General features: G+C 36.2%; 1 protein-coding gene across 4 annotated transcripts; it reads left to right on the forward strand.

Annotated features, from left to right (window-relative positions):
- Positions 1 to 27,976: 27,976 nt before the first annotated feature.
- On the forward strand, positions 27,977 to 32,547 carry LOC111909372 (protein argonaute 16). 4 transcript variants are annotated; one of them, XM_023905220.3, is made up of 11 exons: positions 27,980 to 28,619; positions 28,827 to 28,964; positions 29,085 to 29,160; positions 29,250 to 29,312; positions 29,412 to 29,542; positions 29,614 to 29,751; positions 29,844 to 29,916; positions 30,437 to 30,512; positions 31,241 to 31,380; positions 31,464 to 31,641; positions 31,737 to 32,547. In XM_023905220.3, exons 1-6 carry the CDS (start codon positions 28,549 to 28,551, stop codon positions 29,636 to 29,638), a joined length of 504 nt encoding a protein of 167 aa, XP_023760988.1. In that variant the 5' UTR covers positions 27,980 to 28,548; the 3' UTR covers positions 29,639 to 29,751; positions 29,844 to 29,916; positions 30,437 to 30,512; positions 31,241 to 31,380; positions 31,464 to 31,641; positions 31,737 to 32,547. The 4 variants fall into 4 exon arrangements, with proteins under 4 accessions (XP_052625862.1, XP_023760988.1, XP_023760959.1 ...); XM_023905191.3 differs by having other exon boundaries at positions 30,680 to 31,380; positions 31,737 to 32,065; XM_052769902.1 differs by lacking the exon at positions 29,614 to 29,751 and having other exon boundaries at positions 27,977 to 28,619; positions 30,680 to 31,380.
- The last annotated feature ends 39,542 nt before the right edge of the window (positions 32,548 to 72,089 follow it).

Consider the following 72,089-nt stretch of genomic DNA (forward strand, 5'->3'; position numbering starts at 1 on the left):
TATCCTGAATATACATAGCATACGAAAGTTCTTATGTAGTAGTTATGAATCACATATAATTCACTTGATAAAAGAGTATATAGTGAAACTTTATATTACAAACGATAATAACCGGGTGTTTACTTGTATTTTCCCCCCTTAAAAGCGTATAAAAGCATTTATAAAACATTAAAAAGTGTAGATTATAGGGGTATGAACTCACTTGGTTGATTGAAGAAAGTGAGATGAAAATTAAGCAGAACTTCGACTTGTGAAAGTCGATTTTCTCGGGACTCTCGGGAATGCAAAACCTTCCTTCGGGACTTGTACGCGAATACCGGGGCTTCGGGAGGGTCTCGGGGGCTTAGAAGCAGAGTTTCAGCACAAGAGAAGAGAGAAATGAGCACTAGAACTCGAAACCATCGGTTTCTATTTATAGGCTGAGTTCTGGGGTCTCATGTCGTGAGTGTTGGGTGTCTCACGTTGTGAGGCTTAGTCAGCATGATCCTCTTCGACGATTTGATGTGGCTGACACTCTGGAACCCATCAGTCACGAGCTCACGTCGTGAGTCTGGTCTCCTCACGTCATAAGGCTGAGTCAGCCTCGCATTTTGTGTCCCGAACTTGTAAAATCCGTAACTTTTGCGTACGAGCTCCAATTTCAACGTTCTTTATATGCACGCGAAGGTGTGAAAAGGCTCTACAGCTCTCATTTAGAATTCGTCAGCTAATCTTGACTTTATTTTTATTATATCATTTTTAACGGCCTGGGACACGAAAAGTCCGTTAAAAACCCATAATTTCTTCATCCGATGTCCGTTTTCGTCAGACTTTTCACTGTTGCGCTACTATTGTTGGGACCTTCGATTCTCATTTAGGTTGTTTCGGCCAAAAGTCTCTCGATCTTTATTGCGAGTTTTTAGCTGTCTACTGCTATATCCGGATTTTGGAAAAATCATAACTTCCTCAAACGAAGTCAGATTTGGACGTTCTTTTTACGTACGTAACATATTTTTTTATGGTTTAATGATATCTACAACATTCATTTAGATACTTAAGGCAAAAAACTATTGTATTGAAACTTCGCGTTTTTCGTTTAATCGGTGTTGCCGGTTTTGTCGGAAATCTTAGAATGGTCATGACTTCTTCGTTATAACTCGGATTTTAGTGTTTTTAGTATTTATGTAAACCTTGACACAATATCTAACATAGTAGGTAAACCAATAGAGACTTTTGTACATTTTATTTTCAAATTTAATTTCATTATTTCAAAAGTGGTTACAATACTTAACTTTTTGGGTCATTACATAGAGTCAAAATATCGGGTTGTCACACAAACTCTTTTCTTTGTGCATATAGTTAGAACCATGTTTTTTGGGTGATTTTTGGCGGCATTGTTAGTTTTTGTGCATCCTTTATTGTTCACAATTGTCACACATTGTGTGAAAATTTGTTGAATTCATTGGACAATGGCATCCCGTGCCAAAAGGGCTAGAGTTGGAACCTCAAATATGAGTGGTTAAGATACTCATGATGAACAAGACCAAGGTCCCATGGAAAACCCCTATGAATTTGGTTTTATTTTTTAGTCCAATCCACAAGAAATTGTGTACTCAAGCCTTATCCGAAGGGTACAAGGGGCTCAAAAATTTGTGGATATCCAAGCCCTTAAGGACCTTCACATTTACAAAGGAGTCCACAAACTTTTGAAGAACATAGGTTGGGAAGGTCTCTTGAATCTCCATGTAGTAAGTTACCAAACACCCATGTTGGAACTCTTGTCCTCCATCACCTTTGATTACCAAACACACATCCTCACCTTTCGTCTACTCAACCAATCACACCGGATTCATGCTGACACCCTTTGTGACATTATTGGTGCTCTAAAAGCAAAAAGGGATATGTATACGACAAAGGGTAGAAAAAATGTCATATTTGAGCAAAGTTGCGGAAGATTTTGGACAAGCATCTCTTGTGAAGGCGAATTTCAATTTGGTACGACAAAGGCTGATAGTATCATACATCCGGTCCTTAAGGTCACACACCGGATCATTGTTTCTCTCTTGTTCCCTCAAGAAGAGATTAGCAAGGCAAACAAGAAGGAATTAGAAGTCCTATGGTGCATGATCCACAAGCCCGAGGAAGTTCCTCATTTCGGGTGTTGGGTAATCCAAAAAATGCTTAAAAACACCATAAGAAATGGTGGCCAGCTTCACTATGGAGGAATGGTTTCAATTATAGTTGAACATCTTGGTCTCCACCTACCTAACAACCCTACTGACATAATTACGGGCCGTACTCGCTTATCTATTGATGTTATGGAAACTATGCACCTCTTTCACCGTAACCCCAATGGGGATGTTCATTGGACCATAGATGGTAAAGAGTACTACGTATTGACAACTGAAATAAGAATATACTCGCTTTGGCCAATGACATCCATCCACAAATTGGCGCCTCCAGTCCAATTTGGGTGTTACTACAGTCTGTAGACCCCCAACCACTACCCCCACCGCCCTGCTCCACCTACAGGTGCCTCCAGCTCGTCTCGCACCATTCCCTTTCCCAAACACAACATTTACATGGGCGAGTTTGCACGGTTAGACCACCATTACACGAGTATTCAGCAGGAGGTAGGCGATATTTATACGGGTGTTACTGAATCCACATCTGAATTCCAGGACTGCCGACATCTACAGGAGGAGCGTTGGGCCCAACAAGAGCTGTGGTGGGCCGAGTTTGATCAGCGATGAGCCGATCAAGAGCAACACAATCGAAAAATTCATTACTTATTGAGTGATATCCATCGCGTCCTTGTTCTTCCACCGCAGCCACATCCACCACCATCCCAACCCCAGCGGCCCCCATATTATGATGTAGATTATCAGCCCTATTATCATCCACAGTTCCCCCTCCTCCTCCGCCACCCGACCTTCAATAGGCCGGCTATGCCTCTCTCCAAGCATTGAGGACGATGCTATATTTTAAGATTGGGGAGGGGCATCCATCCATGCACAAATCCCGTTGCATGTAGGTTGCAGTTGTGTACATATCTCATTCATTTTTATTTTTATTTTGCACTTGTTTTCTGCATAGAAAATTTTTCAAAAACCAAAAAGATTTTCTTTCTATTCTATTTTTAATATTTTTGCATTTTGCATCCGAATTTGTGCATTGCATTCATGTGAAAAAATTATCAAGTTAATTTGTGACCTTTGGGACTCGAATGAGTAAACTCCGATGGGTGTTCTACACCTAATCGCCTAAAGCTGAATTGTTTGGGACTGTTGGGTTGAAAGTTCGCTACATGGGTTCCATAGAAAGTCATGAACTTAATAATAACAAAAATAAAATATAGATAAGTATAGGTATTCAAATAAAGCTAATATGTGGCCTTTGAGGTTCGGGCAAGTAAACCTGATGGGTCCCTTTAAATCTAGCAAACTAATGTCATCTGGTCTGGATGTGTTGGTTGGAAGCCCTTTACATGGATTTCAAAGAAATCCATGAGCTTTATTTATAGGAAAATATAATTAGATAGTTTGTATATATTTATGTATATAGTTTAATTAAATAATATGTTTAGGAAAAATGTTTGGCTACCAAAAGATTCCTTTGGACTTGGACTTGAACTTATGACATTGGTACTGACTGTTAATTACTTTGACTGGTGTAAGTGGTTTGAAATTTGTAACCAATCTGGATAAATTTTAGGGAATTCTTAGAAAATATTTTTTAGAAAAAGATTGGTGTTAATCAACAAATTGCTGGAATCGGTCATTATATTTTGTAAAACAAAGATTATTGAGCATGTTTTGTCACATACATTTTCAAAAGAGTAAGACCATATGTTGTTCCATGAATTGACATGATGCTATTAAAAGGGAACAAGTGTTGTGACTTTTGATTATGTTAAGTTGCATTAGGGATGACCAAAGTCTTATTTCTATTGTCATATAATATTTTGAGACTTATGCCAAGATGACTCAAGGTACGACATGTACATTCTCAACTATGATACAAAACGAGGTTAATTGGGCTGGATCTTTTTCATATTTGTTTTGGTTATTGCATTAAGTTTCAAAAGTTTTGATTTTGCTTTTTATTTCTTTTCTTTTCTTTTATTTCATCCGGTCTAAATTTTTCTTGTTCTTTCTTGTGGACAAGAAAGCTTAGGGAGATTTGTTAGGTGCATTTCATGCACCCATTTTATAGCTTTATTTCATAAAAGTGCATGACATATAGGCTTAAACTCATGCATTTTTGCATGTTTTTTAGGATTTTTCATGAAGCTATTTCATTCACACACTTTTGTGATATTTTCATGGAATTTTAGAGGTAGGATCTTACTTGAGGAGGTAAATAAGAGATGTAGATGAAGTTTCGGGACATGCAGAGCACCGAGGATGAAGATATCAAAGAATTAAAGATTTTGGCCTTTCAAAGATTTACATGGCTGTCTAAACAGAAGCCTTGTGTTTCCACGGTCCGTGTAAACGAAGACTCTTGAGCATTGTACTTTGAAGCCCCGACTAATTTACGCAGTGTATTCTTGTATTTACACGGACCGTGTAAATGGTAGTGTTAATTTACACAGGTCGTGAGTTAAAAGCAGTTTTTCTTCTTTCTTAAAAGGTGTAATTGGTTCCAGAAGAAGTTAAGTTGATTTTAGTAGTTCTTGAGGCGATTTGAAACACTTGGATTTAGTTTGGATTTCAATTTGTAAGACTTTAACTTTAATTTCTAGATTTGCGTTTTGTTCTAGTCATGTGTGGCTAGAACCCTAGACTCTCCAACTTTATGTCTTGACTATTGAGTGTGAATTCAATCATGTGACTTAGTGTTTGTTTCTAATTTTTATTTAGTGAATTTGATCTTATTCCGATTGAATGTTTGATTTCAATTCTAGTTCTTATTAGCCATTTGAGTTAGGGTTAAATCATCCAAGTTATCTATTGTGCAAAATCCGTAATTCTTTTGTAAGAAAGAACAAGTAACAAGCACTAAATGAATTCTTTAGAATAAATCTAGTGTAAGTCAAATTCACACATTCTTATGCTCTCGAGGTTGTGAGGATTATTGAATGTTGTTGGGAATATTCACACTATCTATAATGCAATCTTTCCACCTAATTATAAGAGTTTGTTTATATTAGATTTGTAAGGTTAGGATTAATCAAAGAGATTATTTTGATTAATTAATGTGGTGAATGGGAATTACTAGAGCTTGTTAGCATTTCCGAGTACCAAATTAATTAGATAGAATTAAACAAATATCATTTCATACTTGGAATCACATTGCTAGTTAGTCTTTCATGAAGTTGGAGTATTTAAAAATCTCGAATTTACTTTACTTAGTCATTTGCTTACTTATTACTTCAGTCCTTTGTTTGAATCAAAGCATATAAATCCCTTTCTTTTGTAATCATATGTGTACCTTACACAGAAAGAGTATAAGAACTTGTTCGTGTCTCTGTGGATCGACCCTACTTACCTTGTATTACCTTTTTAGTGCAAAGTAGTAGTCTTTTTTTTTGAGGCATTTGTACCCCTTAATTTGTTGTGTTTGACATACCTAACAGGACTTCAGAATTATAATAGTAGCGTATCAGTTCGGCAGTTAAGGAATCAATGTCTTGTTCAACACTAGAAGGTTTAACTCCCAGATTGTCTCTTGTTGCACATTATATTCATGGATCTGTTAACTTTAGGATGATTCTTCTACTCGAAGGATTATCTAATCCCGATTTGTCAAGAGAAAAGTTTCTGGTAGCAACGAATGGTTAGTGATTCTGCTTTCTAGTGGAAACAGAAAGTAATCAAAAGTTGGGTAGTTAGTTTGGAATACAAAGTGGAGTTGATTTAGCAATGGTTCGGCATGGGCTGTCTGGGGAGTTAAACAAGTTTAAGATTTCAAATTTCGGGTAAAGTAGAAACGGTTATTCTTTAGGGTTAATTTAAGTTAAGTAAGGATCTGTTCATCATTAGGATTTGCGAGCCCTGCTAAGGTTGGGTTCGATTGCATTTTAGGAAGGTTGTGCTTACTTGGTTCGCAACGGGGTTGTGGTTGAATTGTTCAGGATGTCTGGTATGCTTGGATGGTAATGAATGATTTCGAGGATGAAATCTAATTTAAGTGGGGGAAAGTTGTAACACCCGATTCAAAGTATTTTTTTCAATTTGGACCCTTGGTGTGTTAATGTTTTGTAGAATTGGTTCCTAGGGGGTAAAATTGCCAACTTCAGAAAAGTAGGAGTACACTGGGCGTACTGACTCTCTTTGTGATCGCAAATCTTGACCACGTACGCGGGGCGTACGTGGAGTACACATGGCGTACGAGAGCTTGTGTGAAACCCTAATTTTTAAGGTTTACACCTTATTTAAACCCTATGATAACCTCATTTGGTCATGTTTAGCCAGCCTCCACCTTCCTTTGTTCGAAAATCAAAACCCTAGTGTGTATTTGTGAGTTTTGAGCCTTAGAGAGTGTTTGTTGGTGATTTGTGAAGAAAAGAAGAAGAAGAAGAAGACCATTTGGAGAATATCTTGAGCTTGAAGATCCAAGTATAGCTCATCATTTGCAAGATTTTTGAGATAAAAAGATCACATCTTGGTGATCCATGATTCTAGATCTATTTATGTTGTTATTTTATGCTTTTTGAGTCCTTAGAGTGTTGAATGAGCTTCTTGACTCACTCCAGAAGTTTGGGTGTTAGATCTAGGCTTCTTTTGGTCCCCTTATTCATAAAAATGAAAGCTTTATGGTGTATCTTGGATCATTCATGTGTTAAGACCTTTGTTAAGCTCTTTTTAAGCTCTTGAGCCCCATTAAGCCATGCATGTGTGTAAAGTTTCCAACTTTACATGATTAGTGGTCGTATAGAATCAGATCTGAGAGTTTGGCTTGAAGTCTCAACGGATTAAGTGCTTAATGAAGTGGGGTAGTCAACTGGGGAGTAAGATTGGTGTACCAAGATGGTATGTTGTGCGTACTGGCCGTAGAGGGAGTACGCTAAGCGTACGAGCTTAGTACGTCCCACGTACTCAGTAGGTGGGCTTCGAATTTTGGGCTTCTCGATTAAGGGCCCATATTTATACATTAGGAGATTAGGGCCTTGTTGGGCCATCAAATTTCTATTTTTTTGGGCTAATTCATTATGTTGGATTCTTTTGGTTGAAGGCCCGCGAATGGGTTTGGGCCCAATTTGGAAGATTGGGCTATGGGTATCCATTTTTGGAATTGGGCCTTTTGAGTAGTTGGTTTGGGCCTTCGCCTTGAGCCAAGTTAGGTAAAGGGTGAAATGGTCTTTTACCCTAGTTTAGAATCTTAGTTATGAGTCGGGATCCAATTATTAACTGTATGTTATTGGTATTGATAACACGAGGATTATCGGACCAACAGCCAAAGATTTATCAGTGTGAATCGGTAGTTTGATGTGAGTTTCCTTACTGTGTTTAGTGGGTCGAAGGCACCAATGCCGACCCATGGTTTATTATGTAGGATGCTAGATGTTTGCATGAATCTTGCATGTGTATGAATTGGTATGTATACCGAGCGGGGCTCGATGTTGGGCAAGGCCCAATGACTGTATTGTATGTTGTAATCTTTGTGATTATCGCGTGTGTTAATATGATTATATGTTTATATGCTTATATGTATATCGGGCGGGGCTTGGTGATTGCCATATCTGTAAACCGAGCGGGGCTCGATGTTAGGCGGACCCCAAGGCCAGGTTGGACTCGATGTCGAGCGGGGCCCGAGGCCGGGTAGGACTCGATGTCGGGTGGTGCCCGATGAAGGGCGGGGCCCAGTATGTATTTATTATGTATGGTATGTGGTATTTTGGGGACCTCACTAAGATTGGTGCTTACGGTTTTTAGTTTATGTTTCAGGTACTTCTGATTCGAAAGGGAAGAGCCTGGGATGATTGCAGAGCACACACCACTTTATTCCGCATTTTGAGATTTACTCTGATATTTTGTGATGTAGTGATACACGTTGGTCTTTCTTGGTTGTATGACAATGTTTTGGATTACCGTTTTATAAATTTTAAAAAGGAAATTTTGGGTTATATTTTTAGGACGTTACAAGCTTGATTATGATGTAGATGAGAGTGTTTAGAAGCTTTAATAAAGCTTAAAAGTGATTTACATGGTGTAATCAATTCAATGAGGGTTAGGGTTTGAAACCCTAGCTAGTGATTATGAATTGATGCATTAGATGTAGATTATAATGAATTAAGTACTATAGGATGCTTAATTAATTGTTTAGAGTAGATTAAGAGATAGAGATTAAGAAGATAGAATTATGATCCATTAAGTGGTCATTTTGACCATAAGAGCCATTAAACTCTTAATATCCTAAGACAAGTATTAAGAAACTTGTACATGTTGTATGAGTAGGCCTTGAGCAAGAAGATGGATCAAGAATGCATTAATGGAAAAAAGGTGCCAATGGTAGTCAGTCCTCACTAACTAATAAAGTGAGTTATAACTCTCTCTTTTTCTCTCATATATATATATATATATATATATATATATATATATATATATATGCATGTATGATTGTATGCTTATGAGATATGCATTTAAAGTCATGTATCAGAGCATAAACGTATATGTAGAGTATGTACTTATATCTAGAGTATGTGCGGTTTGATGAAAGAAAGGTATTTGTTAAATACCTAAGAGGTGTAGACAGAAATATAATATTATTATATGTATTGTATGTATTATATTCATACGAAAGAGTATGTAAGCATGTGTAGATGCTAATGGTATTATGAGTAATACCTGCTAGATATAGATGAGAAAAAGAATAGGATTATATGCCTTATAATTCTATGTATGTATGAATGTCTAAACATTAATGGTATTGTGTAGAATACCTATATGTTAACAGACATAGTTAAAGATTAAGTACTTAAAGAGTTAAGTACTAGATATGTAATAGAAGATCTCTTGATGAGATAAAGAGATAGAATGTACAAAGGACAATGTATTATGTTATGAGTCACATAATATAGATAGATAAGTGCAAAAAGATGATTCCTTTGGGAATAAGATAGAGGTTCCTTCGGGGACAAGAGTATATGATTCCTTCGGGAATGAGATGATGGTACCTTAGGGAACATAGACAAAAGATTCATGTTGGAATAAGAATGTGTATGGTTAGATAAGTGGTAGAGAAAGGTTCCATGAGTGGTACAAGGTAAAAGACTTCTTTTAACTACGTAAATATAATCCTGAAGGGATTAGGAGTATAGAATCTATGAGAGATTTAAGAAAAGAATAATGATTAAGGATCCACAAGGGATCATAAGAGAGAGATGAGTAAGACCGGATTAGTGTAACTGGTAACATTAGTGGAATGTTGTCTCCCTTAGATGATTCTTGAGGTAAAGACATGAAAAGTTGAGAATAGAGCAGTAAGTGTAAGTAGAGTAAAAGAAAGGCATGCCAAGTGTAAGAGTTGAGAAAGGAGCAGAGTATGGGTGTTAGAAAGGCATGTGTGTGTGTGTGTATATATATATATATATATATATAGAGAGAGAGAGAGAGAGTGAGTGTGTGTGTGAGGAAAGAGTAGAGAAATATGAGACGAGATAGAGTATGGAGAAAGAGAAAGGAGAATAAGTTAGTAGAACATGAGAGAGGTAAAGAAAGAGAAGATAGAGTATGTATAAAGTATGAGATCTGACTTCCACATTATAATATTGACATGCCATTTATTTGGTAACTTACTAGATTGATGGTAATTGGTCAATTGGTTGACATTGCAACAATTTTGGTTGATATTGCAACAATTTTTTTAGATATTGAAATGGCATGTATTCAACGGGTGACTATGCCCTTTTCATTGAATTGTATGTGATTTTGAACCATTGGATCGGCCTTCATTTATTTGTTGTACAAATCTAGCTTCTAAACCACAATAATATTTCCTGAATCAGTCAATTGGTTGCCATTGCAACAAAATTGTAAATTTAATGATGTAATTGAGAAAAAAAGCTCGGTGTCAAAAGCGAAATTTTATAGTAATATAGTGACTTTCTTGTAATTTGAAATTTGGTGTCAAAATTGAAATTTTGGTAAACTTATTGACTTTATTGCAATTCGGAAAAAATGGTTACCAGGATAACACAGGGAGAACCGATCATTTGGTTGATATTACAACAAATTATAAATATAGTGACATAATTAAGAAAAAAAATTACTTCTCAAAATCAAATTTTATGATAATATAATCACTTGATTTTTATGATAATATAATGAATTTTTTGAAATTTGTTATTTAATTTTATTCAAGATAATATGTCTCCTTTTACTATGATATGGTTGTAAGGCAACTATATCAAATATAAAAATGCGACTGTTAAGGTAGCTTCTATTAATAAATAATTAAGGTCTATATTTTATTGCATTGTTTAAGTTACTGAATTAACAATATTAGTTAAAGAGTCGTAGGTTTTGACAAATATCTCACTTAAAAAAAATCATTGGTTGTTGTTTTAAGACAAACTATTGTCCTGTGGTTTGCAAAATTACATGAAAGGTCTTTTTACCATTAAATTTAATTTTTTAGCTGTTAGAAAAAAAAAAGACCATTTTACCTTTGTACTTAATTTGCAATATACTACAAACCTCAAAGATCATTTGTGTAATTTCGTATATTTGAAATTTTGTAAATATATAAATTATAAATATAATTTTCGTATATATATATATATATATATATATATATATATATATATATATATATATATATATATATATATATATAAATTATAAATATAAATTATATATATATGTATATATAATTATAACAATTTGCTAACTTTTTTTTTGACGTTTTGTTTTCTATTTTTATTTTATAATTTTAATTATTTATGGTTTTTAATGCTTTATTTATTACGATTCAATTAAATAAACTTAAATTCGACAAATCATGTCAAAATCATTTTTTCTTTAATTATTCTTATTTGTGAATTTAAGTGTTGATACTTTTTAATTTTATGCTTTTACGGTTCATGTTTTTTTTTTTATGCTCCATAGTTAGTATCGTTAGCAACTTTATGTTTAAATTTATCATTATCATTATTTCACCTTTTGTTTTCAATTTTTTTTTATAATTTTCGTTATTTATTATTCTTCGATTGTTTTTATCTATTTTGATTCAAGTAATGAAAAATACAAAAACAAAATACAAAAAATCAAACACCAAAATTGTACTATACTCTAATATATTAATACATTTTACACTTTTCATCTTTTTTTGGTTTTTTCGTATTTTTTTAGTTTTTTCATGTTACTTTTTAATATTTTTCGTATTATTTTTTAATTTCTTTTTTCTATTTTTTTCGTTGTTTCGTTTTATTTTTCTTCAATTTGATAACTTTTTTGACATTTTACAAAAAGTATAAAATATATGAATATATTATAGTATATTATAATTTTGGTGTTTGAGTTTTTTTTTTGATTTTTTTTTTGTTTTTTTATTACTTTGGTTATTTATGGTTTTTGTAACTTTTTTTTTATTTTGATTTGAGTAAATAAAATAGTTCTATTTACAAATATAAATAAATAAAATTGGTTATTCCCTATTGTAACCCCGTATAAGAGTTTATGACATTTATTTTTTAATAGCGTAAAATACATAATGGTTTGAATAAGAACACAAAAAAGTTAAAAACTGACAAAAGAGACCATTTATAATATTATCTGTGAATATTGTAAGATTGTTCATGTATTAAGATATTATAATATGGATCATATATTAAACTGCTAATACTATTAAAAAAATTATTACAATGTTAATCTTCCTATTCTAATAAATGAATATGTTTATTCTTCTATTGACAAGTGTCATACTATTAGAATTCCTCATTAATAACTATATGTAACATATCATGCCACTTGTCAAGTTATTAATTATCAATTTCAAATTTCAAATTTTAAATTTTCCATTCTAATTAAATTAAATTAATAATTGATTCTCCATTTTAAATTTTAAATTTTAAACTTTTTCATTCTAATTATATTAAATTAATAATATTAAGTTAAAAATAAAATAAAATCAATACAGATTATAAGGTGATATAACTTCACATATTTGTTTAAAGGTTAATGTCATAAAAACATCAAGTTTTCAGAGTTTTGTCGGTTTTGCCCAAAGTTGAAATTTATGTCCGTTTTTATCCAAACATTTTCGAAAAAATGTTCGGTTTTACCCTTTTACCGGTGATAACAGGTTTTCCAGGTCACTATTATATTAAATTTGCAAAAAAAAAAACCCTTAAGTTTACCATTTTTTTGCGTTTTTATCCTTAAATTTATAATTTTTTTTACACTTTTACCCTAAATATATTTTTTTTCATAATATACATATTCATATGATTTTTCTACTTGAATACGTATAATATGAAAAAAAAATACATAGGGTAAGTAAAAGTGTAAAAAAGATTATAAACATAAGGGTAAAAACGTAAAAAAAAACTATAAACTTAAGGTTTTTTTGCGAAGTTAATATAATGGTTATCTGTTATCACCGGTAAAATGATAAAACCGAACATTTTTTGGAAAATGTTAGGGTAAAAACGGACATCAAATTCAACTTTTATATTTCTATATAACTAAAAAATTCAACTTTGAGCAAAACCGATAAAACCCTGAAAACTTAAGGGTTTTTATGACATTAGCCCTTTGTTTAAATCAACAATTATATTTCTATATAACTAAAAAATATCTCTTAAGTAATAATTTATTTAAAATAATTGATTAGTAATTTTGATTTTTTAATATAAAAGTTTAATTAATTTTATAACCATAGTTCTCACATGTTATAAACTGGTAGTTTAATACATGATTTACAATTTGATATTGCGAATGAACCCATATTTCCAAACATTTGTATGACTTCTATTTGAACTTTTCGTTTGTTATGTAATAAAACATCAGCCATTCAATTTCATATAATATTGTTAATAAAGATAATAGACAATAGCGAGCTTTGAAATGTCCAACATTGGTGACGCGAGTTGAATTTAAACATCAATTTTATAAGAAAATATGTCACATTCTAGAAATAAGAAAATATTTCCAAACATCTGTATGACTTCTACTCAGTTTAATATATTTTTTCAAGTTCAACTAAACCTATTCAAAGTTATTACAATAATAATAATGATAAACTAAAAATTCTAATGAGAAAAATCGCACTGCCTTACGATCGCATTAAGATAAAAGGGATATATATATATATATATATATATATATATATATATATATATATATATATATATATATATATATATATATATATATATATATATATATATATATATATATATATATATATATATATATATATATATATATATATATGGAAAAGTGAATATATCCTAAATGATATAAGTTTAGGTACTCAAACTCACCATATTACGTCGTTTTGTATAATATATACATATTGTAATTGTGCAATGTTCTTCTAATTCAACTTACAACTTGATTTAATTCTAAGATTTTTATAAATTTTATATTTATCTTCCTCTTACATAATTTTCATTTTTAACTATAATATATATAACCTAGTAGGTGTTCGGCATGAAGATGTGATGTATGAGAAAGATAATATTGAAATTTCGAAAATCTTGAAAGTAAATCAAGTTAGGGGTTGAAGTTTAAGAACATAATAATAAATATGTCAAATAAAATGGCGTATTAGGTGAGTTTGGGTACCTAAGCTTACATACCCTTGAGAGTATATTCATTTTTCCCATATATATATATATATATATATATATATATATATATATATATATATATATATATATATATATATATATATATATATATATATATATATATAGAGAGAGAGAGAGAGAGAGAGAGAGAGAGAGAGAGAGTGAGGGTGAAGTTTAATAGAGAACCATAATTAACCAAGGAACCAATCGTGAGTATTGGAAATCATAACGATCAACGGCCAAGGAAATAAATGTACACTTTTACATTAGACGCACACACACCGGATTATACCAAAGAATCCACCATTTACAAAAAACACACCAATTTTTTTCGTTTAAAATTTTTTTTAGGTAATGTTTTTTATCAAAAAATAAACCGAATATACCGTTGTTCACGATTTTTCGTCCTCTTTCCATAGAGATCCATTATGATATATAAAAAACAATTTTTTTTTTTAAAGAAAACCCACTTCATTTTCTTTAATGAAAAAAGTTAAGGTCTATTTTTTATAGAAAAAAATTAATAAATATATCAAAATTCATATTTTTTGTACTTTTTAAACATAGATTCATATTCATGTAAAAAAAACGACATTTCAGTTCAGATTCAAATTGTGAACTTGTTCAGATTCATATTGTAAACCTGTTCAGATTCACAGTTTGTATAATAATAAATCAGATTAACAGTGTGAATCTGAACTGATCGGAGCTTTCTCACATTGTGAATGTTAAAATTTGAAATATTTACAGTTTAGATTCACAATGTGAATCTACACTGATCGAGGGTTTTTTTTTTTTTTGTGAACCTTTTCAGATTCACAGTGTGCATAATAGTAATTCAGATTCACAATGTGAATCTGAACTGTTCAAGATTTTTCATATTGTGAATGCTAAAAATTAAAATATTTACATTTTAGATTCACAGTGTGAATCTACACTGTTCGAGGTTTTTTTTATTTTTATTTTTAATCGGTGTTGATGTTTATTAATAGAGTACAAAAAATTAAGAGTAAATTACACGAATCATCCCTCGTCCAAGTGCCAAAATGCACGTTTAGTCCCTATTTTTAAAAATTAACTTGGAGCGTCCCTCATTTGGTTAAAAGTTGCGCGTTTCATCCCTTGTTAATTTAAATTTACTCGCTTAATCCCTTGGGATACATGAAATGACTACAATGCCCTTTATAATTTTATTTTTCATTTATTTTTAACATTTCTGATTATTTTTAATTACTGAAAAATATTTTAATTAAAATATACGGAGTATATTTTTTCCTCTTTGGTAACACTTAACCACCAGCACCACCACCAATATATAGAGTTCTACCGGAAATGTGCACACCCGCCCCTTATCACCACCACCGGAAAATAGAGTTCCACCGGAAATGTGCACATCCACCTCTTATATTCCTTTCTCGATATGCTCTTCTCTAGAACTCGAAAATAAAAAATAAAAAAAATCTGAAACTTGTAACCTAAATGACTCTAGAAACAGAAAATTGTTTCAGAAATGTCAAAGTCGTTATAGAAATCAAAAATGGTGTTGGATCCTTTTGAAAAACTGAAATATACACACCGGTTTCTCTCCCTCTGATCTCATCTGATTTTTTTCCTGAAATCCTTGACCCTTCATCACTATTTGTTCCTCGTTCTTCTTCATGATCAGAGAAACACAAAACACAAACACAGCTTGTGTATGTCTGTTGATGCGATACACATGGAGAGAGAGGGGGTAAGAGAGAGATAGAGTAAGAGAGCAAACCATGATGTCACCACTGCCACCCATACGATAGGGTTTTGAGAAATCGGGATGAGATGTGTGGTTTCAGATCAAGAACTTTGGTGGTTTTATGAAGGATTTCACTTTGGGGGTTTTAGATCTGGCATCACCACCACCAGTAATCTCTTCTTCCATTGTGTGTTGCCACCATAATTGGAGTTCGATTGGTGGTTTTAAGAGGAGGTTGTACAGGGTGGGAAAGAGGTTGAATACGCAAAGGAGATTCGTTGAATGATACGATCCGTGTTCGATCTGAACCTGGTTCTTCGATCTGAATCTCCCTCTTCTCCAATAGACTTATGACCTGGTCCGGTGATGATACACACCGAAGACGACACACTGAAGAAGAAACAGGGGAAGGGAGATGATCTGTTTAGGGTTTATAGTCTTTCTTTTATTAAAGAAAATAACTAATTATTTTTATAATAAAAAAAACAATACATAATTAATTAATAACAATTAAATGGAAAATAAATCATAAAAGAAATAAATAAGGGCGAAATTGTCTTTTTATGTTCGGAGGGATGAAACGTGCAACTTAAAACCAAATGAGGGACAGTCCGAGTTAATTTTTGAAAATAGGGATTGAACGTGCATTTTGGCACCTGTACGAGGGACGATTCGTGTAATTTACTCAAAAATTAATATTTTTGGTATAATTAGTTTTTTTTATATAAAAAAAAGCTTAAATATTGAAAAAAATAAGAAAATTAAGTAGGTTTTTTTTGAAAAAAAAAAGTTCGTTTTTTATATATCGTCATGTATCTCTATGGAAAGAGGACGAAAAATCGTGAACAACGGTATATTCGGATTTTTTTTCGATAAAAAATTTGGCCTAAAAAAATTTAAATGAAAAAAAGGAATGATTTTTGTTATAATCCGGTACATGTGTGTCCATTATAAAAATTTACAACCCTTCCTTTTGTCGTTTATCGCTTTAAATTTCGACGCTTTAGATTGGTTCTTTGGTTCTATAGTGAACTTTTATATATATATATATATATATATATATATATATATATATATATATATATATATATATATATATATAGGGTTGAGTTCATATGAGACAATGATATTTTGTGAGACATAGGGACAATATCTGGACCATTCATCTACCATGATCTATGGATGAGATTAAATCAGATTAGATCAATATAGAGGCGGTGGCATTTTTGAAATTCTATTAAACTTTGGGATTAATGAAAGACACAGAGGGGTAGTATCGTAACTTTGGTTTTAATTGATCTGCAATCGTGAGTCAAACAGATTCATTCATTCTTCACGCATCAGAAAACTCTCGCCCTCCAACAAACCCTAAAAAGCATCCTTTTTCCTGATCTGCAATCTTGATCGAAGAACTTACTTGGATTCAATCTCCTTTCATTTTGATTCTGCTTCACATTGCTATTCCAAAAATCACTGAATCAATTTGATTTTGATTATGAAATGTTTCTTCAAAAACCCTAAGAATCGATTATGATTCATTCTCATTTTGATTTTCAGTGTTCTGATTCAGATTCTAAATCATGATTACATTTTTCTTTCATCAATTCAAAGTTCGTTCACAGTAAAATTTTGTTTCAAATCTCTCAAGAATAACCTTAAGAAACTAATTCTAATTCTCATTCTGAAAACCTCAATTTCATTCTACCACAAATCAAAGCTTGGATACATCTAATTTTGAATATCTTGATTCCGATTTTGATCATATACTTCAACAATCAGGTTAGATGACACTAATATCTCGTTTAGTTTGTTTTTATGATTCTGATTTCGATTTTGATTTTGGATATTATATGATAATGATTTATAAAACACTATTGTGAAATTATGTACTATAGTAATTTACTTGTTTACTACACCTATGGTTAGTATTTGATCCAACTTACTGTAGCTAGGGTTAGCAATCAATTTCAGAATCTTTGATATAAATGTCTTATATAGCTTTATTGTAGTCAAAGTTATCAATAAAGTTATAAAAGAATATTTACTTATTAATGTTTTAGCTTGCTGTAATTGTTTGAAATTTACTGTTAACTTAAGATACTTTACAATAAGTATAGTAGTTTGAAAAATATATATTACTCTATAGTAGAATAAATTAGTTGATAATGTTACGAGTGATTGATGTTTGTTGTTCTAAACTTGTTTAAGATAATTTGTAACATAATCTTCTTAATCAAAACAGAGGCTTGTTAGTGAACTTTACAATCTTAAGCAAGTGAACTTTGTAGAAGTCCAAGATGATGTAAAGCTCTTTGATAACTTCACACATCTTGTCACAGAAATGAAAAGCAACAAGTATGATGCAAAGGAATTTGCTTTTATATTGAAAGGAATGGTATGTCTACTCACCATTTATCCATGTTTTTGGCTTATGTTATCATTGGCTTGTTTCTGGTCATTTTTGTAATGAAGTGTACTTGGTAATGTTATGTAATGTTTGTTATAAAAAAATGATTTTAATGTGTTGTTTAGAATTTAAGTCGTAATTTTCAAGCTAAATTTTATAATATTTAATGATGTTTAAAAATATTGGAATAATTTTTAGATACTATGTTTTCAAGTACCAATAATCAAGAAAATGAAAAAGAGTGAGATGGATTTAAAGAAACTCAGAAACAAGGAACATCGTAAAGGGTTGAAAGCTGAAGATGGCGACCAAGTGAGTAATTTTGATTTTGTTGATGTAGGTTGATGAAATAAAGAATTGAAGCAAGGGATGCACTGGAAAGGAGTGAAAATTAGAATTGTTGCAAGTTTGAATGTTTGGAAATATGGTTATCTAACATGAAAACATTTTCTTCTTTTATGTTTTTTGAATAAATTAGATATTAATGATTGCTTAATGTTTTGTAAATCAATTGGTATTGTTGATTATATGATGACTACTTAATTATATGTTTGGTAATATGATTACTGCTTAATAGAATGGTTGGAAATATGATTAGTTCTAATCTACATGTATATTGTTCTAAAACAAATAATATACATGTTTTCTATATATATCGATTGTTCTTACATAATAATATTATAGGCTAATTGTTAACGTGTATAAAATTAGAATATTCTAAAAGAACACAATATGTACATATAGAATATTTTTACAAAATAATGTTATAGTTTGACTGGTAACATATATAGAACTATAATATTACAATTAGAATATTCAAATTTGTAAAAGCTGATTTGTTTTAAGTTGATTATTATGAATATTCTTGCTTCATTTAATTACTTGATATTATACTTATTATGATTTATTTTTTAATTTAATTATTCTAATTATTATGATATCTTTTAATAAGTTATATTCATAAAGAATAATAGTATAACTTGGATACTAACATGTATAGAAGTAGAATATTCTAAAAGAACGATATGCATGTTGACTGTACATATATAATATTCTTGTAGAATAATGTTATAGGTTGAGTACTAACATGAATAGAAGCATAATATTATAATTAGAATACTCTGATTTGCGAAAGGTGAATTGTTTTAAGTTGATTATTCTGAATATTATGATTTCATTTAAATTTATATGTACTGTTAATAAGACATAATTAATGTGTATATGTAGAATATTCTAACTGAATAATTTTGTACTTTGTCTGTTCATTTAGAATAATATGCATAATGTTCTAAGATAATCTAAGTTATATGTAAAATATTCTAATAAAAAAATGCCTTACTAAATTTAGGCTTTTTTTTAACACTCATTGATGTGTTAGAATTCTAGTTATTCTAGATGTTCAACATTTAATATTGTATTGTTAATATTTAATATTATGAAATTGTGTGTGATCTGATATTAAAATGTAATATTCTAAAATTAGGTTCTACTGTGTAAAATAAACTTATATTATATAAGATATTAATAGTATATGTAATATTCTAAATTTAAAACTTATAATGTAACGCGAATATCTAGAATGATTTATAGGAAATCCAAATAATTAACATATATTCTTTTTTCTAATTTTAATGTATAATATTATAAAATTATGTTTAATATTATGATATTAATGTGTAATATTGTGAAATTATATTATAAGGTGTGATATTCTAGTATATGGTGTAATATTCTAATTCGAAATTGATGATGAATTGCAGAAAATAAATGTTGAAATCTAGAAATTCCTTATGTAATATTCTAGCCATTCTGTTTAGTATCATGCTCATTCTCATTTTTATCATGAATTGTTGAAAACCGATTGCCGATGAGTTGATAATCTTATGTAACATCAAAGTTTATGATAAATTATTAAATTGTTGAAAATTGAACATTGCTTATAATCCTTCAGTAATAGCAAAATTATTTGATGATGAATCGCTAAAAATCGATGTTCTGATATGAAATTATATAGAATCTATAGGTAATCAATCATTTGTGATAATACTTCAGTACTAGAGAAATTAAAGATGAATTATTGAAAATTAATGTTGAAATATCTAAATTTCTTATCGATGTCTGTAATAGAGAAACTGATGATGAATTTTAGAACATTGATGTTTAGTACAATATTTTAGTCATTCTGATTTTATATATCATATTATTCTAGTCATTTTTATTTGTGTAATAAAATATTCTAGGAATTATTTTTTATAGATTAGCTTTTAGTAGAATATTCTAGCCTTTCTGATTTAGTATATTAGAGTCAGTATCCTATTCATTCACATTTTAATAATGCATTGCTGAAAATCAACCCTTCTTGATAATCCTTTAGTAATAGCAAAATTATGTGATGATGAATTGTTGGAAACTGATGTTGTGATATGAAATATAGGAAATAGATGTCTGTAATGGAGAAATTGATGATGACTTTTCTGAAAATTGATGTCTACATGGCTAATCGATGGAAGATGTAAATAGCATACCTTGAAACCGGTTATCTGTATAATTAGGTTTATTATTCTCAATATTCTAAGGATATAAATTTGTTTTAAATTATTTATTCCAAATATTCTAAGAAATTGTCAAATCCTTTGTTCTGTTGTCATTTAGCAGTCATAGGCTGAATGTGAGTATCTAATTAAACTTGCTAAACCTCATATGGAGAACTCATTTTTAACTGATAATATCAAGATGTAATGTAACACTTATTATCACATTACAAGGTTCAAGTTACATATTGCTTATATTGGTTAGGAAATGAGAGTATGTTGATATAATGAGTAAGAAGTAAAGTACATTGTTTATAGTAGTAGAAAGATTAAAGTACGTTGCCATTTTCTGTAATTCTAGATATTCAGATATGACATGCTTATGGTTCATAATTGATATTCTCCTATTCTGATATGATATATCGTATGTTACTTCATAACTTATTATTCAACTGAATATTATGATTTCGTTTAATAAGTTATACTTATAATTCTAGTGCCTTATTGTTTTTCAGGAACATGAAAAATGTTTGAAAAGGTCTTCAAGAAAGTTTTTGTAGAAAAAGAAAATATGGAAGAAATTGTTTCTAATTATATATCGATGTTTCCAAATGAAAATAGAACATGGAATTGGCAAAGAAGTTCAATAACATGTTTTCAGGTACTATTTTTTTGAAGTACCAATGAGCCAGAAAATGAAAAAGCGCAAGTTGGAGTTGAAGAAACTCAAAAACAATGGATAGCAGAAAGGGTTGAAATCGAAGATGGTGAAATGGAGGAGAATGATCAAAGTTCTTAACATCAACATTTATGGATACATTTGTGGAGTTAAATGGGAAACTCACTTTGGAACATAATTTTTTTTTTGTCAAATTCTAATTAGATTTCGAAAGGATAAAAACATAATGTAATTAGATGTACACAACATTGTTCAATTATTCTAGTATGAAAAAATAAAAAATATATATATATATATATAGACAACATTGTGCAAACTATTCCTTGAAAATTTTGTTCATTGTTAAAGATTTCCTTGTATCATGACCTTACACGCCACATATTTTGCATGATCTTGATTTCTATTGACCTTGAACAGTAGTCTTCTCCAGGATAATCTTTAACCATCTTTTGGTTCCACAACCTTTATTCCTCATTGCATGTAGATCTTCTTCATTGTGATAAATAACTACTAGATAATAACACGATGTAAGGAAATATGAGTGATGGTATATAATGACTATAATCAGGATAATATGCATGTATAGATAACATAACCTTTAATTCCTGAATGTTTATATTTATTATTGCATAAATATTTACAAAATTGTATTCTAAACTTAATTTTCCGAATAAGTAAGGACGTATGAGTAATTTTTTTCAATTATTCTAATCAGAATAATATACTATGTACTATGTAATGTAATAAAAAATTATGATAAAATGGGACCAAGTACCATTTCTGCTTCATGCTAAACTGGTCCAAATTCATCATTTACTTCACATGCTACTGACAAGGAGGATAGTAAATAATTTAAACCATTCACTCAAATAATCAAAATAATAAAAACAATGAGGAAACACGTTTCAAGCTTCAAGCATCAACATGGTCTGTGATTTCCCTACAATGATTACACTAGTTTTCATATATGCACCATTTAGTCTACGTGTCTAAATATGATGGAAAAAGAATAACATTTATATCAACAAGAATATGATTTAATCATTTAGAGGCAAACTAAAGGGAAAAAAAACTTTTGATAAGTATCCATTTCCATTTCAAGGTTAGTGAAGGTGCATGATCACTTGACTTGATGTAACGATTTTGCTTTATTGTGCTTATCTTCAACCTATATATGTAAAGTTCACACTTCAGCGCCATAATATTGCTACTAGATAGCAGTTAATTAGGAGCATGTCTAGAGTTTAAATGCATTAGAACTTAAGTTATGATTATTCTCTTAGGCATTTCATCAAACAGTTGGTGTATCAAATAATTACTCCAATTCTTCTGTCCTCAAATAGATGGTACATTAATTGCTATTAATGATGAGTTGTTGAAATTGCTCTATAATGGAGAAATTGTTCCTTCTTGATGATGAATTGAAGAAAATCGATCGTTACTTATCCTTCTGTGCTTTGCAATTTGCGATTGAACAAAACTGATTAAGAAAATCATAAAGATATTGACCCAATTTTGCAATTATAATTGAACGACTCCAACTCAAACAATCATCAGATGAAGAAGAAAGAAGATGAACTAGCAAATCACTAAAATCGTGAATTTAATAGCTGAGATTTTGATAGGAGAGGATAATTGGGAAATCAATGAATGTCAATCTCAAAATCACATTGATCTGGTAGAAGTACATACCTATTCAAGGCGATGAAGATCTTGATTTCCTGAATATTTTGATTTTGATATGAAGGATAATTGATCGAATGAACATCTATCCTACAACAACGATGATCTGGCATGAGACTTGAAGATCGAAGGAGATAAAGATCTTGATTACGTGAATATGAAGCTAATTTTTGTAACAGGTATGTTGATGATCTGTTTAACTTAACAATGACTAATCTATCCTTGATTAACAAATCAGGTATATTAATAAGTTTTAATCACGTTTTTTTGATGAGCCATAGGATCAATTTTGATCAAAGGCTAAGATGTTGTCCCCATGTCTCACAAAAAACTATGGGTCTCAAATGAACCTCTACCTATATATATATATATATATATATATATATATATATATATATATATATATATATATATATATATATATATATATATATAAATTTATAAAAGATTTACAGTGTGGTTTTTGGTATAATGTTCCTACTAAATGGTAATTGTTTTCCATTTTTTGCGGTGTGCAATTCGAGTTTTGCTCATCCTTAAAAGTCACATTAGTCCTAAATTGCAGAAATGGAACTCTTCTTCTCTCCTTAACACTCGAGTCACTTCTCATTCTCTTTTCTATAGACAAACGAATTCTTTGATCATTTTAATGAAATAGGTTTGTTGAAGCTGTAATTTCAGAATTTCCAATCAAAATAATACGTTAAATAAATAACTTATAAATAGATATATTAAATAACTTGGTTATCAAGTTTTCCGAATATTCAAAAATTTCTAATTTGGGATTGTGATATGAATCTAAAATCTTGAATATTTAAATTTCAGATATCTTAAATTCAAATAATTTTGTTTTAACCCAGATAATAGTTGGGTTATCTGGCCCATGTAGTCATGTTTATTGTGTTGTGGGCTGATGGCTTTAAGAAAACGAAAAACTAAACATTAGGTCTGACCGTCTGAGTCTATGTCTCTATAAAATTGTAGGTTTTTATTTTATTTTATTTTATTTTATTTATTTTTTTAAAAGTTAAACTAAATGGGCCTAAGCACTTGAGGCTAAGCCTACTTACTCACTTTATTTCTATGTGACAATCTAAACTAGTACTACAACTTTCCTTTAGGTTGTTTCGGCTAGTTTTGACTTTCATCTTTTTGCTTAAGTGGGGTAAAAATAATTATGATTTTACAAAAATCGTATCTCTCTCATACGGATCCCGCTTTCGGCTTTCTTTTTCCTAAATATCTTATCTCGATGAGTATTATGTTTCTCCTTTTTATAACTTTAGTCAACACTTAACCGATCTTTATGTACCGTTTTGACGTCGTAATAATTATTTTCACAGATGATTTTTTTTACAAAAATCATAACTCCTCCAATCGGAGTCGGATTTTTACAAATTTTATATCATTTGAATCACTTCGACGAGTGCTTTTCGAATATATTAACCGTTTTAAAGGACGGTATAACTTTTCAGACACTTATCTTTTAGTCTAAACGTCGATTTATATCTAAATGTAACAACATAATTGATTATATTTATTTATAAAATCAAACATGGCAATACTAAGTTATTACATTTATCTTTCCTTACTATTTCCTAACGGTGGTTGGTGACAGAATTTTTCTTGGTTTTCACATGTTGACACGAAGCAAGGTTGTGATGCGACCTTGGGATTGCAGAGACACAACGTTGGCTTATCAGCCTAGTATAAATAGTGCAAGCGCTTATCCGATGGATTCTTTTCCGAAATTGAAACCAGAATCAGTGAATGATGGTTAAGGCTTATAGACAAAGATCTTGAGACCAGTTAACGAAGGTACGATCGTTGAACGAGATAAGGTATCATATTGACCTGATATTACAAAATTGTTTTTATGTGGCGTTAAATGTGTAGGGTTCTTAGAACCCGAGATAGTTACTGTAGTTAATGATATGATGCTATTATGAACTCAATGGTAATGTTGACAGATGAATTCTGTTATAGGTTTCTCAATTTGGATTACCATGGTTATGTGCCCTAGTATTTAGATATATGATATTAAGCTAACGAATTATGGGGTTAGGTCATTTAGTAGTTGTGATATGGAGTTTAATTATCATGGTGACAACTAAGGTTAACTCCTAGTGAATTGGGACAAGTCCACAAGAATTTGGTATATTGTCCAAATAGGTTTGGGCAAGCGGTTGATTCGCTAGACATCACCAATTAGAGGTCAAAGTAAAAGTTAGTTTTGACTAACTGACCAGGTGAGTGCATGTGGATATTTATGAGTTCAATGTAAATGAGTTTTCTATGTATAAATGTTTGATATTAAGTTTTTTATCACATTAAATGATTATGTTCTCAAGTGGAGATTAAAAAGGTATTGCGAGTAGTTTAATATCGAAACTTTAGCATACATGATGTTTATTGATTACAAGGCATTGCTACTAGTTCTAATATGAAAGTTTTAGCATGCAATATGATTGATATCGAATATTAGGATAGTAGGTGGTATTATGTGTAAAATTGAAAATGAGCTTATTGGCTATAAGTTAATGGATATTAGAATGCATTATATATATATATATATATATATATATATATATATATATATATATACTAGTGGCGTGATATACTCCAAAGTGAGTATTGGAGATCACGATTTGGGATACATGACAATTATCGAGATTGTATTTTCTCGTAATTAGTAGTTGTCAGTGACTGTATTCATGTTATAGAACCTAGTGACAGGTTACGGTCACAAGTTACCTAATGACAGGTTATAATTACAACTTCTTATAGAGAAACTCGATTTATAGATCCTAGTAGCAGAACATAATGACACGAGGTAATGATTTCTCATTAGCTTTAGGCTAATTTGTATTCTCGGGCATAGTAAAGATTTGATTACAGACTAATTAGGTGTATTGATTCTCATATGTCCAGTATTATGTTTTGTGATACTAGGCCTTGTGGGTGCAGTGCATGGTTATGTCTGTGAGTGCAGTCCTATATGTAGGGTTATGTCCATGAATGTAATACCATCCGTAGAGTTATATCCGTGAGTGTAGTCTTATCTATAAAGTTATGTATGTGGGTACAGTCTTATTTGCAAGATTTTGTCTTTGAGTGCAGTCTTATCTGAAGGTTGGATGTTGGGATATGGAATCACAGCGTGTACAATTTTATTTGTAAGGTTATGATTTGGGAGTGTGGCATTCCCCATCTTCGTTTATTATGAGATGTTCAAATGTTAAAGGTTGCCAATATGTTTTAATTGTAATATTGACGGCATGTTTGGGTTGTTTTGTTAGGTTAAAACCCATGTAGCTCATAAGTCTTTTCGACTTACGTGTTAGTTTTAAATGTGTTATGTACTTAGGTATTAGAGTAAAGATATAGAGATGATGATAAAGAAGGTTCATATAAGATTAGCGAAGTCTTTAGATGGTTTGATCTCTTCTCTTTTATTATGGTTGTTGATATTGTTGTTGTAACACCAAACAATTGTAAATTCTGATAAATCAAAGAAATGTTTTTGTAAAACTAGATTTTACTGTGTGATCGATTTTTACAGGAATTGATCAACCATGGTAAATTTTAAGAAGATAAAAGTATGGGTGTTACAGTTGACATCCTGACATACATCAACATCCTTTCTTTTATTTACGTTTAATTATATTTTGTGTTTCTATCGTTATTGAATGAAAAATAAAATATAAATATTTTATAGACATATTCACTAAACAATTAACATTTATTTTTGTTTAATTTTTAGTTATTTTATACATAAATTTACTTGTTTAATCAAATTAAGCTATCACTTAATATCATCTAATATCAATTACCTAGTGGCATACTGGACAAAACACTAATCATTCGTACGAAATATTCGGTTTTCAAGTTTTTGGGGTTTCAATTAAGAGATGGTGATGAGAGAGTATACGATGTACTTCAATGTCTTAGTATATCGTCCCAGGACAACCTTATCCTCATATCCTTGCAAAAACGAAGAGCTGCAGTGAGCTGCGAAAACCCAAAGATAAAATAATCATTTTAAGTCAAATACAAACCAAAAGACAAACTCGAAACAAATGTACGTCTAACAAAAATTTGTTAGAAAAATCTGGATGATAAGTGTATTTTTCGGACAACCATTTGAACCATTTTTGTATATATGTATATTTACTAATTATACTATAGATTAAAGTTATCCATCCTTAGCTACAGTAAACTGCTAAGGATTTGACATAAATAGCCCCTTGATTACGGATAATGTTACAATTCCGTCTATTTTCTTTTACCATTCAAGTTTGCCATAAGCCTCTCTTCACCGACTTCCTTTTTACTACGTGTCCTCAACCGCATCCTCCTTCTTCCAGTTCCTTCTTCGTTCTTTTCTTCCCCGGTAATTTCTTTCCGTTATGTATCTAATTTTTGTCTTCTAAACCTAAAACGACCCACCTATCGATTTTGTTCCGATAGCGGTGACGCAGAGGGGGTCTTCAGTGGAGCTTTTCTCGACGGAAGATGAAGATGTGGATGCGACGGGGTTCGATCAGTTGGAAGAAAAGGTTTCCGACGAGCTCCTCCACTTCTTCTTCTTCTTCTGTTTCGTTTATCCCGCAGCAAACCCAGATGGAGAAACCATGGTGGTTTCGTTGTCACATTGTGTCGGGGGATAAATAGCCCCTTGATTACGGATAATGTTACAATTCCGTCTATTTTCTTTTACCATTCAAGTTTGCCATAAGCCTCTCTTCACCGACTTCCTTTTTACTACGTGTCCTCAACCGCATCCTCCTTCTTCCAGTTGCTTCTTCGTTCTTTTCTTCCCCGGTAATTTCTTTCTGTTATGTATCTAATTTTTGTCTTCTAAACCTAAAACGACCCACCTATCGATTTTGTTCCGTCCGATAGCGGTGACGCAGAGGGGGTCTTCAGTGGAGCTTTTCTCGACGGAAGATGAAGATGTGGATGCGACGGGGTTCGATCAGTTGGAAGAAAAGGTTTCCGACGGGCTCCTCCACTTCTTCTTCTTCTTCTGTTTCGTTTATCCCGCAGCAAACCCAGATGGAGAAACCATGGTGGTTTCGTTGTCACATTGTGTCGGGGGATAAATAGCTCCTTGATTACGGATAATGTTACAATTCCGTCTATTTTCTTTTACCATTCAAGTTTGCCATAAGCCTCTCTTCACCGACTTCCTTTTTACTAGGTGTCCTCAACCGCATCCTCCTTCTTCCAGTTGCTTCTTGGTTCTTTTCTTCCCCGGTAATTTCTTTCCGTTATGTATCTAATTTTTGTCTTCTAAACCTAAAACGACCCACCTATCGATTTTGTTCCGTCCGATAGCCGTGACGCAGAGGGGGTCTTCAGTGGAGCTTTTCTCGACGGAAGATGAAGATGTGGATGCGACGGGGTTCGATCAGTTGGAAGAAAAGGTTTCCGACGGGCTCCTCCACTTCTTCTTCTTCTTCTTCTGTTTCGTTTATCCCGCAGCAAACCCAGATGGAGAAACCATGGTGGTTTCGTTGTCACATTGTGTCGGGGGAGGCCGTTAGGACCGATAGATACCAACCCACCGCCCTTGAACACAATTTATCTCCAAAACCTTCTATCTTCCATCCTTTCCGCTTCCACTATGGTGTCACCGATGTCTGTCGCACACTAAATCTAGGGTCTACTTGAAGAATGCAGTGATTTTAGGCGAAGAAGTAGAACGGTTACAACTTGAAGAACTTGAAAGACTATAAGGTCACAACGATAGGTACGGGTCTCGCTTGGAATCCGGATACTGGCACCGCCGCTGCCATGGTCGCTTCATCTGGCAACAACGAAACCCGTCGTACACGCCATTCAATTACAACGACCACTGAGACTAGGTAATTTCCGATTTCCAATTTCAAAATCCTATTTTTATTTATCTGATTTTGTGTTTTGATGTTCTTATTGTGGGTTCTAATCCAAAACCATTGTAAACACTGATATTGGCATACTCATGGTAAGATTATCTAATCCTTTGTTAAATCGTATTCGTCATTCATTCATTCTTGCTAAAAATTGTATTTCTTTTTAATATTTAAATTTAGGTGCTGCAACTGGATCAATATGGGAGGTGTTTACGAGAAAGTTTATCTCCATTGCAAGTCTGATGCCATTACTACACTATCAAACTCCCTTCTTTTGCCCAGACACAAACCAATTCATTCCAATTCATTTATCATCAGGTATTTAATTCTAAATAATGTTTGAAGCACCAACAACTTTTTTTCTGATTTTACTTTTTATCTCTTTGGATATTATGAATTGCTTCATCATAAAAATGAAACATTGTTTGGGTTGATTAGCCTATTGGTTTGGTGGGGAATCACTATTCAGAGACAAATTGTTCAAGTTGAGCGCCCTGTTCTTCAGGCACCAAAGGTTTGTGTGATAAGATAAGGGTATTTCTGTAATTTCATATATTCATCATGATATTTTTCTCATTTACTTTTTTTTTTTTTAAATTACAGTTGAAGGTTGGTAATAGAGAAGACATTTGTCCTTGTAATGGGCGATGGAACTTTAATAAGAAGGTATTCTATTCTTATTTTGTTGTTGCCATTTTACTTTCAACTTATATATCTATTATCTTCTTTTCTGCTTTATGCATTTGAATTTTTTTTTTGTTGCAGAAGCTTTTCACTCCCATTAAAATTGAGAAATGGGTAGCCGTCAATTTTTCAGCCAAGTGTGATGCATGTTATCTTGCGCCGGAGCTCATAAATTGTGGAAGAAATAGAGGTGTCGTAGGTCAAAGTCAAAGGTTTACTTTTCTTTTCTTTCCTTTAACTTTGCATTTGAGTTGATTTTGATTTTTTTATTTTTGCTTCTCAGATTTTTGATCGCCCATTTTTACTAATAGAAGAAGACCCACATAATCCAAAATTTGGACCTGTAGTAAGTGCAAAAGTCCCTGGTGCCCTCAATTTCTCCTTTGCATATTGCCAGAAAGAAAAAATTCTGGCTTATATGGTATAAAATATAAATTCTATTTTAGCAAATATAAAACAATTTTATGAGATGTGGGATTTTTAGCCCTAAGTTTCACTCACTAAATTGTGCAGGTAGCTCCTTCGGTTAAGCCAACATGCTTCTCTTCTCATCTTTGGCTATGTAGAAACCATCGACAAATTGTAGGTATGGGTTTGTCGATCATCAATTCCTCCTATTTTGCTTCTTTTATGCCCTTCGATTTATGAGTCCAGAGGCTATAATTTTTTATGTTCCACTTTTGATTGTTATTGATGTGTTTGGTTTTACTTTTCTATTTTACCAACATTACGAGATACTTATTTTACAGTATCATATCGCCGACATTTGACTGTCATATTTTGATTTGAAAGGAATATTTAATGATCGTTTTTTAGCAACTTTTCTTTGGTTTGAAGTTTTTTTTTTTCCCATTTGGGATTAATTGTCGTTTCCAACTTCTCTAAAATTACAAAGAAAGTTAATACATGGCTTGATTTTGAATGGTTCTGCCACTTTCGACCAGCTCAACATCCGTCCAATTAGCTTTCTTAGTCAACGCCGACCATTGAAGTGGAAAGTACCAACGAATTTGTTTAGCGTCTTGTAGATGAACTTACATCGGTTTCAATTGTTTGTTTTATTTTGTATTTGAAGAAACTCACCTTTGAACTCCTAATTTGTACAGAGGAACAATGGTTTCAACCTGATTGTACTCTATAAGTATAGTTTTTTGGCGTTCGACAACTCGCTTGGACTTACAGGTTAGTCATCTCTTTGTGCAAGTTATTCTACCAGAGTAGTCAATTTGTAAAAATTGATGCAACACTAACGTCAATTTTGTTCCTAATTAGAAATAATCCAAAACAATTTCTTACCATACCTTTAATTCATAAATTCATCATTCTGTTATGTGATACTACTTGATCAGGCAACTCCAATATTCACATCCACATCAACAGAGAGCAGCTTCACATACATTTTAGTCAACTAGCCATCAAGTTCATCTGATTCAAGTATTGGTGTTACAATCGTTTATAAATCCAGTTAACAATGAATACCCTTACAGTTAACATCAAAAAACAATAAACTGTATTGATCTTCTTTCTTGTGCTTGAAATAGAATCAAAAACTTCCATTAATGGTGCTACATCCTGCAGCCTTGGCATAAATTTAGACAATGTGATAGTTATTGGTTATTTCTACAGGAAGAGATAGAAAACAAAATACAACTTGCAATGATTTGGCTATAAAAATTCTTTAAAGATATAATTACTCTCTCTCAGTATTGAAAACAACATCAAATCACCTATCTGGAGGTATCCATTCTTTGCTACTTCACATTATTTGAAATTTGTTTTATAAAATCTAAGGGTAAAATAGGCATTTACCCTCTTTCAGACAGATTATCAACCTGGAAATGAAAGAAAAAAAATATGTATACAATATTTTTCACCTTTAAAATCTAGCATCTAATTCACAAAATTTATAGAAATCCAATTCGATAAGCAAGGAAGGATATTAGGGGCTGCAGTCAGAACTTACGTTCTAGAAAGATCACATGTTTTCCAAGTATCTGACCCCGAGAGAAACTGTCATTCCTTTTACATGCTTTGTGCAGCACCCCCAGAGGTAACTTCAATTTTTCCAGATTTTTCTATCTACCCTTTTTTTATATTTACAATGTATCTAAGAGTATCAATAAATGTTTCCAGGATGCAAAGAAATTTAAATTAGGATATCTGAGATTGTTTCATTATTTGGATCCAACTATTTGCTATGAAGTAGCAAATATTCATGATGGAAGAGAAGAGTTGGAAACACGATTGTTGATTTTTGATTTGTACGTTTCAATGGGGATTCAATGTTGATTTTTCTAAAGCGGTTACTGAGGTAAGAGACGACATAGTAGCAGTGGTAGCCTCCTAATGTAAAGTATATTATTATTTTTTGCATTTTTCATTATGTGTTGACAATTTTTTTTGCAGAGAGTTCACCAACTACAAAGGATAGGGGTCATGGTGTTCATATATCATCTAGAAAATAGAACCGTATAGCATTTCCAAGATAAATGGTCAACAAGAACAGAGCAGCAACCTTTAACAAAGTAGCAACCTTTCGGTCAACAAGAGGAATCATTAGATTTTGTGATTCGTGTCCCATTGTAACGAAAAAGCTGAACGTCAAATACATGAAATGGAATCATCCATTGTTTACATTTATAGTGTCTGGTATGCTGGAATGGAATCATCCATTCCATCGGAATGACATAAAAAAATGTTTGTTTCTCTAACAGAATGGAATAGGCTATTCATTATGGTGTCCATTCCACTCAATTCAACTAAACACATTTTTTAATCATGAAACAAGTGGAGGTTGATGATCTTCAAGAACTGATATTACCTCAAGAGCACAGAATACCAACAAATATTACATAGTATTTCTGATGAGATTCCTTCTGCCATCTTTTGTCTTTTAACATATTTTACGACTTTTTGACATATTTCATTTTGTTGCTTTTACAGATTATGGATTATATCATCAGTATTCAAAATTTTGTATTAGAGAGCATTCAACAAAAGTAGCATATCATGCACTCGCTAACAAAATTAGCGATCAACTGTATACTTATAAAACAACATAAGAGTTGTACAATTTTTTTTTGAGGAACGTGATTCGTTTGCAATCAACCGATAGCTTCCAACCCCCGCAACGCGGGGAAGCTTCACTAGTTAAGTTTAAGTTATAATGTTCAAACATTTCAAAACATAGAATAATACATAAATACAAGTTGAATCATGTTTCATTATTATTTATATTATTTATCTTATTTAAATACTAAAATATATATATAACACTTCAAAGCACCTAATCGATGAAGTAATCAAAATTTGATATGATATAATACATATTATTGATATGATATTTAGATATAATAAATATTATATTCATAATAAAAATAATAAAAATAAAATAAAGTAATCGGTGCCTTCATCTTTTCAGTTTTGCTTTGAATATTACCTAAATAGAGAAAATGTAATATCATAATCATAATAATTAATTATTATAAAAAAATAATCTATCTTAATAATAAAGATCTTTTTGCCACATATCATATTCTTATTCATTTTGTCATATGTAATTTTATGGTTATTTTAAATTAATTTTTATTCCACATGTCATTTTATGGTTTTCTCTGTTTTATTAAATTTCACATGTTATTTAAATCTATTCTTAATATTTGGAAACAATTTATCAGAGGCTCCTGAAGACATGGAATCCCAATTCATGGATCTTAATATGTATCTTGATATCTCTATGATCCCAATGGCTAGCTTTCTCTGCCATTTATCACAAGCATAAATTAACCATTGATTTTGGTTCAAATAATATTGATGACATATTCTTTGATGTTTTCTCATGAAGATTTGTAATATCTGGTTTGTTTTTATTTTATCATGATTATCGTATATATTCAGCAAGTTACTACGTTTCTATTTGTGTACCTTTTATCTTGAAAATTCTTACACACATAAAATTTTTTTGGTATTAAAGGTAACTCAATTGTCTAATACTGTAATACAAACTGTTTTGTCCAAACTTTTCTTAGATTATTTTCTTGATTTATCCTTAAATAACTCATTCATTATCCTTTATGTTTTCTTATAGGGCAGTGGAAGGAATTTTTGTGCTAATGGTGATGGATTACTATCCTTGATATGGTGAATATGATAAAAAGGTATAAAATGAAACCAATTGTGCTGGTAATCAATTAGAATTAACACATCCTCTATTTATTTGATTTACTTAATAATTTTAGGTTCATCAATCTCGGTTTCTATAATGTACATCTCTCTATCAAATGGAATTGATACACCTTCGGTTTGTTTGCTATGGTGGGACACACTCACATCCTTTTCATTAATATATACAGGCTTCTTAAGTGAGTCTATAAATTATTTAAAATTGTGTGATTCTTTTTTATGGTAAATGGTTACAAAATCAGTGGATGTGGTTTCGAATTGTTTGGTTAAAAGTCATTATGAGTTTATTTTTATCGTTCGACAGAGAATACAAAGCTACTACAAGAATTAATTCTCAAATTTTTATATAATTTTGTCAAATATGTAATGTAACAACAATTTTGAACACTTCCCCTTACCGCTACCTAAAATGTAGGTCTAAATGCAGGAAATGAAAATATATTCTTATATTATTATTTTTTGCTTAGTATAGCCTCTGATTTTCCTTTTTTTAGAATATATGTTTTTAGAAAAGATGTAACATGTTTGTATTTAGCATGTAACAGATGTTTAAGAAAAATTGTAGAATAATGTTTTACTCTAACTCAACTATATATGTGACCTATTTAGCATTTAACATGCATAAATAATTTATTTGTTTTGTGTAATTATCTGATTGCCAATTATACAACCTTCATTTGCTATCATTTAGAACCGGTAAAACATATAACAATTTTCGATTGTTTGTTAGTTACCTCCTAACTACATAAGCATATAAAATATACAAAACTATGGATCGGGAGATATTTATACTATTTCACTATATTTTGAGGACCATTTCCATAACTTTTTCTTATATATAACAAATGCATTTTAAAAGGACTAACATTTTGCTATATTTTTCAAACATTTTTATCAACAAAATAGTAACCATTAATGGAAAAAGCTAAATTTTTATAGTTTTTTTTTTTTTCATGACAATGTTGCATAGGTACCATTTCTGTAAAGTTACCTTTACGCTGTAACCTATAACGTTGTATTCTAATGAGACTAAAATATAATATTGTTTCAAACATTTATTTTTAACGTAATATCGACCTTCCTGTTAAAATTTATTCTTTTAGAATTTTTTTTGTTATTTGTGATGAAGGGACCATTTATATAGCTTCCTATTATATTATAGCATTGTATTTTTTAAAAATTCTTAATTTGTGACGAAAATGTTGGGTATTTGCTATTTCTGTAATTATGTATAATTTTTATCATTTTAAGTTCATGAACAAGTGTTTTTAAATTTATGATAAAATACTATGTTTTTTATTATTATATATGTTCTTTAGATTTGGCAACTGTGTAATACACCGGTTATAACCTAATCAAATAATAAATGCATATCAATTTCATTAATAAACTTTCCTTCTAATTCAAAATTATATTCAAACTTCTAAAATATTTTGAATTTTATATTTACATTTTTTTTAAAATGAACTCATGTAATAAACGAGTCTCATATCTAATTGTATAAGAGCATACGGTGTGGGTACAAGATTTGCTCGTTGTGGCTGAGGTGGACGCCCACAACAGCGTTGCATCTTGTTGTACACCACCCCCACATCTAGTTGTTTCTTGTCATGAGGCTTCTTGTTGCCGTTACAACCTAAAGCAACGAGTAAAAATACGAACATTGCCTTCTTTTTAGCCTTTGTCAACAGTCAAAACAAAAAATAAATAAATAAATAAAACATATTTATTCTCAAAAAGTTGGTGTTACATCTTGTTGCTCATTTCTCCACTTGGTGTTATAACACCATTTGCTTATGTGGCATGTGAGATGACACAACTTGATATTGCATCTTGTTGCCCACACCTAATAGTCTAATAAAAATTCATCCAAAATAAATCATTTCAACATGGAGGGGGAAAACAAGAATACAGGGAAGGAGATCAACAAACAAACTAGTTATAAAATAAAATTTGATTCATTCCACGTCTGAGCCTTATTTTTTAAATAAAGCATTTTTTTTAAGTGGTGGATCGTATAAAAGTTAAAATTGTGGGATTCGAAAAGTCATCTTCGACATTATAAAATCTCAAAAGAGAAATCAAATGTTCTGTTACTTTTTATTTTTATTCATCTTTATGTTTAGTAGATTAATACAAACATCAAAATTAAGATAGAAGGTTAAAAAAATAAATGGATTTCACATATCATTATTTTATATATTGTGATTTTATATAAATAAAAAATTAGATAAAAACAAAATATAAAAATATATTTAATTTTTCTATCTCAAATGATCATCGACAACAATAATAATAATGTTCTTATTTAAATTTTAAATCAGCTTAGACCGAGTTTTCTTTTTTTAGTAACATCATCATCAAGACCAAATTTTCATAATCATTGATTTTCAAGATGTTTGAGTTGTGGAAGAAAGGTGGATTGATAGGGGAAGGAGTGGAAATCAGGAAAGAATGTAAGTGATGTTTAGATTTTAGTCTTCCATTGACCAGTCTAGAAGAATACTAGTGGGTGTAAGTCACGCCTTACGTCATAGTCAAACTTGGCCCCGTAGAATTTTAACCCAAACTCAAGCTTCTCACGCCTTACGAACAAACCGATTCCACCCATTTCTTGGAAACTTTCCATTTAGTACAACCGCTTATGCGCAGTTCTAGAAGAGTACAGCTTCTTTAATGCGTAAAACGCACACAAATCCACAAGTTCAAATATTTTATGTTTTTATGCTGGTCATGATAGTTTTTTAAAAAACCCCAAAAATTTGATTTATTGGAATTTATTAGAATTTGTAATCTTATAAACAATCGGTTGTCACGATCGTACGATTCACCCACAAAGAACAAAAAAACATGATTCACCCGAAAAGAAGGAAAATGCTACTAGCACATTAAAGTTTTGATATTCGTCCGATTTGTTCATTTTTTTTTCATATTAGACCACTAAACTCGTATTTGACCTTTCAATTTAGTCTTTTTATTTTCGATTTTAAATGGTTTCCCAGTTTCATGCTTACGTGTAAATCCAACGTAGAATACTAACGTGATGTGACGAATACGATCTTAATCTGAGTGTTGTGTTCTTTAAGATCAATGTCTTCGAGCTCGTCCACTGTAAGGAATCAACTCCAAGTTGCTCGTATCCTTGTTTGATACGGTGTGCCGAAATGCGATTGCAATGTTCCAACTAAGGAACGAACTTGTTGGAAAGTCACTTGTGACATCCCTAATTTTCTCGGTCAGAAAAGACCGATTTAGTTTATGCTTTTAAAATAAAATCATAGTAATTTTCCAAAAAAATGTTGCGGAATTTATTCCCAAAACAAAATATAATAAAAATGTATCAAAACATTTCTTAAAGAAATATATTTTCATTATATAACAAAACCTTGGGATGTCGTGTTCCGATACAAACCAAAAAGATAAACAGTACATTATAACCCTTACAACAGATATTTACATCTACTGACATATAATCCAAAAATCTCTCATCATCATCCAGCTATGTTCTGGGTCCACTACCTGTAATACAGAAAGCTGAATGGGTCAGGCTTGGGAGTCTGGTGAGCATATATGTTTTTCAACCCACAATAATAATAAATTTATTAATTTCATCAACCAATAATAAATTTATTAATTTCATCAAACAACAATAACTTTGATTACCCGTTCTCATTATCTTTACTTTATGTCTCTAAACACCTTTCATGAGGGACCTAGTCTAAGGATTTTCATCGGGGTGACAACATTGCTTTAGGGATTCCTCGACAATTTATGTCAAATAAGGCAACCATATGGGGGATAGAATATACCATTGAACACTGAGTTCACAAACACCTACAGATTGCGAGCCTGCTAGTGTTCCACTAGACTGTCTAGAAAAGTCTGTGGGCGTCATCTATACTCCGCTAGATGACTGAAACAATAACAATATCGAGGCCTCTCATCATTTTAACACACATCATCTATTTCATCTACCCATGTTTTACCCAACATATTTGTAGATAAAAATACATATACAGTTTAGAACTTGTATAAAATATCTATTCAACACTCATCTTAAATAAACAAACAATATAATTACACATAGCACGTATTTTATAGAAAATACTTTATATCTATGTGTAAGATGAAAGTGACTATACACTCACTTGATTGAATGTGGCATCCCCAATTTCACGGCCAGAAAAGACCGATTTGTTTATGCTTTGTTTTTAAAATCAGAGTAATCGTTTAAAGAAAACTGTTGCGGAATTTGTCCCCAAAACAAAATATGATAAGAATTTATCAAAGCATTTCTTAAAGAAAAGTATTTTCATTATATAACAAAATTTCGGGATGTCATGTTCCAATACAGACACATAAGCATAAATAGAACTTACATTTATTTACACTAATGATTTACATCTCCTTTAATCTCTCAGTGAAATATGTCTTCGTATTGATACCTGTGATACAAAGAAAACTGAGTGAGTCAGGCTTGGGAGCCTGGTGAGCAAATAGGGTTTTCAACCCACAATAATACATTTATTATATTCAATCATCAAACAATCAACCCAAATACTCATCCCCATATTCTCCTTTATTTCTTAAGGTTTTAACCTAAGAACTAATTATCCTTTATTCATTCGTTCCTAAGGATTTACCTAAGGAATTGGCACGAAGTTCATTGCTGCCAAAAATTTATCCATCAGATTCTAAATCCATAGCTATCCGGTGCTAACTCCAAAGTCACCAAGGTTTACTCAACAGGCACGAAGTCACATCGTCGCCAAGGTTTATCAAGTAGGCACGAAGTCGCATCGTCACCAAAGCTTACTCAATAGGCACGAAGTCGCATCATCACCAAGGCTTTACTCAATAGGCACGAAGTCACATCATCACCAAGGCTTTACTCAATAGGCACGAAGTCGCATCGTCACCAGCTATTCCATATACCCATGTTCTACCCAACATTTTTGTAGATATAAATACAAACACAGTTTAAATCATTTAACACCCGTATAAAAACATCAACTCCAAGCCTATCTCAAATAGACAAATAATATATAACACATAGCACATATTTCATAGCTAATACTTTATATTTGTGTGTTAGAAGAAATTAACTATACACTCACTTGATCAGAAGATGATCGGACAACACTATGGCTTGTAGAAGTAGTATTATTGAGTAGATCTGGAAGATCTTCACAAAAACCGGGCTTCTCGCGGGCAGAGCTTCGGCTCGGGAATTTCACTTTTCGGGATCTTTAGGGCTTCGGGACTTGCTTCGGGGCTCGGGAATGATACCGGGGCTTCGGGATATTTCATGCCCGAAAATCGAGGCAAAACGGGAGAGAGAAGAGAAAATGAGCAAAGGAATCGGTTGCCCTCGCATTCTATTTATAGGGTGCTGAATCTGGGATTACGTTGGGCGTAAATCTTGGTACGCTGGGCGTACTAAGTCTTACGCTGGGCGTACGCGACATCATTGCATGCGTATGCACTTGAGTGACGTCATTGCATGCGTAGCTGAGGCGGTTCCGAGTACGCTAGGCGTACTCCAAAATTATGTTGGGCGTACTCGATTAAGCAGACTTCAAACTTGTGTAACTTTCACATACGAGCTCCGTTTTTGACGTTCTTTATATCCACGCGTAGGTGAGACTAAGCTCTACAACTTTCATTTAGACTCCGTTGGCTAATTTTGACTTTATTTTTATTATTATATTTTTAACAGGCCGGGACAGGAAATGTCCGTTAAAAATTCATAACTTCTTCCTCCGACGTCCGTTTTCGTCCGTCTTTTCACCATTGCACTACTAATAACGAGATCTTCGATTCTCATTTAGATTGCCTCGGCTAGAATTCACTCGATCTCATAATCGAACTTCAGGCTAAACACTGCTAAGATGAAACTTAGAAAAATCATAACTTCCTCATACAAAGTCAGATTTGGACGTTCTTTGTATGCACGCTCTCGGTTTAACGAACTCTACGACTTTTGTTTAGATCACTAAGGCTAGATATCGCTCTAACATAAATTCACTTTTTACGTCATTCAACGTCGTGCCAATTCTGTCACGAAACTTCGGCAGGTCATAACTTCTTCGTTATAACTCGGATTTCGGCGTTCTTTATATGTACGGAATCCTTGTAACATATACTATAACTTTGTTAAGATTATTCAATCTAAGTAATCTTTCATCAAAAATTCATTTTTTTGACGCTTATCGTCTCTAAATTCACTAGCTCTAATCTACAGGCGTTAAATTGAACGATAATATGGCAGCACTTCGTTTCTTAAAACGATCGTTTCTGATAAAACCGGGATGTTTTCCCAAAAATCGGGCTTCACGCAGGCAGAGTTTCGTCTCGAAAAACTCTTTTCTCGGGATCTTCAGGCTCTCCGGGGCTTGCTTATGATGCTAGGATGATATAATAGGCTTAGGGGTAATTTTTTCAATATAGAAGAAAGTATAGGGGTGAGAGGATGAAAGTTGTAACCTAAAATCAGATGCCTCGCACTTTTATTTGTAGGTGGAAAATCCGGCTCTCACGTCGTGAGCCCAGTCCTGATCAGCTCGTAGGTTTTCCGCTTGTGCTCTAGGCTTGAGAGGTGTCGATGGACTACATCACGTCGTGAACCATATTTGCTCACGTCGTTAGCTTGGTCATGTCTCGAAGTTTGTGCTCAGAACTTCAAATATTCATATCTTTCGCATACGGGCTCCGTTTTTTATGTTCTTTATATCCACGCATAGGTGAAATTATACTCTACAACTTTCGCTTAGACTCCGTTGGCTTATTTTGACTTCATTTTTAATAATATATTTTTAACAGGCTGGGACATGAAAAGTCCGTTAAAAATTCATAACTTCTTCATTTGACATCCGTTTTCGTCTGTCTTTTTACCGTTAAACTACAATCAACAAGATCTTCGATTCTTGTTTAGGTTGTTTTGGCTAAAAATCACTTTATTGTAAATTCACTTTTTATGTCACACAGCGTCGGACCGGTTCTGTCACAAAACTTCGACAGGTCATAACTTCTTCGTTATAACTCGAATTTCAGTATTCTTTATATCTCCGGAATCCTTATTTCAAACACTACAACTTTCTTTATAGATATCGGGTTCATCTAATATTTATTTTCGACGCTTATTTTTATCATTAATTCATTAAATTATAATAATTAAGTATAAAACACATAATACTCAAATAATATATTTCATTATTTCAAAACAAATTACAAAGGTTGGCATAGACTATTACATCATCATTAGTGCCTAGCCTAGAAACACAGGCGTTACATCACTAACCCCGTAAGGCGTTTTTGGAATTGTCGAAATAGTATGGTAAGCTTGGATGTAGCTCGATTTGTTAATGCAAGAATTTTTTGGCTTTCACCGTAAAAAACCCTTATATTTCGAAAAAAAAACCTAAATTTACCCTTTATATGTTGTTGATATTTTCTATTGACTTTGGTTTGGTTTTGTGATTTCTTAAGCATTTTTGGTGATCTATTACATTGTGGTGATTACATTTGGTGCATTTGTGTTTTTAATGTCCTGAAAACATATGCATTATCGTGCTAATGAAGGCTATTAAAGTGCATTTAGTGATTACTTTCATTTTGATCTTATTTTCTAAACTTGTCTTCATGTGGACTGCTTACAGACTAATCTGAAGAAATGTGACTATTTTGAATGGAAAGATGAACAACAGGAAGAAGGGTACTACAAAAACCTCCTTTATTCTCTAAAGCAGGAGTTAGATGCTAAAGAGGATGTTGGTGTGATCAACAACTTCAGGAATAGGATTGTTGAATTGAGTTTTTCCTGGCTAAGGAGAAGAGTGTGGTGGGAAGCATTGCAAAGGAGTTGTCTGATTCCAAGAAGACAATACATAGGTACAAGATGGTGGTTGCGTTTCTGGTTCTTGGGTTGGTGTTTTGTGTTTTTAAGTTATCCAAGTAGTTAGAATGTTGGGTGAGGGCTTTTGGTGTATCTATTAGGGTATGGTGTATGTAGTGGGATGTGAAGCTTGTTTATATCTTTTGTAAAGTCAGCTTAAATTGGAATGTAGCTGCATTTTGTATCTTTTGTAAAGTCTTAATGACAACTGTGAGGCTCATGGAAATCTTTTTTAATTATAATATTTGAATGTTTCTATAATAGGAAATGTAACACCCGGTTTCGAATCACTTTATTCTTCGGGGTTGTGGCCTGATCATCAGTTATCATAAGGATTAGGAGCTTGGGGAAGAAAGGATTTGGCCCTTTTTGGACGAGGATGTTAAAGTCTAAGTGATCTGAGTGTTCGATGGTGTTTCAGAGCCCAAGGGCATAATCGTAATTTGTTATCTCGGTCCTTTATGAATTTTGGGTTTGGTGCGGGGAACTTCAAGACTATGATGGGTTGTTATAAGTGTAGGGCTTCTCGTCACCTTTCCGTGGATATAAAGTTCGTCGGAAACAGACTTAGATCGAGGAAGTTATGGCCATCGGAGTATTAAGGGTTTTGGTAGGAACCCTAGTACGCGGGGAGTACCAAAGAAGTATGCAGGGCGTACAGTCGTGCAGGTCAGTACGCTTGGCATAAAGAGGTAAATTTTGGGCGCAATGTAAAGGGTGGTTCGGGGGTGCGAGACCTTGTATGCTGGGTGTACGAGGAGTACGTTGGGTGTACGAGGGTCAGTTAGGAAACCCTAATCTATTGTGTTGTGCCCTATATAAGCTTTATGATATCCGCTTTTGTTCATTTCTAGGTTAGCCTCCATGCTCCTAAAACCCTAATTCGACCCCTAGCCCATTTTGGTGATGTTGAAACTCTTGTGAAGATTTATGGAGAGTTTTGTGGATCTAGAAGAAGGAGGAGAAACTTGAAGACTTGTTGTTTGAAGGAAAGCTTTGAGATACAACATTTTAAGGTTCAATATTGCAGATCCAGCTTCTCAAGGCATGTTTATCACGTAAAGTTGCAAACTTTACGTGCATGCAAGGCTCTAAAGTCTTAAAATGTCAAAACCAAGCTTGTTGTAACATCCCGGGATAGCAAGAGTAAAGTTGAAGGGCTAAAAGAGTAAAATGGGAAGGAGCGACTCGGCGAGTCCACGAGTGGACTCGGCGAGTAGGGTCGCGACTCTAGTCGCGTGTTAAGTGACCAACTCGGCGAGTAGCATGGGTGGACTCGGAGAGTTGGTGCTGAGTGGAGAAAACCCTAAATCCGGAGGTTGAGCCCTATATAAAGAACATTATGTTTCCTCCCCAGCCTCTTTATCATCCCTTGAGTTCCAGAAGCCCTAATTTCGTGAGGAAACCCCATTGTTGAGTGAATTGGAGCTTGGAGAAGTGGTTGTTGAAGAAATCTTGAAGGAGAAGAGACTTGGATCAAAGGGCTTTGCAAGGATTCGGGTTAATCTTCTCTTGGAGCTTCCTTTTGAGGTATTATTTCATTGTTTGAGCTGTTATTATCTAGACTCATCATTTTGGGGGTGTTAGAAATCATATCTTTTGATGTATTGGAGTTTAGAGGTTAGATCTGAGGTTGCTACCTCAGATCTGGATTGGAGAAGGGTTGGAATGCATGAAAGTCCCTGTTTGTGAGTGATTGATGGAGCTATCTTGTCCCAAACCCAAACCCTAGAGTGAAAAGGCCTAGATCTCCTTGGATTCACGTAAAGTTTGCCACTTTACGTGATGGATGGCCTTGGGAAAGGTAGATCTTTGGTTTGGACCATCTGCATGGCTTGGAAAGCCTCTGTATGGATTCAGACCCGGTAGTACTCGGCGAGTCACATGGGTGGACTCGACGAGTTGCTTGAAGATAGGCTGGGACTCGATGAGTTGGAAGAACAACTCGGCGAGTTGGATGAAGATGGCCTGGAACTCGACGAGTTGGAAGAACAACTCGGTGAGTAGGTTGAAGATAGCCTTAGACTCGATGAGTCTGTTCTTGGACTCGGCGAGTCTTGTCGAAGAGTCCCAATCTTTTCTGGTTGAGCCGTGAATCGGTGAGTCAAGGGATGACTCGGTGAGTTGTGTGAGAGTGGACCCAGAGTTGTTGAACTCAGCGAGTCTCGGGGTGACTCGGCGAGTTGAGTCGCGGATTGGGGAATTTCTGAGCATGGGGACTCGGCGAGTCATCGGGTTGACTCGGCGAGTAGAGTCAGTCAGGGGTTGCCTTTGACCAAGGGTTGACCAGTGGTTTCCAGGGGCATTTTGGTAATTGTTGGATATTGTTTTGAGTTCGGTGCCTTGGTGGTTGTCCAGTGGTGTAGATCGTATCAGTGATCGGAGCAGCTTGGGTTATTTGTTCAGTCGGCAGTATCGAGGTGAGTTATCCTCACAATATCAACAGGGTCTAAGGCACCAAGGCTGGCCCTTTATCGGATTGAGATCCGGGTATTTGTTGTATGTTATTGCTTTGATATGTTGCATCCTGGTAGCTAGGATGATATATGTTAGAGACTTGGTTGAGATCGGTATCCTGAGATGTAGGGCGATGCTATGCTAGTGACCGGTTAGGTCGGTATCCTGGTTAGGATGATGATATGTTATGTGATCTGTTTGATCGGCTTGTTGACTGTGAATTGTTATATGTTTGTATGTTTATGTGCACATGGTTGTTTGGATTGGAGTTGGGTTGAGGTGGGTCCTGCTTTGTGCTGTAGGCCAAGATACTCAGGGCGGACCGGTTGTCCCGAAGGCCCAGCGAGCGGTCCGGATAGGCTGTAGGCCCCAAGAGGGCGGACCAGACATGCCGAGGCTTGGAGAGTGGACCAGGCCGAATGAAGGCCCGATGCGGGCGGACCAGTTATACTGTAGACTCAGAGATTGGACCAGGTGGATTAAAGGCTCGGTGCGGGCGGACCAATCACACTACAGACTCGTTGTATGTGGATAGATTCGGAAGGTGGATTGAAGGCCCAGTGAGGGCGGACCAATCACACTGCAGACTCGAGGTTTATGGCTAGACTCAGAGGGTGGACCAGGTGGACTGTTGGCCGGTGCGGCGGACCAGTCACACAGTAGACCCGAAGTGCATGGTTGTTCTGTGATCGGATATGTTATGGCATGTTATGCGTGTATGGTATATGTGGTTGGTATTTTGAGGATGTCTCACTAAGCTTTCGGGCTTACAGTTGTGGTTTTATGTTTTTCAGGTTCTTCAGGAGACCGTGGCAAGGCGAAGGCGTGATCGTACCGCTCCTCATGTTTATGTTGTGATAAGATTCTGGGAATACTTTAATTTAACTGTATTGAAAACCTTTTTGTAATAATCTTAATGGAATCGGGTCGTTTTCGAAAATTTTAAATTGGTTGAAATTTTTGGTCGTTACACTTATAATGGAGTTTTACACTAAAGGAGAGGTTCATACTTGCTAAAGCTGAGAGCTTTATGAACTTAGAGACCAAAGAGAGTTCAGATATGAAGTTACAACTTCAGATCTTAGCTCATACCCAAGAATAGCTTCTTATTATGCTAGAAAAGCCCTAATCTTTAACCAAATGAGATATATAATGAAATGAGGTCAAGGTAACGACTTGATACCTTCCAAAAGATACCAACTAAGGTAGATATCAAATCCCCACATGTTCCTTGATTCTAGCCACTTGCTCTCCAAGCTCTTCTTACAAAGATCCATCTTCCAAAGCTTAAAACACACAAGAAGGAAGCACACACACATATTAGGGTTTGCTGGACTCTCAAGAGGCTGTAAGGGGGCTGAAGGAGGCTTATGATCCTTTAAATAGGGTGCAAAACCCCAAAAATTAGGGTTTCATCCTTCAGCCCCTACTCGTCGAGTCCTATCTTGGACTCGGCAAGTAGGTCACTTAAACACGTGTCCCAAACCGCTTCTACTCGACGAGCCAGGGCATCCAACTCGTCGAGTACACCTTGCAACTTATGAAAATCAAAACCATAAAATTATCTCCTAAGAGTCGGGGCGTTACAATTCTCCCCCACTTGAACTAGACTTTGTCCTCGAAGTCTGCTGCGGTGAACAACCCTGGATAGTGCTCCCGCATTTTCGCCTCCGGCTCCCACGTCTACTCGGACCCTTTCCGATGCTGCCACTGGTTTCCCTACATAGTTTAAGTGCTCTCCAACCTGAACATCACTCGGCGATACAAACGTCTACTCATCCAATATGCGCCTTTGTAACTGCCAAACGTGAAAAGTGATGTGAATCCAACAGAACCTTTCCAAAAGGTCTATATTACATGCCGCTTTGCTAGCCTGAGAAAATCCTGATGATCCAAAGTATCGGAAACCCAACTTTCCCTCTTCCTGAAGCGAACCCCTTTGTGCTGACAGGATAAAGCGTCCTTCAGCTCCTAAAATATCATACAAAATCAATCCACTAGTAAACACGAACACTCATGCCTGGCCCAATCAGCCTCGGGGCTGGAATACCAGGCATGCCTACGACGGGTCCAGTCATCCCTAGGATGGAATACCCTCGTATCCCCATACATGTTTGGCCCAATCAATCCTCGGGTTGGAATACCAAACATATCAAGTCCAATCAATCATAGGGTCCAGTCATCCTCATGATGGAATACCCTAGATTGGAATACCTCTATAAACATAACTTGGATCTACTCATAACTTGAGATCCAAGGATCTATACTTGCATCTCATCCACCATCCTCTGATTCGTTACAACCGAGTGCAACTCCCTCGAATCTCAACAATACATCCATTTCAAACGTGCTCCTACCAGAGACATAACCAACACAATCTCTATGCCCACAGCCTATGACTGGAATACCCTTACATGGTCCTCAACATAGTTCTGGATTGTCTCTGAGCCTAGAGCATGAGTCTGGTATGCCATCTCCGGCCCTCAGCTCATAACTGGAGTGCTCCTAATAACCTATTGACACCGTTGTCGCCACTTCAGGTGTCCAACACTCTATCCTGGAGGTACTCGCCTCCTCCATTGCCCAAGAATGCCTAATCAATGTCCTTCACAATGCCAACAAGTGTCACAGTACTGAAACCTCGCCCTACATTATCCACTTATAGAACAAGTTGCTACCCCATAACACATATATACTCTGAACCTGATCATATATCTAAAAAACCCCATAGAAAGTCTTCAACATGCCTGGACCGCCTCAACCCAACCACCCTGGAAACCGATATCTGAACCGCGGCATCCAGCATCTCACATAGCTAATGTCTCATCCGAGAATTCCCAATTCTCCCCCACATAGAGCACTAACAACTACCTACCGATAACAAAGTTGATACGCGGCTCAACCGTCCCGATCCGAAGTATCGAACTTCAAAAGAATCTGAATTCCCACTGATGATCTCTGAGTTTCTGAATTACAACTACATGCCCCAGACGGGCGATTATCTATCCTATCTCTTATCCTTGAATGCATCTCCGGATCCTAACCATCTACGATCCCTTGATAAAAAAAATTCTCCCTAGCATCTCCTATGTCCTAACAACTCATGCAAAAAGAAATTGATATATCATAATACAATCATAAACAAACGATAGGAGAAAAGACATATTGGTCGCAACATCTGGTACTTTCCTGACCTCCTCGGTTGTAAGCTGAAAGGCACACCCTTGAGCCTTCGAAGGCTCTGCTCTACCCTGACGCACGCCAGTAATCCTCAGGGTAGCTAGTGTTGGGGATTGCACTGGCCTGGCAGCCAGTAAGGGACATTGGGCCTTCATATGGACCACCTGCTCGCAATGCTAATAAAGTTTGACACTTGCCCTTGGAGTCTGCTACCTATAATCCTTCGCGATGTGAACCTCCTTGCCACACTCTGAAGAAGATCGGCAAGCCCCGTCATGTACCTTGCCGCACTTTCCACAAGTACGACCCCTCTGACTCTCCTGTTTGTAATCAGTGGCCCTAAATCGTTTCGGAAAAGGCTGTGATTGTGTCAGGGCCTGTATTTGCTCTCTCAACTGAAACTCAATCTCAAGCTCATGTTGCCTACGGCCTCCTGTAACTCTAGCAAGGTATCACATCTTTGCTTGGACATGAACTGCCTGATGTCCGTCTTGAGCATGCTCAGATATCGAGTCATATGAGCCTGCTCCAAAGCAAACTCAGGGCAAAACATCACCCTCTCAGTAAACTTGCAGGTGATCTTCGTCACCGACTCTGAATCCTGCCGCAGATCCAAGAACTCTTGCGCTAGTCTCTCCCGCTCAACCCACGGGACGTAACGGGTACGAAACATATCCCAAAATCAATCCCAAGTAACCACAGCACGTTGCTCATCCATAAATGATCCAGTAAACAACCTCCACCAATCCTTTGCTACGGACCTCAGGAGGTTCAGAGCACACCTGACCTTCTGGTCAGCGGGACATGAACATGTGAAGAAACATCCCTCCACGTTCGATAGCCACCTCATGGCTACGATCAGATCCTGAGTACCATCAAATGTTGGGGGCTTCGTGTTATCGAAGTCCCAGTACTAGAAACCACGACTGGCTCCTCCTCCCACCGCTGCTACAACTGCTGAAGCTGTTGCGGCATCCGTCTTAGCTAGAGCTACATATCTGTCATCAAAATACTCCATCATAGCAGTCTTGATAGACCCAAAAATCTCCGACAACTGAGCCTGGAACATATAAACAACCTCATCATGCATGATCTCCCAGATCCTATCATCTATCTCGTCTGGCTTCATCTGGTCGATAGTCGCGGGCGCTGCCGGTGCCCCCTGTCCGCCCTCTCCTAATCCTGACCCGGATCCAGTCACGAATCATTGTGTAATCGCCATACTGAAAATACACCAAAAGATATCAGATACTCCTCATATCAACCCGGGAACCAACTCCCAACAAAAACCTTAGGGGTTGTGACTTCCTTGATACATGTATGGGTCCTGTGCTTTTAGTAGTACGGGCCCATACTACCTTCCACACCTACCCACATTTGTCTCAAGTATAATAACAACACCCTAACAACATACATATACATAGTGATCGCTCAATCCTCACTCCTAGAGGAATGCTAACTATCTCATAACTGGCCTCCCGTCCTCTCACTACCCACCCATCCATGAAACTTCCACCAATTCTACAGCACTAGTGTATGCTAGCCATACATAATGCTGGACCCTATAGACTTTCGAATACTTGATCCTACTTTAAGCCCTTCATCATACAAGAATAGGAAATAAGGCCAAACCAAACATTCTCAGGCTATAAGATCTTAATTATGTACAGTCGTGATACATACACCAAGCAACTATAGTAATGATGTCAATTTCATATAAGGAAAACTCTAGGCTATCCGGCATCATGTAATCAGGCAATTCTATCATGAAATCCCTGAAGATCCCTAGCCTAGTACTAGCATGATGTTCTAACATATCACATAATCAAATAACTGCTTGGTATTTTGGGGTCTACTTACTGGCTCCGGCTGATCGTACACTTCGCATCCTCCATTACTTATTTTAAAAACCATTTAAAAACCATTTTGAAAATCTTTTTCCTTAGTTTGAGACTGGATTCAAATGAGTGTTCCTCCAATTCACTTAAACCAAGGCTCTGATACCAACTTGTAACATCCAATAAAATTCGAGCCAATTTAAAATTTTTTAAATCATTTAAAACCATTCAGTTATTAGAATTTGTTTTCAAAATAGTTTAAACATCAGAGTTCCCAGAAATCTAATCATCAATCGAGGAAGTGTACGGTCACGTCTTAGCCTTCCCGTGGTCATCCGCTGAACCTGAAACAATAAACTGAAACTGTAAGCTCGAAGGCTTAGTGAGTTACCCCCAAAATACCCATACACACAACCATGCACATACAATAACAAACAACATACTATGGGTCCAATCATCCATCACGATGGAATACCCCATGCCCTCAACCATCGGGTTGGAATGCCCACATACTACGAGTCCAATCATCCTCAAGATGGAATACTCTCGTTCCACAACCATCAGATTGGAATGCCCAAACACAGTACATATATATAACAGATACTATGTGTCCAATCATCCATTGGGATGGAATACCCCAGGCCCTCAACCATCGGGTTGGAATGCCAACATACTATGGGTCCAATCAACCATTAGGTTGGAATACCCCAGGCCCTCAACCATCGGGTTGGAATGCCAACATACTATGGGTCTAATCAACCATCGAGTTGGAATACCCCATGCTCTCAACTATCGGTTTGGAATGTCAGCATAACCAATCAAACATGTGCACCTATATCAGATAATCATATAACAATCTATAAAGACAACATACTAGGGTCCTATCATCCTCGGGATGGAATACCCTCAACTACCAATCAATCATGTGCACATATAACAAGTAACATCCTACCATCATACAGACAGTCTCTCCAAACTATAGGTTACTAAGCATAGCCACATCCGATCTACCATGATACAGATCTAACAAATCATACTAGCATATAACCGTCCTATCTACCAGGATACCGATCTAACAGATCATACCAGCATATAACCATCCTATCTACCAGGATACCGAGCTAACATATCATAATAGTAATAATCCCAAATATTAAATCAAAGGGCCGACCTTGGTGCCTAAGACCCTTGAGTACAGTGAGGATAACTCACCTTGCAACTGTCGACTCGAAAGATAAACTCAAACTCTCAGATTACCGCCACAAACTCCACCACCTATATTCACCATAGGACCATACTCATAAATTTCCAACTTCCCAAAATGCCCCAGAAGTCAAATAGACAACCCTTGGCCAAATTCAAAGTCAACGATCAAGGTCAACAATCCATGTTGACCCGAATCATCGAGTGCAGTCAGTGACTCGTCAAGTCCTTCCAGAACTTGAGTAGTCATAAATCCCCTACTGACTCGTTGAGTTTCCCTGCAACTCATCGAGTTCAAGCATGTCCAAAAGTCTAGAAAACCCAAGTTGACTCGCCGAGTCCATGCAGAAGTCCTTGCACAACAATCTTCATCGGATTCACCGAGTTGACCATGAAAATCATTGAGTCCATACAGTCCACTATCCTTTCAGATGCTTTTTAAGCCATTTTAAGGTTCCATATTGCAGATTCAGCTTCCCAAGGCATGTTTATCACGTAAAGTTGCAAACTTTACGTGCATGTAAGGATCTAAAGTCTTAAAATGTCAAAACCAAGCTTGTAATGGAGTTTTACACTTATGGAGAGGTTCATACTTGCTAAAGTTGAGAGCTTTATGGACTTAGAGACCAAAGAGAGTTTAGGTCTAAAGTTACCACTTCAAATCTTAGCTCATACCCAAGAATAGCTTCTTGTTATGCTAGAGAAGCCCTAATATTTAACCAAATGAGATATAGAATGAAATGAGGTCAAGGTAACGACTTGATACCTTCCAGAAGATGCTAACTGGGGTAGATATTAGATCCCCACACGTTCCTTACTTCTCGCCACTTACTCTCCAAGCTCTTCTTAAAATATCCACCTTCCAATGCTTAAAACACACAAGAAGGAAGCGTACACATAGATTAGGGTTTATTGGACTCTTAAGAGGTTGTAAGGGGGATGAAGGAGGCTTATGATCCTTTAAATATTGTGCGAAACCCCGAAAATCAGGGTTTCATCCTTCAACTCCTACTCGACGAGTAGGTCACTTAAACACGTGGCCCAAACCGCTTCTACTCGACGAGTCAGGGCATCCAACTCGTCAAGTAGACCTTACAACTTATAAAAATCAAAGCCATAAAATTATCGCCTGAGAGTTGGGGCATTACAGAGAGCATGTTTTGGTATTTTGGAGCAAAATTACCCTACATGAATGTAAAGATCGAAGCTTTATGTGACAACTGAGTCTTGAGATGCTAGATCTAGTGTTTGGAGTGGTATATCTGCTTTAAATCATCTAAATAAGGAATGAGTTTTAATGGACTCGCTGAGTCGATAAGCCGACTCAACCAGTCGGTGAGGGTTTGTCCCAATGAGCTTGATCATGCGATAAACTCGGTTAGCTGGGGGTCAACTTGATGAGCTGGGCTGGACCTTCACAATACTTCTGAGGAAACGAGTGGAATCGACGAGTCACATGGGTGCACTCGGCGAGTCGGGTCAAACATGGACTGTTGACTCGAGTTTGACTTATGTTGACTTTAGGGTTGGGTCAAACATGAGTAATGGAGACCATGGAGGGGTAAAATGGTCTTTTATCCACTTTAAGACTTAGAAAGAGAAAGAATAGCCTTTGGGTATTAGAGTCATGAAAAGAGTATTAACTAGAGATATTCATCCTTTGTGTTAGTCAGAGGTTAGTTCGAGATACGAGTACGAGGTTATTTGCTTGCTTGTTTGTGAGGTGAGTCTTCTCACTATAATTACCATGAGTAGTATCTTTGTGTGACCGGAAGGTCTTGTATGCTAATCTTGAGTATTGTGATACCCCTCATTATGTTTTTTGTGATTTATGTTGTGTATTATTGTTATGATCTTATTAAGATAGGACCCGAGGGTCCACCCGAGTTGTGGGACCGGAGGGTATCCACTGAGACATATTGACCGGAGGGTCTTATTTGTGTTATAGCCCCAAGTGGCTAATGTGGTATGTGTGGTATTTTGGTTAACTCACTAAGCTTCGTGCTTACTGTGTTATGTGTTATGTGTGTTCAGGTTTTTCTTAGGATCACGGGAAGGCACCGGTTTGATTGTACACACCAATGAAAGAGTTATCTTTCGAGGATCCTGGATTTTAATCAAACAATTATGGGGTTGCGATTTGTAAATTAAATGATATTTTTGTAAAATGTGTTATGAGAATTATATGATTTAAATGAAAATTTTGTTTTAAAATTTACGGTGTTACAGTTCATGAGGTATTGATGGGCATTTGGGTTCAATGTCTCAATTTCCTTCATCAAAACTTTAAATGCCTTCTCAATTGTAGCTTTGGATGCTCTCCAAAACAATGTATGATCAATGGACCCTGTGAATATCTTCTATAAATTTTGGCAAATATGTCTAGACACTTCCTGTTATCTACATATGGCAGCAACTCTTTAACAGTCTCAATCAAACCCTACAAGAAATGAAGTAAAACTATGTTTACAATCAATCGGAAAATATTGAAAGTCTTATGAGATTCCAATCAAAAGACAAATATCGAAATTTAACGAAAACATAAAATTTTAAATAAGTAAAATTTTATTACTGAAAGTTGTAAAGAATCTCGTTAGAAACATTTAGGCGAAAACCTCATCGAAATCCGAGTTATAATGAAAAAGTTATGACCAATCGAAGATCCGCGACAAAACCGGCACGACGCCGAATGACGTAAGAAGTGAGGTTTTTGATAAACTACTTTTTATCTTTGGTGATCTGAAAGAAAGTCGTGGTATTTTTTAAACCGAGAATTTTCATAAAAAGAACGTCAAAATCTGACTTCGTATGAGGAAGTTATGATTTTTCTAAGTTTCAGAATAGCAGTAGACAGCTAAAAACTCGAAATAAAGATCGAGTGATTTTTAGCCGACGCAACCCAAATGAGAATCGAAGGTCTCGTCAATAGTAGTACAACGATAAAAAGACTGACAAAAAACGGACGTCGGATAAAGAAGTTATGAATTTTTAACGGATTTTCCTGCCACAGTCTGTTAAAAATAATAATATTAAAAATAAAATCAAAAGTAGCCGACAGAGTCTAAACAAAAGTTGTAGAGCATAATTTTACCTACACGTGCATATAAATAACCTAAAAAACAAAGTCCGTATGCGAAATTTATGGATTTTAGAAGTTTGGGACACAAAATTCAAGAAAATCCCGAAAACCGAGAAAAATTGCATGGACCTTATCCGGCCACATCACCTCGCACGCGAAGATGCCCGGTGTCCGAGGCGCGTCACCCTCTCCTTGTATCTGAGACGTGGTCCTCTCCTGAACCGATGCATGGCTTTCCGCTGGCGCCTTCTGAGCCCGCCTCGAGCCCCCTCGCATGCGAGCCACGTGCTCGTTTCTCCTCCCCTTCGGTCCGAAGCCTCCTCTATATAAAAGGGAGGTGCAAGATCTCCCGGTTTTTGTTAGAAATTCTTATACTTTTCACCTCTAAACCTGATTTCAAGCAACTTTTAATCCCCCGAAGCCCCGGGATCATACCAAACACCTAAAATACATTCCGAAGTGCCCGAGAAATTTATCTTTTCGGTTTGAAGTTCAACCCTCGCAGGACCTGGTTTTCTAGAAAGCTCCTGGTTTTCATCGAAGAAAGCTATTTATTATAATGAAGTGCTGCACAAATTACTATTTTAACCCCCGATCAATTCACGGTGAGTTCAATATATAGGAACAACTGTATGTTATGTGCTATATGTGCTATGTGCTTTTTCGTTATTATTATTTCTGCTATTTATGATAGCAAAGCTATACATTTAACCATGTGATCAGTGAAAGGACTTAGATTCACGATGATACTGGTATGTAGCCTCTGGCCATGTAGAGCATGTCTCGTAAGATAATGGCTTCTATTCTATGGCATTGGCAGAAGGTTAAACAGGGTTGAAAGCTTAAAATCTACCAAAATGTTTAATCAGAAAGTGTATGTCTTCTGTGCCATTTGGGCCGAAGCTTTATTGATGTATATCAAGTATGGAAATTGTTATGTCTCATTGTTTGTATATCTTTGAATCAAATCATTGATTGATATGGAAAGTTTGTCACATGATTCACATATGTCTTTGTTGTTCCTTGTTCCTCTTTGCTTCTTCCATATTGAAGTATATATATGGCATAACATTATATTATATCTATTATTGAACTCACTAAGCGCCACCGCTTACCCCTCTCAATGTTTAACATATTACAGGAGATAAGTAACCAATATAATCGTATACTGTTGGAAGATTTTGAATAGTTTGAACCTATTGTATTTTGTACTCATGCATGTATAAATTATAGTATCTTTGGAAGTTATGTAATATATAACACTTTGTAATAGTCGGTTTGTATCCAGCCTTATGTAAACAAGTTATCAAAGTAAAATATTGTTTTTAAGAATATGCAAATAGTATGTTTTGGAGTAACAATTGTCAAATATGAAAGTGTGGGTCTTTCAGTATATGTCAAAATTATGTATCAAAATAGAAATGTATTACCGTATAATATACTAACCTTATGTTGATCTAAAATTAAACTGTATCTATTGCCTAAATTTAAATTCAGATCATCGTTGAGCAGATCCAAAAACTACTTCCAAATTTTGCTTGTTCTCCACACAAACAACTGCCCAAGCAATATGATATATCTGATCATATGCATCCCTCCCAATTGTACAAAGCAATTTGTCACACCCCCAAACCAAGGATGGCGGAAACGTCCGGGGGTGGAGGACTTCATGTACAGTATCATAACAACAATGACAATAGTGATGAAAGTAAACACAAATCAACATATATATAATTGAAAGAGTTACATCATTGTAGGAATTACATGTTTCAAAATCAATTACAATATGTTGACAAAATATGAAATGTTTGACGCCTTAACGTCCCATCCTCAAAATGCACTTGATTTCCTGAGAATACAAGTTGTTTGAAAAAGTGTCAACACAAAGGTTGGTGAGTTCATAAGAGATTTCGTTAGAGAAGTAAACTGTTTTCCTTGTAAAAGCGATAAAGTACGTATCCAGAAAATCCAATATTTTCTTTAATATGTATATGTAGTCCTAAATCCCAGGACCGAGAAATAACAAGTATTTGCCATACTTAAAGATATAAAAGTGGTTTTAAATCGGCATAAAACCCTTTTTGATTTGAAGGAAAGTCCCGTAACAAATGATGTGTACTCTTAAATACCAAGACCGAAAGTGTACAGTAATATCCCTACTTATTGATATAAAAAGTGATTTTAAATCGACATAAAACCACTTTTGATTTATAAAAAGCCCCGTAAACTTTATGTATTGTTAGCTCCCTATGTGAGTCCCTATAACCATACTATGACTAGAGGTAACCTGCACAACGTCTTTCAGACGCCCTGATCCTATGACTCTTGTCACCCGCAGACCTGCCGGTCCGGCTGTAGCTAGCAGCAAGGTGTGGGATGTCAACCCCAATATAGATCTATACACAATTATCACGCTCTCCCTACAATAGATTTTGGTTATAACTTACAGGAATTTGGATCCCGTACTCGGACGTACGGGGAGAGAATGTATCACAACCTGAGTTAACAAGTTTACGTGTAGTGTGCGTGAGTGTAGAACCTTTTTGTATAAATGTACCCTTTTTGTATGAGTGTGTTATGTGATGTATTATAAAATATACCTATTATAGTTTATAAAAACAAGGGAAAAAGTGGTAATGTACATAAACTATACTTAACATAGTTTATTCAAATGTTTGTATGTAATAGATGTACTTTGATTATAACAAATTGTTATTTTTATGCTTTGTCTAGAAAAATCCATTTGTTAACTGATATATGTCTACATACTAAGACAATATGGTCATATATTGCAATAACATATAATCATGTAAAGATATAAACCTTGCTCAACATGGTACAAGGTGAAATGAAATTGACAATATTTTTCTGTTGATAACATTTTCTATCCTTGTTATTAGAAAATTTGTAGAAAAATCATCAAAGGTCCAAATCAGAATCCAAAAATTCTGAGAGTTTGGAAAATGAGTCTAGTTTCTCCATAATTTTTCTCATGATTTTTAATGACCTCTAACTTGTGTGAACAACTCCATAATCACAGACTGGTCCGGATTGATGTTTGAAATGATAGGCAGTTTTGTAAAAATCACCATAAATCGTAGAAAAATCGTGTGGAGATGTGTGCAAGTAGTCATTTTACAGCTAAGAACTGGAACCACTTGCACCTAAAACAGTTTTGAAAACTAAAATGTTTAAGTTTCCCAAAACAGTCCGTGAATGGAGTCCGACTTTTCTGATGAAAGCTGTTAGAAAAGTTTAGTTATGTTCTTGGTGTTTTAACTTGTATTCCCCCCCTAAAAACTTAAGAAAACATGAAAATGTAGGGGTATGAACTCACCTTGAGTGATTTCAGTGGGTGAATGTTGAAGATGAGAAGTGTTCAACTCAAGAACACTTGAAGGATCACTTGAAGATTCGAAGATCTAACATGAATGTGATGATGTTTGTGTAAGTAATCTATGGTTTTGAGTAAAAGGGAATGTATTAACCATAAGGAGAATGATGAAACTTACCAAAAATGAGAAAAAGTTTGATGATCAGCCCTTAAATCTCGAAATTGGAGTGAGAGGATTTGAGAGAAAAGTGATGTTTGATACTTGGAGGAAATGAGGAAAATGAGTGAAGTGAAGAGTGAAAGAGAGTTCTCCAGCTCCTTTGGACGTGGTTTGCTGGGAAAGGAGTGGGGTAGTGCCTTGAGGCGACTAGGAGTAGTGGGGAGTACAATGGCTGGTCAAAGGAATAGGCATGGGGTGGTGGTTTGTGTCAAATATTATGGCAAGATCCACACTTCACCTCAAGATCTCACTTAAAAGATTTTATTCTTAAATAAATATTTCCATGAAAATAAGTCTAAATTATGAATATTTAGGGTCTTATATGTTAAAATATGATTTCTGGAGAAAATCCCGCGTTAAAATAATTAAAAACAAACTTAATAAAATGGAGAACTAGTCGAAAACCGAGTGAAAAACACAAAATCCGAAGTCAGGAGGTGATTCCAGTCTTGGTCGTTGAAGTGGATCCGAAGGGAGAAGCTTAGTTGCGGATGCGGAGGTCGAAGAAGGAAGGCGTTGCGGTCGGGATAGCTAGAACCGGAAGCGACTTCGGATGTGGGCTTCATGTCGCTGCGACTCGTTGGATGCGATCGGCTTGCTGCGGCTCGCTAGCTGCGGTCAGCTTGTTGCGGCTGTACCCTGGGGCTTCGGTCCTGGCTATTTTCGGTCCAAGAGGGTCCGGCCCTAAGAGGCTTCGGCCCTATAAAGGGGATTTCAGGTCTTTTAGGGTATTTCTCCATTCTAACTCCATTTTAAGCAGTTTTTTGCCCGGTTAAGTGTCGGGATGGCTCAAATGATTATAAAACTCGAAAGAGGTTTTTGGAGAGATTCCAAATTCTTGGAGAGATTTCACTTATAGAGAGAGATTTGGGAGAGATTTCACATTCTTGGAGAGATTTCTTATACAAAGAGAGATTTGGAAGAGATTTCACATTCTTGGAGAGATTTCTCATACAAAGAGAGATTTGGGAGAGATTTCACATTCTTGGAGAGATTTCTCATACAAAGAGAGATTTGGGAGAGATTTCACATTTTGAAGAGATTTGGGAGAGATTTCAGATAAAGAGAGATAGAGTGAAAACGATTTAGAGAGGTTTCGTGTTTGACATTTGTGAGTGTTTGGCTTCGCAACGCAAAGTCCGTAAGCCCCATTAAGCCATGTTTTGGGATCTTACACACTCCAGATGAGTATGCAACATTGTTTTATCAGTTTGGTTCATTGTTTAGCACTAAGGCTAAGGAAAACTAAACACACGAATTTTCCAACTGATGTTTTCTCATTAAAATAGTGAGTTGTACAGTAATTACATAACGTAAACCCTAATATACAAGGTTTAATTGAGTTGACCGGTTTGACTCGTTGACTTTGTTTGACTTTGACTTGACCCGAAATTGACTATTGTCACATCATCCCCTCGTTAGAGGGAATTTCGTCCCGAAATTTACATTCTGACAGGGACTTCAAGAGTTTGGTAAGAGACGCGGGTATTTTTGTTTCATTTGATCTTCGCGTTCCCAGGTGAACTCAGGTCCTCGTTTTACGTTCCAACGAACCTTCACTATGGGAATACGACTTTGTTTCATTCTTTTGACCTCCCGATCCATAATCTCAACTGGTTCTTCCATGAAATGGAGACTCTCATTAACTTCAATTTTGTCGAGAGGTATCACGAGAGTCTCATTGGACAGGCACTTTTTCAAGTTGGATACGTGGAAGGTAGGGTGTACGTTATTAAGTTCTTGTGGTAATCGGACTTTATACGCTACGGGACCAATCTTGGCAAGGATTTCAAATGGTCCGATGTACCTTGGGTTTAGTTTCCCATATTTACCAAATCGTATCATTCCTTTCCAAGGGGAAACTTTTAGTAGTACTCGATCACCGACCTGGAATTCCAAGGGTTTGCGTCCCTTGTCCGCATAACTCTTTTGTCGATCACGAGACGCCTTCAGTCTTTCCCGAAATTGAACAATCTTTTATGTGGTCTCCCTTATGATTTCAGGACCACTAAGGGTACTATTAGGGACTTTCCCCCTAGCTAGTTGAGTGTCCCCTACTTCTGCCCAACACAGGGGTGATCGACACTTGCATCCATAAAGAGCTTCGAATGGGGTGACTTTAATGCTAGTGTGATAGTTGTTATTGTAGGAGAATTCAATCAGCGGTAAATGGGTATCCCATGCCTTACCAAAGTCTATCACACAGGCTCTGAACATGTCTTCTAATGTCTGTATGGTTCGCTCACTCTGCCCGTCGGTTTGTGGGTGGTAGGTCGTACTCATGTCAAGCCTAGTTCCTAGAGATTTTTGTAGAGACTACCAAAATCGTGAGGTGAATCTACTATCTCGGTCGGAGATAATGGATATTGGTACACCATGCATTGTACAATCTCCTTGATGTACGTCCTGGTTAACTTCTCCATCTTGTCAGTTTCCTTTATTGGCAGGAAGTGCGCGCACTTGGTTAATCTGTCTACGATTACCCATATGGTATCAAGCCCACCTGATGTCTTAGGCAGCTTGGTTATGAAGTACATGGTTATCCGTTCCCACTTCCACTCAGGTATATCCGACTGTCGTAGTAGTCCTGAGGGTTTTTGGTATTCCATCTTGACCTTGGCGCAAGTCCGACACTTGCCCACATAAGTCGCAATCTCGACTTTCATGTTTGGCCACCAGTATAACTTTTTGAGGTCTAGATACATCTTGTCCGAACCTGGATGGATGGAATATCGAGTCTTGTGTGCTTCATTCATGACGACGTCTCGGAACCCACCAAACTTTGGTGTCCAGATCCGATTCATGAGATAACAGGCTCCATCATCCTTGACTTCTAAGTTTTTATCCATCCCTCTTAATGCTTCACTTGTCACATTTTCTGGTTTCAAGGCTTCTAGTTAGGCTTCCTTGATTTGCTTGGCCAAGTGGGAATGGATGGTCATGGTTAAGGATTTTACTCGGCGGCCCGAATATTCCTTCCTGCTTAGGGCATCAGCCACTACATTGGCCTTGCCCGAGTGGTAGCGAATTTCACACTCGTAGTCGTTCAGCAACTCAACCCATCTTCGTTGCCGCATGTTGAGCTCTTTTTGATTGAGGATATGCTGAAGAATTTTGTGATCGGTGAAGATAGTGCATTTTGTGCCGTAGAGGTAGTGTCTCCAGATCTTTAAGGCGAACACTACCGCTCCCAGTTCAAGGTCGTGGGTAGTATAATTGACTTCGTGCATCTTAAGTTGCCTTGACCCAAGAGCAATGACCTTCCCTCTTTGCATGAGTACACATCCGAGACCTTGATTCGAAGCATCGCAGTACACAATGAAGTCTTCGGTTCCTTCTGCGAGAGACAAAACCGGCACGCTGCATAGGGCTTGTTTTAATGTTTGGAAAGCAACTTCTTGTTTATCTTCCCACTTGAACACCACACCTTTCTGAGTCAAGTTAGTGAGTGTTTTGGCAATTTTGGAGAAGTTCTGTATGAACCTTCGGCAGTAGCTGGCGAGCCCTAGGAATTGTCGGATTTCTGTCGGCGTTGCAGGTGCTGACCAGTTTTTGATTGCTTTGGTTTTTGAGGGATCCAAAAGTATCCCTTTCTTGCTAATTATGTGGCCAAGTAATCCCACTTCTCGGAGCCAAAATTCGCACTTTGAAAACTTAGCATAAAGCTTCTCGGCTCTTAGAGTCTCCAGTATTAGTCGCAGGTGTTGTCTGTGCTCTTCTTCGCTCCTTGAGTAAACCAATATATCATCGATGAAGACGATCACGAATTTATCTAGGAAGGGTCGACACAATCAATTCATCAGATCCATGAACACCGCAGGCGAGTTTGTTAATCCGAATGGCATCACTACAAATTCGTAGTGTCTATAGCGAGTTCTGAATGCCGTCTTGGGGATATCTTCTTCTTGAGCTCGTAATTGATGGTAACCCGACCTAAAGTCAATTTTTGAAAAGTAGCTTGCTCCCTGAAGTTTGTCGAAAAGGTCGTCGATTCGGGGTAGGGGATATCGATTCTTGATGGTAAGTTTGTTTAACTCCCTATAATCGATGCACATGTGAAATGATCCATCCTTCTTTTTCACAAACAGAACTGGTGCTCCCCAGGGTGAAAAGCTCGGTCTGATGAATCCCTTGCTTAATAGCTCGCTCAATTGACTAGACAACTCTTGCATTTCTGCCGGTGCGAGGCGATATGGTGCCTTGGCTACGGGGGTAGCACCGGGAACCAAGTCGATTCGGAATTCGACTTGTAGTGCAAGCGGTACACCTGGCAGATCTTCTGGGAATACGTTGGGGAGGTTGCACACTTCCGGTATCTCTTTGATGTCCTTTACCCCTTGATTCTTATCTACGACGTGGGCTAAGAAGTCATGGTATTCCTTTCGGAGATACTTTCGGGCTTTGACACAAGAGATGATTTGTAGGTTCGCACTAGGTTTGTCGCCATAAACGACGAGAGTGTTGCCATTCAGCAGATTGAGGCGGACGGCCCTTTCGTAACACAAAATGTCAGCACAATTAGAACCCAACCAATCCATACCAATGATGACGTCGAAACTTTTTATTGTGACCGGCATTAGATCGATTTTGAACGAATGGTTGTCTAGAGTGAGGGTACACCCTGAGTAAATATCATTAGTGCGCTCAACCTTTCCGTTTTCCATTTCTACAACGTATGAATTTTTTAATGACTGGGGATTTCGTTTAAGTATTTGTTTGAATTGGTGACTTACTAAACTTCTTTCTACCCCACTATCGAATAGTACGCATGCATAAAAGTTATTGAGGAGGAACGTACCAGTAACCACCGTGGGGTCCTTGACTGCTTCTCCATGCCCTAAAGTTAGCACTCTTCCTGTACCCCCAACATTAGTGTTTCGTGCTTTTGGGAAGTTTCTTTTGAAGTGCCCTGCCACTCCACAGCCATAACAGGTTTGACTTGCTCTGGTGTTGGCGGCCGGGGCGACTTGAGGGGCGGATTGGGCTGGTATTTTACAGAATCGAGCAGTGTGCCCCTTCATGTTGCAATTACTGCAGTGCATTTCCCGACAAGCACCGGTATGGTGGAAGTTGCACTTGGGAAGAGTTCCCGCGTATTGCTTCCGTGGGGCTGGAGTGGGTGGAGTAGTGGCAGCATGAATGGTGACAATTTGCTATTTCTTGGGGGATTCTAGTGCCGACTGTTTCTTTTTATTACTCCAGAACTTTCTTTTATTGTTACCTCCTTTTGTTTGACCGGGGGTGGTGATCACGGTACCATGGCTGGCCCTATGGTTGATAAGTTGTTGCGCGAATTCCTTGGCACTCTCAAAGGTAGTGGGTTTCGAGGCCAATACACTATCATGAATCTGGGATGATATCCCCCAAAGGTATCGTTCTACCTTTTTCTCCTCTGGAGTGACCATTGCGGGACAGAGGAGTGCTAGGTCATTGAATCGGGCGGTGTAATCTTCGAGATCCGTCCCCGACATCTTGAGGTTCCAGAGGTCCTCTTCCAGTTTTTGCACTTCGCCTCTTGGGCAATATTCCTTCAGCATCAAAGCTTTTAAATCCTCCCAACTTATAGAGTTAGCCACTGCAGGAGTAAGCGACTTAACTCTGCCGTTCCACCAAGTGAGAGCTCTTCCGATGAAAGTGAATGTCACGTACTTGACTTTGCTCGCTTCAGGGCAAGCACAAATTTCGAAGACTGCTTCGGTTCTCTTGAACCATTGCATTAGTGCGATGATGCCCCCGCTTCCATTGAAAGAATCGGATTTTCCATTTGTGAAGTCCTTGTAAGTGCATTCTTTTGTGCGCCCCGAACTGTCACCCTGATTAGAGGGTGTAGCACCAGATCCAGAACCACCATTGCCACTAATGCCGATTTGTGACATAGCTGCCGCCACAGCTGTTACTGCAGCCTGGAACATTGTTGGGTCAAATTATGGTGGCAGCGGCGGAGGAGGTAGTGTTGCGCTACTGGAAGGTCTTGGTCTTTTCCTTGGTGGCATAGTTCTGTCATAATTTAAAATGACAAGTCGGTAAAACTTCAATAGTAATAACGAGTCGAGTGTTACTGGTTTCATCTCAATTGTATTATATCCCGAGTTTATTACTTTAGCAGGTAATTCATCAAAAAGTTTATGCAATTATACTTATGAATTAAATAGTGTTGACCCAAGCAGAGTCACGTGCTTGGTTCATGTCAACATCCAAGGAAGTAAAATACATGCCAAATTCATTGATAATTTGTTAGTACATATTATTTTGGGAAAAGTTGACCTCATAGGGTTCCACATTACATCAAGGTAAAGATAAAGTTTTGGTAGTACAAAAGCCCCTTTGACTAGTGTGATCACTTAGTTGCGGGGTCAACCTATTCGCAATAAAGAGTAGCACCAATGCATACTCGAAATCCTAGATTTATAACAAAACATGAGCAGTGCGAACACTACTCGCGGCGGGTGGCATCTGGTCCATGGTGGCCCTGAGATGAGGTCGAGGCTCCCTGAAGCTACGCAATCCGGCGTTCGGCTGCGATCACTCTCTCCTCGAGAGCTGCATGCCTCTCCTGGTACTCCCTTACCTCTGCTCGAGCAGTGGTAAGGTCCTCGATAAGTTGGTCCACTGGATAGTAGTCCCTCTCCAAATCCCTGGTGCGTGCGTCGGTGGCTGCCGTAACAGCACTGAGATTTCGAACCTGATCTGCCATTTCTCTACTCTAGTTCCCCAAATTCGTGATGTGTTGGACCATGACGGGGAGGGCTCTATCAGCTGGTCCCCCATGGCTGAGGTCATAGTAACCTTGTTGGTCGCCATATGGTGACCATTGGCGTTGTTGTCGACTCCACCTCTCGATCATGGTTGCCCAACGGGGCTCAGGCCCGTTGTGGCCAATGCGGTTTGCTGGCACCCTGGCAATGTAAGGAGGGTTGAAGACTTCCTCCTCTGGTTCTTCTTCACTTTCGTCCTCATCCATGTCTACCTCGTCGTCTTCCTCCTCTTCTTCTTTGTCTACCTCCTCTTCTTCTTCTTCGGGTTTCTCTTTGGGATCCTATTCGGGGTCCTCTTCAATCAGCTCTTCGGGCTCTTCTTCAATCCAGTCGGCATTTCCCTAATTTGGAAAGTATGGGTCGACTGGTAAGTGGAATCCTGCCATGTCGTCTGCGCGAGAATAGGGGTGTAAGAAGCAGGTAACGGTTAATAATAATAACATTGTGCTATAGGAACATACAAATACTCATATAGTATTTTAAATGTTTAGATTTGGTTCTTAGAGCATTCTTTGTATGGTGAAGTTAGGTTATTAGATTTTTCGCCCCTTATGACTATCCCCCGGTATGAGTAAGCCACTTCCCAGACATATATAGTTGATCAGGCTATATCCTTCCCATAACTGATTACTCATACCAAGGCATACTCATAGCGTTCAACTCCTCTTCTTTTACTTTATGTTCTTCTAGTTATGACACTACGCGAGTATGTAATGCATGTAGGTATACTTTTAAACGAGAAAAACTATTTATTTTCTAAAAGTGTAACCCGTTAAAGTGTTTTAAAATCAGAGACTTTTAGTCCCAAATGTGTTTATAGTTTGTATATCTTATGTTGTTTGATATACTTAATTCACTATAAACCGTGCTCTGATACCAATCTGTCACACCCCTAAACCAAGGATGGCGGAAACGTCCGGGGGTGGAGGACTTCATGTACAGTATCATAACAACAATGGCAATAGTGATGAAAGTAAACACAAATCAACATATATATAATTGAAAGAGTTACATCATTGTAGGAATTACACGTTTCAAAATCAATTACAATATGTTGACAAAATATGAAATGTTTGATGCCTTAACGTCCCATCCTCAAAATGCACTTGATTTCCTGTTTAGTGATTTCCTGAGAATACAAGTTGTTTGAAAAAGTGTCAACACAAAGGTTGGTGAGTTCATAAGAGATTTCGTTAGAGAAGTAAACCGTTTTCCTTGTAAAAGAGATAGAGTATGTATCCAGAAAATCCAATATTTTCTTTAATATGTATATGTAGTCCTAAATCCCAGGACCGAGAAATAACAAGTATTTACCATACTTAAAGATATAAAAGTGGTTTTAAATCGGCATAAAACCCTTTTTGATTTGAAGGAAATTCCCATAACAAATGATGTGTAGTCTTAAATACCAAGACCGAAAGTGTACAGTAATATCCCTACTTATTGATATAAAAAGTGATTTTAAATCGACATAAAACCACTTTTGATTTATAAAAAGTCCCGTAAACTTTATGTATTGTTAGCTCCCTATGTGAGTCGCTATAACCATACTATGACTAGAGGTAACCTGCATAACGTCTTTCAGACGCCCTGATCCTATGACTCTTGTCACCCACAGACCTACCGGTCCAGCTGTAGCTAGCAGCGAGGTGTGGGATGTCAACCCCAATATAGATCTATACACAATTATCACGCTCTCCCTACAAGAGATTTTGGTTATAACTTATAGGAATTTGGATCCCGTACACGGACGTACGGGGAGAGAATGTCTCACAACCTGAGTTAACAAGTTTACGTGTAGTGTGTGTGAGTGTAGAACCTTTTTGTATAAATGTACCCTTTTTGTATGAGTGTGTTATGTGATGTATCATAAACTATACCTATTATAGTTTATCAAAACAAGGGAAAAAGTGGTAATGTACATAAACTATACTTAACATAGTTTATTCAAATGTTTGTATGTAATAGATGTACTTTGATTATAACAAATTGTTATTTATATGCTTTTTCTAGAAAAATCCATTTGTTAACTGATGTATGTCTACATACTAAGACAATATGGTCATATATTGCAATAACATATAATCATGTAAAGATATAAACCTTGCTCAACATGGTACAAGGTGAAATGAAATTGACAGTATTTTTCTGTTGATAACATTTTCTATCCTTGTTATTAGAAAATTTGTAGAAAAATCATCAAAGGTCCAAATCAGAATCCAAAAATTCTAAGAGTTTGGAAAATGAGTCTAGTTTCTCCATAATTTTTCTCATGATTTTTAATGACCTCTAACTTGTGTGAACAACTCCATAATCACAGACTGGTCCGGATTGATGTTTGAAATGATAGGCAGTTTTGTAAAAATCACCATAAATCGTAGAATAATCGTGTGGAGATGTGTGCAAGTAGTCATTTTACAGCTAAGAACTGGAACTACTTGCACCTAAAACAGTTTTGAAAACTAAAATGTTTAAGTTTCCCAAAACAGTCCGTGAATGGAGTCCGACTTTTCTGATGAAAGCTGTTAGAAAAGTTTAGTTATGTTCTTGGTGTTTTAACTTGTATTCCCCCCCTAAAAACTTAAGAAAACATGAAAATCTAGGGGTATGAACTCACCTTGAGTGATTTCAGTGGGTGAATGTTGAAGATGAGAAGTGTTCAACTCAAGAACACTTGAAGGATCACTTGAAGATTCGAAGATCTAACATGAATGTGATGATGTTTGTGTAAGTAATCTATGATTTTGAGTAAAAGGGAATGTATTAACCATAAGGAGAATGATGAAACTTACCAAAAATGAGAAAAAGTTTGATGATCAGCCCTTAAATCTCGAAATTGGAGTGAGAGGATTTGAGAGAAAAGTGATGTTTGATGCTTGGAGGAAATGAGGAAAATGAGTGAAGTGAAGAGTGAAAGAGAGTTCTCCAGCCCCTTTGGACGTGGGTTGCTGGGAAAGGAGTGGGGTAGTGCCTTGAGGCGACTAGGAGTAGTGGGGAGTACAGTGGCTGGTCAAAGGAATGGGCATGGGCTCATCAGTATTTGTCATCATGCAACATTCATTAATGAGAAATCTATGTCTCTCAGGTTCCTCACAAATCCTATCAGATATGCAAATGTATTATGTTTGATTAGATTGAAGTACAACAATTTCTTCATCTTCAACAATTTCTTGTTGAGTACTAGTGCCAACTTGAGTTTCACCGGGTTGTGGTTCTTGATATTCTTCAAGTTCTACACCCCTCCCATTTTCTTCATCCATTAGAAACTTGTTTTCTAAGAATTCAAATTTTTGTGTAATAAATTTCCTTTTCCTTGTCCGGTTGTGGTCCTAGGGTAGAGTCTATTATTTGGCAGTCTATTAGATCATGTTATGTGTATACTTTGCATGCATAAGGCAGCCGACAGTGAGGATGGATGGATGTGGATAGCTCGAGTTATGGTATGTGGGCTGAATGTTCTATGGTAGTTCTTTGGATTGCAGTGCTACTGCATGAATGCTACTTTCATTGTGCTTTGTGGAACTCTTGAATGATGGGAGTCAGCTACTAAGTGAATAAGATGATATTCAGGAGGTAGATGGATGGCATCATGAGGAGTTCCTCAACAGCTGATGGTTGGGTGAGGTTGGGAACCTAGGAAATCCTAGGATATGCTCCAATGAGATTATGGGGCGGTTCGGTGAGGTTGGGAACCTAAGGGAGGACTAAGAGTTGCTTTGGTGGGTATTGTGTTGTTTTTTAGCGGATATTTGGTGCACCAGTGGAGTAGGTGACTTAGAGGATTCGAGAGGATTGCTGAGGAAAGTATGGATATGTGTGGAAGGTAGTATGGCCCGTACTACTGAAAACACAGGATCCAAACTTGAATCGGTGAGAGTCTTGGAGAATATAAGAAGCTTATGGGAAGGAGAATTCTTGGTTATGCTCTGATAGTAGAGATAGTTGCTTTGCCAGATGAGGATGAGCATACACGAGGAAGGACCAGGGTTTGGTCCCGAAGCCGATGCTGATCCAGTTAGTGGAAGGACTGCCAGGGTTTTGAGTTTGCTATGGATCTTTTATATCGGACGGAACAGACTGATTGTGCATTCTATTATGCATTCGGGATTTGAGACTATGTCTTGGGAGTAGTTGTAGCCCGGGTAAGGCAGAGGTTGCTCCATCTATTGCAGTTCAGCTGTTGACGATTGAGTTGGTGAGTGTGTCAGAGTGCGAGACCCAGGATGATATGATTTCAAGAGCCAAGAGTGAGGGATTGATTTGGAACACATTGGGAAGAGGGGGCCAGATCAGGTGCATATATTAGAGGGTCCCGGAAAGAGACCCAAGAGTTCGGGTCATCTTTTGAGAGGCTAGCCAGGTCGGATTCGGTGCAGTACTTGCGGGAAACCGCACGAGATAGTTTTTTGTTTCAAGGGTTTTAGTAAGTGTATCCTGGGGTTTGTTTCCCTGCTTGTGTTTGGGTTATAACTTCAAACATTGTCATATGTCATTTGCATGTTGTGAGTTATGGGGTGGTTAGTGAAAAGTCGTTTCCCTCTTCGATGGTTTGGAGCATCCAATGTTATCTTGGTCTATGGTCGAGATCGGTTCAGATACGTGATGCAGAAGATCTACGGTCAGGATTGGTGACTCAACCATTGTGCTTGGAATGTCTTTTGGAAGCATCAAGGGAAGTGGTCTACTGTGGAGGCTTTGGTCTGGGAATTGGTTATTTGGATTCCAAGATATAAGTGTGGCATCATTTCAAGACGTCTGAGATTATTAGTTTCGCTAGGATTCGGGAAGTGTTCGTCTGATCTTTAGGAGTTGTGTGGTCTTTTGGGGTTTGGGCCATTAATAAAACACTAGCATGGGTAAGCAGCAGGTTGTCAATAATTTGGTTATTAAAGAGTAAAAAGGACTGGTAATCCTTCAAATTTCATGTATTGTGAAGACTTAGTCGAATCTAAGTGGGGGAGAATCGCACAGGTATTCAGGACAGGGGCAGGTATGGGGATGGGTTTCTCATCCTCATCGAGGAAAATGGCAGCCCAAGTGGCTATTTGGTTTGAGGGTTGTGTGAGTATTGAGTTCGGTAAAACTCCCCAACATGTGAATCACGTCTTCTTGGGGCTTGATAGCAGAATTTGGGGAAGCATTTTGGGTCTCTAGTCATGAATTGAGTTCAGTTTGGGTGTTCGGTAAAGTACGTGCTCGACTTTGTATGCGTTTCGAATTGATAGATTAGGAGTAAGGAATTGGGCTACGGTTGTGTTGGGATGAAAGTGTTGTAAGACTATGGGGGAGCCGTAGCATTCACTAATGGTCAGTTGGGGTGACAATGTTGTAAGACTATGGGGGAACCGTAGCATTCACTAATGGTTAGTTGGGGTGAAAGTGTTGTAAGGCTACGGGGGAGCCGTAACATTCACTAATGGTCAGTTAGGATGAAAGTGTTGTAAGACTACGGGGTAGCCATAACATTCACTCATGGTCAGTAGGATGAAAGTGTTGTAAGACTACGGGGGAGCTGTAGCATTCACTAGTAGTCAGATAGTATGGAAAGTGTTGTAAGACTGTGGGGGAGCCGTAGAATTCACAAACAACCATATAGTGTCGGAGGTACAGATAAAATGCAGGGTAGCAGTGGCATTCACGGATTTGTTTAGATGACTTAGGACAGGTATGATGCAAGACTATAATTGAATTAAGAAACGGTAGGTCGAAGGAGACCGGGTATGATGCAAGACTACAATTATTCTGGTAGCATTCACCTTTTGCGTCAGATTCAGTGGCGATAGGTTGTCGGCCTATCATGATCGGATGGATCAAAGGATTGAATGACCCATGCGTAGCGGTATAGATGGGGTGGTTATTGCTAGACAAGGTATCCTTTAGAGGTCATGTGGGACTGTTTTGCGTGTGTTTTTGGCTCAGCAATCGGGTAGGTGCCCGGTGTTTCGGACAGTTGGCAGACAAGTTGGGACCTGGGAGGTCCTAGTTGTTCTTCAGGAAAGCAGTAGTGCGGCGGCAAGATGATTTGGAGTGATTTCAGTGACTTGGGATTCATGCATGGAGTTGCTCGTATTCGAGGTATACGCTAAGTTATTCGCAGTTGGATTAAATAATCTCATAATAGTCTGAGTCTAACTGTTGTAGGGATGGATCTTTTACTCGAAGGATTATCTGAGCCTACTGTCAAGTGTAGTAATCTACAGGGATAATTGGCCAGTGATTATGTTTCTACTAGGAAATTCCTAATATCAGAAGCTGAGGAGTCAGTTGGGAAATTTATTGGGATGGATTCAACTTTGGTTTAGTATGGGCGTCTATCAGGGAGTCAGACCATCTCGAGATTTCAGATTCCAGACTAAGTAAATTTGATTATGTTGCAATGAATTCATTTCATCTTCGGGTTTTAGAACCCTATGGGGTTGGTTTTGGTTGCCTTGGAAATGATATGGTATGCTCGGGATTGTGGTAGTGTCGTCCAAGTTGTCGGCGTGTAAGGGATGGTAAGGAATGATTTCGAGGACGAAATCTAATTTATTAATAATCATTTTACTTAATAAGTAATCAATTAGCGTTTACTTGTTATAAGGTGTGACCCTACAAGATTATATATTATTAGAAAATACCATTTCATAATGACTTTTGAGCATAAATGTAACATCCTGTTTATTAAATAAATAAATAGATAAAACTGATGAACGAATAGTCGCCCTAAATCCATATTATTTAGTGGGAGTGTTAGTATTGGGGAGCCAAATGTTATAAATTACATTATTTGGGGGTTAAAGTGTAATTTCGGGATTTATTTTGTAAAGATTTTTAGAAGACATGGGGTTTTTGGTAAGTATTGGACTTATTATGAAAGGATTTTGAAAGGTGAGGGTTGTTGGGTAAATTTTGGATTGGAGTTGAAAGGGATTTCCGAAGTTAGGGTAGAAATGGTAACTTATGGAATTTATTTGGAAAGTTTATAGTGGGAGGGATGGAATTGTCAATTTTGTATAAAGTTGTATGGAACACGGGATTTAACTGGTGCATCTTTTCCCACTCGTTGCATCACTTAACGTAACCCTAGACTCACGTATCCTCCAGCCACCACCTTCACCACCTTGTCTCTCCAACCGTCATCCCTCCATAACCGCCAATGTGAGCCATCAACCATCCAGCCCGTAGTTGCTTCCGTCGCCGGCAAGGACCACGAGCAGTCACCCATCGTGTTTATGTTGCTGCTATGGATCGCCGAAACCTAGCTGCCGCCGCTGCATTCATTCTGTTGAAAACGAAGGTTGCCCTTGGTCTTCGGGGCAGTGGGCGGTTACTAGAGCATGATTTGTTGCCGATGTCGTTCACCATTCGGGGTCACGACCTCCTCTCCTTCCCCGTTCTTCTTCTATTGTGTTGTCACTAGTCCGCCGCCGTCGCCTGTGCAATTCGTTGTTGCTCTGGTCGTCGTTTGCCACCCAATGTGGCTGAGTTGGAGGTGTTTACATGTTCAGATTGTATTTGTGAGTGTGTTTGTGGGTTTGCTCAACTGGAAACCAAGGAAGGCCCGCCACCACCACCGTAAGGTGGTGGCTGCTATCCACTTTCGCCATTCTGCCACCGTTAGCCACCATCTCCGGTGGCGGTGTGCATTTGGGTGTGTTTGGACTATGAGTTGGAGTACTTTAGTATTGTCTTGGCCTAAAAACACAGCCACCACCACCACGAGGTGGTGGCTGACGCCATGGACCGCCGTTGACCACCACTACCCAGGGTGGTACTGGGTGGTGCCTAATTTATCTAACACAAATTGACCTAGTGAAACCCCAATTTGACCCAAAACTTCACAAATGGACTAATTGGAATGTTATTGGGTTGGAAACCCTAATTAGGGTTTAGAAAACCCTAATTTTGGGTATGTTAGTTTTGGATTTGTCAGGACCCGCATTTGGACCGTTGGTTTTGAAATTTTGAATTACACCCGACCACATTGTATGTTTGGACTAGTGGAGTGGTGGACTTAATGGATTAAGTCCTTAATGGGTTAAGTAGGAACACTTAACCCTAATCGTAATTTTATGTGAAAAACCCTAATTGGGTTTGGGTTCTTATTGGGCCACTTCTTGGATTGACTTTCTGTGGGCCTTCGTGGGCCAATTGGGAACATATTTATGATCTAATGAAATTATTGGGCTTTAGGATAAGGCCCATTGGAAAGGCTTAGGCCCAATTTGGAAAATTAGGGCATAAGTGGGCCATAATTGGGCCTTGATTATTATGAGATATTAGGCCAACAGAATACCAAGTGTTGGACTAGAATTAATGGTTGGGCCCTGAAATAGTCCATGTAGAGGTTTGGGCCCAATTTGGAAAATTGGGCCATATGTTGGGCGTTGGTTGATTATTGGGCTTTTGGGCCTTCAAAGTGTGAGTTTGGGCCTTGGTTTTTGAACCAAGCTAGGTTAGGGGTAAATGGTCCATTTACCCCAAGTGTAGATCTATGGTTATGTATTGGAACCCAATTATTAATTGGTTGTCGTTTTGATGATTGACAGTTCGAGAATCTTTCAACTAGCAGCTAGAGTTTTATCTGTGGGACTTCAGCGGTGTCAGGAGTCTCCTCATCATACCAATGGGTCTA

The sequence above is a fragment of the Lactuca sativa genome, chromosome 1 (assembly GCF_002870075.4).
Source record: "Lactuca sativa cultivar Salinas chromosome 1, Lsat_Salinas_v11, whole genome shotgun sequence".
NCBI lineage: Eukaryota > Viridiplantae > Streptophyta > Magnoliopsida > Asterales > Asteraceae > Lactuca > Lactuca sativa.

What these genes read in the sequence shown, in the direction of transcription:
- LOC111909372 (XM_052769898.1), top strand. Translation starts at nt 28,549, where the DNA reads ATGGTCGCTTCATCTGGCAACAACGAAACCCGTCGTACACGCCATTCA. An exon ending in ACAACGACCACTGAGACTAG is followed by an intron (nt 28,620 to 28,826) that starts GTAATTTCCGAT and finishes ATTTAAATTTAG; the next exon opens with GTGCTGCAACTGGATCAATA. An exon ending in GTCGTAGGTCAAAGTCAAAG is followed by an intron (nt 29,543 to 29,613) that starts GTTTACTTTTCT and finishes TTTGCTTCTCAG; the next exon opens with ATTTTTGATCGCCCATTTTT.